The 62,152-nt window shown below is 38.0% G+C and overlaps 2 protein-coding genes across 2 annotated transcripts; both read right to left on the reverse strand.

Moving 5' to 3' along the window:
* Positions 1-280: 280 nt before the first annotated feature.
* Positions 281-7,756, reverse strand: sp3a (sp3a transcription factor). The gene is made up of 6 exons (XM_030124963.1): positions 7,587-7,756; positions 7,105-7,193; positions 4,405-5,659; positions 3,666-3,852; positions 3,364-3,560; positions 281-2,282 (listed from the first exon to the last, which is right to left on the reverse strand). Exons 1-6 carry the CDS (start codon positions 7,606-7,608, stop codon positions 1,990-1,992), a joined length of 2,043 nt encoding a protein of 680 aa, XP_029980823.1. The 5' UTR covers positions 7,609-7,756; the 3' UTR covers positions 281-1,989.
* A 7,897-nt stretch (positions 7,757-15,653) lies between these two features.
* On the reverse strand, positions 15,654-59,487 carry LOC115411945 (obg-like ATPase 1). The gene is made up of 11 exons (XM_030124248.1): positions 59,149-59,487; positions 58,945-59,036; positions 54,018-54,161; positions 52,127-52,254; positions 40,661-40,836; positions 37,038-37,118; positions 36,591-36,688; positions 23,873-24,013; positions 23,228-23,324; positions 18,688-18,810; positions 15,654-16,130 (listed from the first exon to the last, which is right to left on the reverse strand). Exons 1-11 carry the CDS (start codon positions 59,161-59,163, stop codon positions 16,029-16,031), a joined length of 1,197 nt encoding a protein of 398 aa, XP_029980108.1. The 5' UTR covers positions 59,164-59,487; the 3' UTR covers positions 15,654-16,028.
* Between the last annotated feature and the right edge of the window lie 2,665 nt (positions 59,488-62,152).

A 62,152-nucleotide genomic window follows, 5' to 3' on the forward strand; every position in this document is an offset into this window, starting at 1 on the left:
TTGCTCCTCACACACAGACTGCATTCCTGACATTTGTATGTGACATTAAGTTGTGGTTAATTGAGGGTCCACACACCTCCTGTTGGCCTCCATGACTTCTGTCTTCATCTTGGCAGTAGAACATGGGGAAGGTCAAGGGGTCAAAGAGATCTCCTGGAGCTGCTCCCTTGGCTGTAGTGACATCTACTGGACTAGAAACTCAAGACTGGAACATATGAGCTTCAAGAGCAAGAAAACAAAAACAAACTGGGATCAAATGGGGAAAAAAAAAGAAAAGGAATTCATGTGTAACAGAAGGGTTTATATTGATGTTAGATTGACATATTTATACAAAAGATTTGAATGAGAAAAAACCTTCAGTGTTTAGTACATATGGATTTGCAGCGAGCGTGTCAACTGCATGTTGCTATCAGAGGGTGAAGCATAATCTGATTAGAATCACAAGTCCATGTGAGGAGAAAAAAAAAAAAAAAAATCACATTACGTAATTATAATGGACAAATAAAGATGCAGATATTCCACCATTAAATTCACCGTTCAGTGTGGATGTGTATACAGTTGAACAGTTTGGAGTCAAATATCAAATAAAATACACAAATAAAAAACAGGTAATTAACAGGGAGATGTAACATACAGTTACAGAAAAGAACACAAAGACAAAACATTGGACATTTTCTGACAATGGGTATAAAGAACAGTTTCTCGGGAACTATACAAAACATATCTTACACAAAAGGATTAACAATAAAATGATGAATACAATGTTGAGTACCGCATTCAGTGACACATGACACTTGTGAACCACCTGATCAAACTGATGGACAGACAGTGAACATTCTGAAACTGCTTCCATAAGATGAATATAGGGGCTGTCATAAAAAATAAAAAAAAAAAAGGAAAAAAGAAAAAAGGTTGACATGGTCAGATTTGATGAGCACAGGTAACATGGTGACGGCTTAATTCACCTCAGCTTTTGGTCCATCAAATAACGTTTCTCCTCGACACCCCACTCCCACTGTGGCCCAAGAAGCTCCAGGGGTGGCTAACTCCACTACTATCACGTAGTCACAAGTCACCCTGAGTTTGTAGTCAAATTTGGCAAACATCTCCAAAGAATGGCTTTTTTCTTAATATTAAAATGTTTTTTTTTTTTTTTAATTTGAAGTCCTCGAAAAAGGTTTTACAAAAACACATTTGAGTTACATACAGTCTGATGAAATAGTCGTTTGAAATATCTTGGACCTTTCATATCACAAATCCGTGTTTTGTGTAAAGCCTACTATAAATAGCTATTAAGTCAAAAAATTGAATAAGCAAATAATGCGTATCATTATCAACAGTACATGTTAAAGAGAACATACAATACAAAATTTTGATTGTTTTTCATTTTCACCAGCAAAATATAGTAGGTGTGAGCATTTTTTAAAATGGGAGGACTTGCTAAATTGCAAGCACGGTGAGTGCACAGAAGAAAAAAAAATGCATAATATAACAAATAAATGAATAGAATTGCATGGACGTAAGCAATAACATTACTTCAGCTGGATAAAATTAGCTCTGCTGTCAAATTCTTGTTCAAAGGAATATGGAACAAACTTTGCTAACCAAGACCATCATTAAAATATACCATCAACAAAAGGCAAAAAGAAAGTTGCTCAATGTATGAATAATTTTTTTGTGAAAAACACATCAATAGGTAGATACAAAACAAAATGGCATCCTACATTTCCAACTACACAGTATTATACAAAATAAGGCATTTCCTTGTGTCTTTACTGCAACATCTTTTCCCACCTCAATCTTCTTTTAAGTCTTCGCTGCTAGTTGTCACTCAGTAAAAACTGAGTATGAACATTGACTTACTACTTCTGTGTTAAAATATATATATATATATTTATAATTTTAGTTTTTCTTCAAATCTTGAATAGAAATGCAGGTAGGAGTATACAGTATGAGAGAGGTTGTAGAAGTTCATAAGTGGAGTGTAAATCACTCCATGACTTCGGCGGCCGCTACCGTGGTGACGAGCTGAAGAGGGATCTCTGCGTTGGCCAGGATGTCCTGGGCGTTGCTGGAGCCCTGCTGGATGTTGGTGAGGATGAGGGTGGTCCCGCCTGCTGTGGTGATGATACTATCTGAGGACCCTGCGGATTCCATCGAGGCCACCACAGCGCTGCCAGAGTTCACGCCTTTTTTGTTCTGATGAGTTTTAATGTGCTTCGCCAGGTGGTCGCTCCGCATGAAGCGCTTGGAACATTCTGGGCAGACAAACTTCTTCTCTCCTGCCAGAGAGAAAATACAGTTTGAAAAATAAAGAGTATGACACTGAATACATTTGGAGAGGGTCAAACATGTCATCTATCTGAGGGACATGCATCATATATCAGGTGAGAAGTTTAGTTCAAAAGTTCAACTTGCTTTTGTCATAAATAAAATTAAAGCAAACAATGCAAACATTGCTAATATTTAGATATTTGTGGGAGCTGACATTCAATCAACAATTAATCAAACAACTTCAACCAACTCTTACCAAATACAAACAATAAATAATGAATGTTTTTACTGATTGTGCAAGACTGATTAAAATTTATCCCTCATCATTACATGGCTTTGTAGAATTCTTGATAATGATTTTTTTAATGAATGCATCCTATATAAAATCTACTGGACTATTTTATGTAGTTGAAGCAAAAACCTAACAAAACAATAGTAACATTTTTCTATCTTTTGTGTAGTTAAAACAGTTTATTTCTTAGGTTATTCACTGTGAATAAGCTGAATTATTGAGAAAACCTGACCAGGTGATGCAGAATAAACTAAATAATGACACTTGAAGGTAATAACACTGATTTGATAATGCCACTTTTTTATGTGAACCACATCCAGTTGTTTTAACTTATCTCCTCGTATGTTTGAATGCATTTCTAGCATGTACAGGAGCACATACTGTGTTCAGCTGTTTACTACCCCAGACAAACTAAAACACATTATTACCCAAAATTCAGAGCACATTCAGTGAGCAGATACAGCTGTTTGATGGAGAATCCAACCACAATATCTAAACTCTTGTAAGGGCATCTTGCTATTGGCATCTTGTAACAAATTTGTTGAATACTGTGGTGTTAAAAGCTGGAACATGAACCACTTTAATCTCATCTTGAACTGGAAAATTACCACCAAGTCTATGAAATCTGGATGTCTTTCACAATGGTCTACAACTGTAACCTGACATTTTACATGTAAATCTAGAGTGGGACCAACACTGTTATTTCTTACATGACTCACACTTTGTAGGGCACAAATTAACACATTTTACTGATGTTTTCCTGATGCGCAAACACTGAAGGAGCAAAGAAAGGGCACCTGTGTGTGTTCTCCTGTGTCTCTGCAGCTCGTCACTGCGTGTGAACCTCTTTCCACAGAACATCCAGCTGCAAACAAAAGGTCGCTCCCCTGAATGCCAACGCAGGTGTGCTCGCAGGTGCGATGTTTTTCCATAGACTTTCCCACAGCCTGCAATGTGGCAGATGTGCTGCTTCTTTTTCCCCATGCTGGATCCTCTGAGAAGCACAGGTACAGACATTTAGGGTGTTTATTTTCCCATGAACCTCCCCACACGTACAGTGTACAGAGCGAAGTGAAGAGCAGCAGTCAGGCTAACTCACCTCCCACCTGACTCTTTACAGTTGGGGCAAGTACATGCAACTCTGCGCAACCTTTTGCCTTCTTGGCCAAACTGATCATCCTCATCCACCAGTCTGACACGAAGATGTGATAGATCACTTGGGTTTAAGGTGGAGTCGGTGCTCAGCTGCCAGTCTCCAGAGTCTGGTTCTTCCTTTATTCGAATATCTAAAGGCATACCAAAGGCAGAGAAATTCATGTGTTAACAATATTGCTTACTCTAATAACTCAGCCAATAGCTAAGAGCAACCAAAACAAAATATGGTGAGAGATACTTTAAATCCATATAACAGTGACTCAGTGAAAAAAGGCATAAGTGGATATAGAATGGGTCAAAGGATTTTTACATCTGATATTCATCTACATATTTTTTGATGAATTGCATTGATCTGCTTACTTAATTAGATATTTATTACTTTCACTTCATTGATCAGTTTAACAGTTTCTAATAAAATGTAAGGATTGTCTGAATAATTGGCTTTGTGGACTCTGAACTACAGTCACTATGTCAGTCTTAAAAATATTCACAGTAGCCTGACCTCTATCTCAAACGCAGAACATATTTCACACTACACATTTTAACCAACTAACATTAATGACGGCTCTACTGATTTACTGTATTAGTTTAAAAAAAATAGTTTAATAAAAATGTATGAATCATTTTGATTAATTGGACCTTGTTTGCTGTGTATATTCTGAAAATAAAAACTGTTACACAACCTCCAGGGGTTTCCATGTCCCCATCCTGTTGGCTCATTGAGTTGATGGTCACTGTCTGCAGGTTGGGGATCTGCCCTGTGCTGATGCTGACTGGATTGGACCCCAGTGACAGGGTCTGAACCGGAGCCAAGGTGATCTGCTGGGGTGGGGTGGTAGGCAGCTGAAGGTTCTGCAGGTTCTGCACACCCTGCACCTGGAACGTCTGCCACTGTATCTGGCCTGATGGTGTTACTGTCTGAGCCTGGATGATGAAGGTCCCAGGATTGATCAGTTGAACGTTTTGCAGGCCCTGTCCGCCTGTCGCCACCGACTGGACCACTTGACCGTTGCTGGTCTGAACAGGCACCTGCTGCAGCTGGATGATTGGCTGAGCGGAGGACACTTGGACACTCTGCTCCTGATTCTGCTGGATGAAACCTTCCTGGAGACCAGAACTTGAGTCGGCTTGCTCTGTACCCACTGATGACAAGGCTGTGTCTTGTGTCAACAGACCTGATTCGTTCGCTGGATCATGTAGCTGAGTGGAAGACGTTGGCACAAATATCTCAGCATTTGCATTCGAGTCACTTACTGGTAGTGTCTGTGAGAGGTGATCATCTGCCTTCGCCAGAGTCTCTGAAGTGTCCACAGGCTGACTTGCCATTATTAACTGACCATCAGCAGTGACCCCGGTCGCAATAGTCTGAGCACCAGACAGGCCAAGTGAGTCTAAGTCCACACTATTAATAGGAACAAAAGTGATGTTCCCAGGCAATCCCACAGGCACATTAGTAACAACCTGACCGTGGTTGTTGAAGGTGGAGCTGCCAATGGAAACCCCCTGGATCTGCTGGACATTACCAGTCTGTGATATGAGGTTCTGGTTGTTATTAAGGATGTTTGCAGTTGATGCCATGCTGAGACTCTGACTTCCATCTGGCAAGATCTGAATCTGCCCTGTGGCATCCTGACTCAGAGTTGCTCCTTCCACACCAGAAGTGGAGAAGCTCAGCTGTCCATCTGTGGTCTGAATCTGAGGAATTACTTGGTACTGAATGTTAGGCACTGAATTGGCTGAGGACGTGTCCGTTCCCGACGTCACAAAGATTGGCTGAGTCTGTAAATTTTGAAGAGGAAGAACAAACTGTCCATTTGATGTTAATATCCCTTGACTCTGGATCTGTATCATTCCAGATTCATCCTTGGCTCCTGATGTGGGGGTTAAAACCTCCCATTTATCAGTACCAGTGAGCTGTGAAGATGATGAATCTGTTGTCTGTGGGCGAAAATGGTTAGAATTAACACAATGCAAACAATGGTAATATTAAGCAATGTAATGTCTGAAGCCTAACTGCAATAATCTTTAAATTTCCTTTTAAACAATTCTCCATAGAGCACATGTGCCACTAGTATGATGTAACAATAAAAGAAAATGCAAATTAGTAATATTCATCAAGCTAGAAGAGGCAAGAAATGATTTTACCGGTACATTTGTGTTCATTATTTACCACTGGCTTTTATTTTGTTTAGGGTTCGTTCTGAGTTATTTTAACTTGTCACTCAATGAGTCATTCATGCTACATGGCCACACATCTCAACTCCACTTCTATCAAACTTATTCAACTTCCAAATATTTAGGACTGACTTCAATTTTTAACTATAACATTTCCATCCATTAAAATCACCTAATGCAAAATGTCTCACTAGGTAGATAGCTTGATAGATATTGACAAGAATATAGCAACATGATACATATACAGACGTTATGATTCAATATATTGTGACATAATGAAAAACTATTTTGTGATTGTGAGGTTTTTAAAATCTAGTCATAGGACTGAGGAGACACAACCATTATGCAAAAAATACAAACATATAAAACGTTGAATCCAAGGCATCAAGAGGCTAAACAAAGATTACCAAACTCCTTGCCTATAAACTACTAATTAAAATTGATTGTGTTTTTGAAAGCTAATTCAGCATCACAAAACATAATATTTTAATACTCGAGTGGATCAATCTCTTGCAACCACACAATGAGATTCGATGCATGTTCTATAGTATGAACTTCAGTCTTTGCCGCAAGGACAAAAGCTTATCAGTTATATTCACAGTAGTACAGTCACTGTACAAAAACTGAGCTCAAAACTTATGAATCCTCTAATACTGCCACAGTGCACTGGCCATAATTTAAATGAAGCGAGTACAAAGCTCAGCTACACTTCTACCACCACTTGTGTTCAACTGTAGCCTGAAGCCACCACTTCTGTTAATACAGTGAGACTGGTTTACCCCACCCCCCACCAGCACCAGCACCACCTCTGTCCACCACTGAAGAGGGGGACCCGACCTTAGTGCAGGTAGTTGCTAGCGGGTCAAGTGCTGATGTCCTACCCACAATGTTTAAAAAGAAGAAAGTGGGTGGCCATTAGTGTGGGTCACGTAAAAAGTGTAATTCGCGGATATTGAGCCGGGTGACAGAACTTTTTTTGACCCCCTTTGGAGAACACCAGTGCACTGGTGATGTTCTGGCCTTTCATCGGGTCTATCGCTTCAAGCAAAGCGATGGAGGAGGGATTTGCAACCCGCCTAAGGGGTTCAAAATCAGACGGCAATATCCCCTCCAAGTTTGAAATGTGTGAACTTCTCTAGGCGCCGCTCAGCTACTGAAACGCACTTACGACGTATAATACGACCACAACACCAACGGGGAAACCTTACCTGATTGCTCCTGCCTTCATTCTGTTGAAGAAAGTCGTTTTGACTGCTGTCCACGTCCATATCCGCTGGTTTCATGGGCTGTTCTGGTGCTAAGTAATAAAAATCACATATGAGCGACAATAGCTGGAGCTAATGTTAGCTAAACAAACCTGATGCCCACACACATATGATTTCTATAGGTAACGTTTACATAACATCAGTAGACTAGCTAAATCACATCTAATACTGCAGCTACATCAATGAATAAAACAGAAAATGCGGCAATACTTAGTTTAAGGCGCGATTACTAATGGTGTGTACTAAAACAAGCTAACCCATTTAGCAAACCAGCGCAAAGTTAGCTGCTACAGCTAACTTAGCAGGAGATGATTAGCAATATCACCGAGAAGGAGCGCTGTTAGCCTGCTAGCGAGCTAATTTAGCCAGAGGATGCCTTAGCTTGTTAGCTTACGTTAGTGAAGAACAGGACAAATATTACATACCAGTCATTGCGTGACTTGTCATGAAACGGACAGTCCTGATAGTCACAAGCCAACGGACATGATCAGCAAATTATATTGATTGTACAATAAGTAATAAATGTCAGATTTTTTTGTATTTTGATTGACGGGCGGTAGGTAACACAAAGGGTGGGGCCTGCACTGTTGACTGGGAGTACTTGCGTCACATACAGGAAATCCCGCCGTCCTTCTCAAAGCTTATTGGTTGTCGGATTCATACACGGAAGTACTATTCGTCAGTCAACATGTCAATCATCCTTTGTTGAAGTCGGTTCCTGTTTATTATGCATTTTCAGTTTTACTGGCTTGCAGTTGATGGTGGTTACCGTTTTAAATTCAGTTTTTCAGACATTTTAGGGTGCAAGTTGTCCCCAAAGACGCATAACAAAAGAAAATAGAAAGAACAAATGGAAGATACAGTCAGAAAAGCCAAATTACTTGATCTGCTAAATACATGAGGTTCATATATCTATAGCCTCTCTTAACTATTTTATGAGCATCAGCTCACTTAGTGTTCTACCAGTTGTCAAATAATGACTTTTACCAAGATATATTAATCTGGAAGCCTTGAAACTGAACTCCTTATTAGCTCCTTTGATCTAATAGCTCCTTATCCTCTGTAGTGCCAAATTTGTGTTCATGCATTTGCTAATTCTCTTACTTCTTACAGATTTTCTGTTACTTATCTTTCTTGTTGCTTTATTATACACAGGTTTAAATATGCCTATATTGCTATATCATACTTAGTAATACTCCAATAGCTGTCAGTACCTTTTCAAAATATCACCATACAGAATGCTGAAATAGTTATCCTAACAAGTCTAAAACTGTCATGCTTTTAACTGAATTTGGAGTTGTCTATCTTCCAGACATATTGCACACTGTGAAGCATATAGACACCACAATTTGTTGTAGTAGGAACTTGTTTGAACATCGTTTTACACTTCTCTACAGGTGTTCTATTGTTCTGTGTGGAACCCATGAAGAGAATACTGCATACATCATAACAAAAATGTTATTATTTTCAATATTAAAAAATTTGGTAAAACTGAAAAAAATCCATGTTACTTCTTTTTGCTCAAAATTCTGTTTTATGAAAAAGTTATTTATCCATGTACAGTCATGGGAAAAAGACACCACCTCCTCTTTGAATTCTATGATCTAACATATTGGGACATTATATTAAAAACATCTGGTCTTTATTGAAAGTATTTTAATCTAACCACAAAAAAATTGTTTGAAGGAATTTTGGTTTACTTCTCTACTCAATGTTTCTTCAGTTCATTGAGGTTTTTGGGCATTTCTTTATGAACAGCTTCTTTAAAGTCCTGTTACAACATCTCAGGTGGAGGTCTGGACTTTGACTGGGTCAATGCAACACCTTGGTTCTTTCCTTTTCAAACATTCTGTTGTAAATTTGCTGATGTGCTTGAGATCATTGTACTGCTGTATGACCCAGTTTCAGTCAAGCTTTACCTGCACAACAGACAGCCTCACATTTGGCTCTGGCTCTGCAAAAAAAGCTCAAACCATCACCCCTCCACCACTGTGCTTGATAGTGGTAGGAAGAGATTGTACTGATATGCTGTGTGGTGTTTGCTAAATTTGGGGCTGTGTATTACAACCAGTCATCTCCACTTTGCTCTCATCTGTCCAAAGTACATTGTTCCACAAGTCTTGTGGTTTGTTCAGATGCAACTCTGCAAACTTAACTGGCAATGGGCATGGTCTGACCTTTGGTTGAATTTGCCATCCTCTCCTGAGATGAAACCTGTCTTAAATGTTTTCCACTTGTGACTAATTTTTTGTTGTGTACATTGACAGACTTGAAATTGTTTGTAAATAGCCTTAGAACTCCTCCCAGATCAATGGGGAGCAACGATTCCTTCTCTAAGCTCATTGCTGATGTCTTTCCTCCTTGGCATTGAGTTAACACACATCTAAAAACTCCAGTGCTCCTGGTGCTTTTACAGAGATGGCCACACTTGCTGTTGATCAGTAAATCAAGGGCATTTGCTAAGCAGCCCCTGATTACTTGGCCTCTTAACTCCTCTGGAAGTAGTAAGGGTATACTTACTTTATCATCACACTGCCTCTCCATTTTGGCTGATTTTCTATGATTTTTTTGGGGGTCTTTTTTTAATTAATAGCACAGAAGAATCTGTTATCTGCTGAGGTTGGTTTGAGGTTTAATTTAAGTAATGTTATAATCTTATGAGAACCAAATGATTTTTATTATGTTCTGATTTGTGAAACCAAAGAGGGTATATTTTCTTTTTCCAACTACACATGAATACTAAGCAGCAAAGGAGTATAAATGGCAGAAACTCATAATAACTCATAACTCAATAAAGATTATTTTATCATTTTTATATTTTTAGGTTTGATTTTGCTGTGTTCTGTTGTATATAGGTTATATTATCTAAACCCACCCCTCCAGGAAATCATATATTTTAGAAAAAACAATGAGGAAAAAATCTCATCATGACAATATCAATTACTTTTAAATAGAGTAAAAAACTGCAGCAATGAATTAAATATGAAAAAACAACCACTGTTAATAGAAAGCAAAACACTGATGTCACTTCCACTTTTCTTTCTGATCTTATCCTCTACGCTGTATGACAGACACAAACAGAAGGAAAGAACAGTCTACTTTTTCTGTGTGTGGATGTGTAAAGTTGGGATTTAAAAGAGTATTGTGTAATGCTGTGTGATCATTGTTTATTGTCTGTTGATCTAATTTTAATAATCTTTGAAGAAATTTAACACATATAAAAGCAAGTGACAAATAAGACTCACTGTGATCTGACTCCAGTATGACGTGTACATATGAGGACGATAGAGTTTTTTAATGTATACAGATGCAGTATTTGTCTCAGTTTGGCTTTAAAAAACCAAAACTGTTTATTATAGTTTTCTGTAAATGTTATGTAAATTTTTTCATAGATCTGTGAGAACACATTTGTGCATATTTACTACTGTCGGTCATCTTCAACTTAATGCGTGACCAGTCAAGACATGTTGAAATATCAGGCCAATCACTGTCACAGTTTTACTATGCATCTACTGTTAATATCCCCAAGTGATTTGGCAAACACTGTTATGACAAACTAAAACAAAATGGATTTGATTGATTGTCTACAAAAGTGAACAGCCTTTGTGAGAGAATAAAGCACAAACCTCAACTAGTGGAATCAGTTTTAAAACCAGTTGTCTTTTGTTTCAATGTTAAAATCTGTGTGTGTGGTGTGAGGTCAGACCAGTACTGAATAAATAAAACTGATTGAATTTTCATGAACTGTTTTCACAAGTTCATTTCCAAAACAATTCAGTTAATAAGTCCAGTATGTGCTCCCTTACTGCTGAACTAGAGAGGACTAGTGCATTTCTAATATGACCCAACAAATCTTAATCCTGTCTTGATGCTCTGTTTTTTTAATAATAGGCTTATTGTCATGAGTTTGTGATGTCAGTGGTACAAATTAATACATAAATGATTCATAATTGTGTTTTTTTTGTTTTTTTGTTGTGCTTTTCTGTTGGTTATTAAAAAAACAAAACAAAAAACAAGACACAATCTGACATCTGTTTGTATTAGAGTGAGTTTCTTCTTCCCTCCATTTGATTGTGCGAATTACAGCATTGTGAAAGTGCATTGAAATGAGAGTCTGCATGCTATTGTGCTTGCTCTGTGCTTGTGATACTATCAAGACTCCACTTCTGAGTATTATTTGTGGTGTGTCAGTTCCTCACAGTGCGCGACCGCAGTGAGGCTATTTCTTTCAACCTTCAATTCAAACTTGGCCCATTACAGCCAGACTACAAAAGCACTTTCCGTGCACTCAGGAGCTCACGGCAGTGAATGGTGGATATTTCCAATCACTCTGCTGTCAATCCAAGTGTCAGGTAAACACAGGCCAATGGAAACAGCTTTAGAAAAACCTCACAGCTATGTCTGTCTTACTCCAGGAGTCCTTGGAAACATATCAACAATTTCTACAAAGACCTCCAAGTTAAAGGGAAAAGTCAAATATCCTAAAAGCAACGCCCTAGTGGATGCAGTGCATGGCCCATACACGAGATATATAGCTGCATCAATGTTTGTCTGCAGATCTGTGTGTTGTCTCCAGCTCCAGCTGCAAACAAAGGAAATGAGATTGTATTGACAGACCTTGTATTCACCTCATGAGAGGAATCTGTGAAGTCTGTAGGGCAATTACCCAGTGGGAGTTTCTGAACATCCATAAGAATGTTCAATTCAATGTAATAGATATAACTGTAAGTGAGAGAATTAGATCTTCTTACTGCATGTGCACGGACGCTCAGTTTAGTATAGTGTTATTAAATATATGCAAACTAAATACTTTCTTTTATTGTTAAGGGTCAAATGGACAGATGAAATTCAAAACATTATTATTCCCCACAGAAGCCAGAAATTTCCTAGGAGAGGATGCTGTTGGTTTGGCACAATGCAGGAGACAAAATATGACAGGAGGAGTCCGTCCACAATGGCCCTGAGTGTTTACTATTAACATATTGACAGTTGTTTTCATGAAGGCCGGTCCAAGAGAGAGTGACCCCACGGAGAGAAACTGCCCTGCTGGAGGCACCTTGTGGGACACTGTAAATGGGACCTGAGAGAGAAAATTGAAACTGGTGCAGCAAGGAGAAAGTGTGGATGGAATATCAAATGTGTGTTTCTGAAACACTTCAGACAGGAACAATCAAAGTGTTCTTTGTCTGGGGAAGAATAAACTTCTGTGAGCAGTGAGTTTAAAGTCAGATGCATCAAAGTTTTGGAAGTTAAAATCTTCCACTGTTGCTCAAAATGCTATAAATATTATTTCTTAACAATGCTACAAGGTGCCTATACAAGTTTAATATACAATATAAATAGATAGAGATAATTAAAAAAAACTGAAACAACACAATCTAAATGTACTAACAGTAAAAAAAAACAAAACAAAACAAAAAACAAACAGATGTTAAAATATTAGTGCAAATACTAGTAGTAGCATCTTGTATCACAAGAATGGCACATGAAAGCTATAAACAAATGATATATTAAAAAAAGGAAAATGGCACTGAAATATTTGTCTAACAGCAGCTACTTGAACGATTTAAGTTAAATAAATGGATGATTGAAGGTAAGTAAACACTAAGTGCTCATTCAGGCCTTAAAGTCAAATTTAATACAATAAAATTGAATATTTTTATATCCAAAGTCTAAGTATATCACAAAATACATAAAACGTATTTCTATGCAATAAACAAATATATACTGTATTCCAGTCTGCTTAGTACAGTAGAAAATTACTCTGAAAGTATTTAGTTTGTTTATGTGCAGATATAGATGAAGTGATGGTTGATAAATATGTTTGTTTTTGTTTTTTTTGTAGAAAATACAGAGGACAGTATAAAGACTGCACATGATACTGCACATTAATGTTCTCTTTGACTTTAACAAACAGTAAAAGACTGGATAATATTTCCTGACATCACTTTGCTGATTAAACCTTACATGGGTGTGATAAAACAGAGGAAGACTACATTTAAGAAACATTTCAGTTCTTTAATTACATTTTACTGCTTTCTGTTGCAAAATTACAGTCCGTGTTGTAACCTGAACTGAAAATGAAATAAGGACAAAAAGAATTTTCATACATCGGACACAATCAGTAACAAGACACAAAAAATAAGACGATGCTAAATTTGTTGAGCCTTGGTCACGACTTTGACATTCCATTATGAGGCTCCTTTTTATGGCATTCCTCACTAATACTGGTGAAGATTTATTAACCTGACAGAGAACACAATAAATCAAAGAGGAAATTGTTGCATACAAATGAACATGAAGTGTTATTTTAGTAAAATCTTGATTCTATATTCAGTTCATGTGTATTGTGTGCACAGTATTTAGTACAAGTGGCCAAGAAGTCGCACAATGACAATAATTACAACATGGCAACCATTTTATTGTCTTCCAAAATAGAGATAATTTTCTCATTGTAATAATATGATACAATACTTGTATAATAACCCTTGAATTTCCCAACACAATCCCTTGTGCATAGTAACTGCTCTGAAAAGTGTCGGAGTTATTTATATGTTTATTTGCTTTAACTCACATTCCTTGTTCTTTATTTCTTCAAACGTCTTTGGTGTTCATGTGATTTACAATAGCTGTCTGTTCTTTGGGTGTGTTTTAAAGCCAGTTTTCCACTCTGTGTCCTTCTTGGTTTGATGCCACTGTGGTTTTGCTGTGGGGCAGAGTGGCACCGCTTGATTAATGATACTGACAGAACATTTGTACCAACACAGAATCTGGCAGATTTCTGGAGCAGAGCTATTTTTAAAGGTGCTGTTTCAGTTAAACCGTTGACGTCACCTCAAACTGTTGAGATGAGTTTGATTGATAATTCTTTTTAGCCTTGAATGCTTTATTATGTTTATGTGACAGAAATGCATTTTATGATGTAGTCGCGCCCTGTGAGTCTATAATTCAATAGTACTCGCTTCTCTTGTGACAGAAGAATTGTTGGTATTAAAACCTGAAACATTCAGGATATACTTGAAGAACAAGAGCCTTGTTATGGTGTTTTGTCCCATATAGGGCATCTGCATGACTCTAAATAGCTTTATTACTCGCCCTGAAATGATTTACTGTCACTTTATGAAAAACAAAATACTCCACTGCCCAGACCACTGGGAACAACTCGTCAATCGCTGAGCCTCAAAACTACAGCGGATGAATAATCTTCACTGTGGGGTTTAGGTTGGCCAACACCACCACCACCCTGAGAAGAATGCAAAAACAGATTTGTCTCAAGCCCCCATTGTGCTCTCCAGAGGTTTTGTATGGTTTCACTTAGAAAACAGTCAGCTGAAAACAGTACCAGCCTGTTGTTGTATGGAGGACGGTATATACATACAGTAAGCTGTTAATGTTGGAGGCCTTGTTGGTCTTTTCTGTGAAGAGTTTCCGGTCGGTTGCATGGGATTTGTCTGAGTGATTTCAATCAGCGGCTATTACTAAAGCTATCAAACAAAGTATGCTTAATGTTATTGGACGCTCATGTTGCCATCTGTTTTTCTTTCCATCTAACCACAATAAACACTATCCTATATTTTGCTACTGATCTCAAACCTTAAAGACTATAATCCACCTTATTTCCATGACAAACACTATGCTTTGTAGTACTAGTACAGGCTTCAGCGCCATAAAACATCCTATCCAAAAACTTGGATATGCAATACTATCTCTATAAAATGACCATTTTTATTCAATCTTTTTTGTTCCCATCAAAAGGCCATTTTGTTCTCTGCAGTCTTAATGGTTACAAGATATTCAGTAAAGCACTGCTGATCCACAGCTCTTTGTTCGGACTCCCATGGAGAATACAATCTTACTTTGGAGCACAGCGGCTGCAGCCATACAATTCCATCAGCATAAATGCTTCACAAACACTTACACACAAAGTATAGGGGTGAGAAAAATACTACTTCAGACAACAGGAATCGTTTTCTGGTTGTGCTTGAGGATTGTGTCAACTTCTATTTCATGCTATACAAAATTTTATAAAAAGGTGGAATTTTTGGAAATCATGATTAGAATGAATACGTCAGTTCATGGAAGGTGCATATTTGCTCTCATTGTTCATGGATGGATGTAAGAAAGCTGTAAATGTAACAATGATGCTATTTCTGTCAATATTTTAAAAATGGAACCTAAGTTCTGCAATGACAGTAAATCAATCATAACTCAAATCAAAAATGGAAATGAAAGGTTAACTCAGTCACTTTATGAATTATCATTCAAACTGACCACATATTTTGGCCAAAACACCTGCATCCTGCATTTGCCCTTTTGAAATCAGCATCACTTAACAGATTTAATTATAATTGTCCCCTCTCTGCTACAGTCAGTGTCAGCTGTGTCTTTTAATTCTCTAATCAGTGGTCGGCAGGACCGCTATCACCATCCCCATGCAGCTTCCCACTCAATACAGACATCCCAAAACACACACAGACTGGTTTTGTCAAATGTTTTATTGAGTGTAGACATCTGGGCTACTGTAAAACATGCATTATCTGCAGAAGGGGGAGAGGAGCAGGTGGCATTGTCCCCGCTGTCAGCTGTGTCAGTGCTGGCACCCGTGATGGAGATTAATGAAGTATCTGGAGAGTAATATGCTTCTTCAAATGCTGCTACAATTTGGAGTGGGGGGCTGATCCTGATCTTAAATAGCAAAGCTGTCAGAGTTTACTGAACCTGAGCCTTGGCACAGAGGGGAGATTTTATCCTGCAGGAAAACAAAAAGTGAGAATGTGGAAAAAGGTATCAGATGGAGGGAAAAAAGAAAAGAAAGAAAAGAAAAAATGGTTACGGACATTTGTGTGAACAATTAGACTGTTCTTGAGTCACTTTTTCTTTGGTGCATTTGGTGCGTTAAATTTGAAAAATATGATGTCTCCATCCTCAACGATGTAGTTTCTTCCCTGTTGTCTGTATTTTCCTGCTGCCTACAAAATAAAAGCAAACAAACAATTAAAAAATACAATAACGTGCATATTCTCTTATAGCACATAAATATATCAGAGGTGAAATGTGCAATATTTTGCAGTAAATAGCAAATAATAATGGAATTAAAATGCAACCAGTCTCTTAATCCACAATAACTTGATGTCATGTGCTGTCTTTTCATGTCTTTTCCCTCTCTGCCACACATGCACACACTCGTGCACACTTGTATCCATGTTTTGTCTAGGGAGGGGGGCTCTGAATTCCCACTGAGTGAATAATCCTCTCTTCTGCCCATTTCAGCTTTATGTGCACAAGCGCAAAATGTTAATAAGTCTTTGATTACAGCACTATCAAACTTCTCAAGGAAACAAAATAAGTTCTAACATTTCTTTTGTATACAGTAAGTGTTTGTTCTCCTTCCCTGCAAACTCAAAATAATTGACTTGAAGTGCTAATACGGACAGGTTTATGCATTCTGGTTCTGCACAGCGCACAATTAATTAGAAGAATCAATGTCCCTTTAAAGGCTCAGGAGACCATTTAATCCAAGCTCAATACCACCAGAAACACTGGATGGAGAGGGAGACAGGAAAAAAAAAATCAATGGCTATTTGTGATTCCTGAGTATGTATTAAACCAGACACGTCTAACTGGTTCATTTGCACTTGAAAGCAGCCATCTGGAGCAGCAAGCTTGGCTTAAGCAGATATGATTACTAATAATGTGATATCCCCATACACTGGCCCTATTCAGAGAGCCTATTCCCACAACTGGCATTAAATAGCATGGACCTTAATGCCACAGTCAGAAACGCTTCATGTTCTTATGAGGCCCAAAAAGGGATTAGCAAGAGAGCATGGAGTAAGGACCTGACACTCAGATCTCAGCCTCGGATAACAATGGTGAAAACCCCCAGAGACCGACACATTTCACCCTCTGTTTGCTGCTTATGGAGGGTGTGGACAATACACCGCTGCTGCATTAAATATCAAATACTTATTAAAAAAGGCTTGAATAGTAACTAGATTTAAATGTTTTCATAGTGCTTCCTTTCCACGCTGCTCTCTATGGTTCCCTGTGTGTCAGCGTAATTACATCAGTTAAATCTGCAAGTGGGTAAATTCAGTTGATGGCAGTGATAATATAACAGCATGGATTTGGACTGCTGTTCCCAAATGTGACACATAACAAGGCTGGAGTCACTATTAAATGTATTAGAGCTATTGAATATAATGTTGTTTGAAGCCAGTGAACTTAATTCAATTATATATTTACCTATTTTTTTTAATTTTCTTTTTTTTTTTATATGAACAGCATCTGATTATCTGATCTAAACAGCTACTGATTTAAAATGTTTTACAACTTTTGACTCACTAATCCAATCAATGCATGTAAAGCAGCATCAGACATGTGTTCTTTGGATGTTTAGAGGATCCACAGTGAATGTGAAAGCAGGGTCTTTTTCTGCAATATGATTCAATCTTACATCCCATATATTGTACATCCCATATAGTTTGACAAATGACAGTCTTTTCAGAGACTTGCTTTTTATGTTCAGATAAAAATATATTTTGCTGAAAAAGTCACTTTTTTCAGTTCAGTGATATAATAACCTTTGACTTCTCTCTGAAGTTTTATGAACATCTACATGATCAGTAAATTAAATATAAGAAAACACCTGCTTTTCACAAAAAATGCAAAATGTGGAAGGTAATATAATAAATTGTGATGAATCACTTAAGATAGAGTAGAGATGTAGACATAAATTAATATAGGAGTCACCATATAAATAGTTCTAGGTCTTTTAGGGTTGACTGATTATCAACTCTGTACCTTTAATTACAAAATTACAGTTTGCTCATATGTAACCAAATTTATGAAAAACTTTCAACTCTCTTTCATTCCTAGAAAAAAAAAACCCCAAAAAACACTTAAGCACATTTTGTAAATGTACCTGCTGCAGATTACACCCAGTTATTGTCTTCACAAATTCACCATGAAATCAGTTATTACACTTACACAGGGGTGTGCACATGAACAACCCACATCCCAGTTAAAAGGTCAAAACAAACAGTGGCCACCGTAAAAGTAAGATATGCAAGTCACATGTCTGTGCTACCGATCCATGAAACAGTCCTCATTTGAGGTATTTCACACTTTATTTAACTTGCCGCTTTATATCACTGTCACATGTCTACAGTAGCTCGGGGATTTGGAAACAGAGAGCTCTAAGCCAACAGCGCACTCTATAGATCTGATAAATGCCTGGTGAGGTGAAGAAGTGTTACCTCTGAGAAACTGTGCAGAGCTGCGATCAAGAACTACCATCAGCCAGTTAAGACACATTGTGATAAAGATATGCACAGCTGGAGCAGAATGGCAGTGTTTAGAGCCAGAATGTGTTGGCTTGTCAGGAGTGGTGCCGGAGTGTGTGCAGTAATTTCTTCCCCTGAGTAAAGGTGAAGAGCAGTTTGCAGTAGGAGCTGTGTGGTGACTGTCAGCTCCACTGATCACAGGAGACTTCCCCTCATCTCCTCTGGAACCCTGACTGCTCACCTTGACAGCGCTCTCACTGCCTTCCTCTTTAAAATCCTGGAATTTCATTACTTCCGCCATAATGAAGCCCTTCTCAAAGTCTGTGTGGATCTTCCCTGCAGCCTGTGGAGCCTTAGTTCCTTTCTGTCACAAGGAAGGAAAAGAGAGGACAATGAATTGTTTTGGAGAAGATGGATTACAGCATGCGGTCGACATGGTGTTTGATAGGGTGATAGCGACGTGAGCAGCACTCAGGGGTGTTTTCAGTCGGGGGTATTCTTGCCTCGGTCCTGATTTCTGGATAGCTTTCCACTCGGCTGTGCCCTGCTAGGGCAGCCTGGACACCGATAAGAACCCAGCACTGCTATCAATGCTTTCTGATTCCCATTCCGTGGCGGTATTGATTTCTGTCCAAGCAATCTTGCCTCATTGTGGGTCGCTGCTCAGCTCTCCGGTCATAACAGCAAGAGCCAGTGTTGCAGTGAGAGGTGATGGTGGTGCAGACCTCACTGCAGCAGGCCATGCCATTTTGATACTGAGTTTGGTAATTGAAATTCATTTCAAACATATTCAATAATTCCCACTGTGGTGGGAACGGTTACTTTAGCAATGTAATAGGTCACAGATGACCATGTTACAAATGTAATAAGTATAGTAACTACAATATTGCCTCAACTTGACAGCTTCATTGCTTAGTTTTAACCATCAAATGTAATCAGTTACAATACAATGATAAAGCGAAATACACTGTTGCCCATAAACATTGAATAATTTCATTTTTTTAAGAGACATTCCTCCTTACATTCCTATTTAATCACATCAGTAATCACCTATGACGATGATCACTTGAGTCCCATTTACAATACATTAAATCACACTATCACAATCATTTCATAAGAGAAAAAATATTTTATTCCAACTTTATCAGCAACAGTATATTTTACTTCAAAGTATTGTAACTTTTTACATTTGTTGCTTTTTTTCTAACAAATGGTTAAAACCAAGCAATGAAGCTGGCATGTGCTAATAAAAAAAAAGTTATCTAAATCATCACTGTACGGTAATGTTACAGTTACTTTCTGAATTCAGGAGCAAAATATTTTTGGATTTCCAGCATTGAAATATGTTTTTGTCCAACAATCCACATAGGCACCTGTTATAGTCTATATATAAACTTGAAAAGAAAACAAAGCATATATTTGTCTGTAATCATCAATGTTGTAATGACTAACTCTAATTTAATTACAAAATTGTCACTGATCACAATTGTCAATACATTGATACTTAAAATTACTTCTGTTACATGTAACTAGTTACTCACCAGCCTTTCATTGTGATAGACTTCCCCTGAGTTCCCCTGTTTTGCAGTCTTTAAATTGCCTTGAATAAACAGTAATAATTTTCTCCCCTAACCATATGTTTAAATTGTCTTCATGGATTGATATTGCAAAATATAATTTTGTTTCCCCAGAAGCCAGTTTACAAAGCACAAAATAACAATTTAATAGTTTTATAAGTTATTTGTACATTGGATTCTCTTTAACACTTGAAGACACAACTGATAAAATGTGCAATTTATATGCGCTGAAATAATGCAGGGCGGAAATGACAAATGACCCAAATAAGTGACGTGGCTGCTGTGTATCATTATGACTCCTGCCTGTCGACCTGCTCGCTCTCTCTCTGCTCTGCAGCACTGTGCTCAGGAACTGTTGAGCAGTTTTAATTATGTATATAATCAGGTTGGGGTCAACATATTTCATGCCAAAAGAATGATGCGTATTTAATGACTCTAATACATTACCATCTCTTTGCAATCTCATTGACGGAGTGCTTGTGAGTTTAACTACCATTAATCAGCATCAAGGTTTGTCTATCTGGAGAAAAATAGATTAAGGGGGGAATTTTTTTCATATGGTACATTACAAGAGATCCACATTGTCCTAGTTAAGAGCTATGCAGAGCAGGCTGATAGATAATGGTCACCTCGAGGCTGCCTAATAAAGCATGTTAAAGGACTTAGGAACACGACATTACTGAGTGTAGTTTTTACAATGCAAGATGTATTGGCTTAATATAGTTACCCACTGATGCTTACCTGACTAAATGCCCCTCACACACAATCAAGGCTGGATGTAATCAGTTATGAGGGAGAGGACAAGCCTGTTTTTGAGGACGCCTTTCAAGTGTTTCAGGACTTTTTTTGTAAACTGTGAGGACATCAGTCATGCTGAGACGAGCGTGCGCCACAACCAGGTGATGTCATCTGCCTAAAATGTAATGTGTTCAGTGTTTAAAAAAAAAAAAGTGGTGAGCTCACCTCCCCTCAGGCCTGTAAACATCTGAGAAGCCACGGTAAACAGATTCATCAAGTCCTTATTTGTGCAGATATGTTCCACACTGTGTCTTCTTCAATAGTACATTTCATAGTTTTTAATTCTAAAAGTCCAGATGAGAATATTAAAGGTGGCTGTTTATGGGTAGAGAGTTGATGTGCATGTTGAGAGCTGAGTGAAATACTTTTCTGATCAAAAGAAACAGCACTGTTCCTGTAGCTCGGTGCCTGACATAAAATATGCATCTCAGATCAAAATGTGAATATCTGTCAAAAGATTCAGCATGAGGCATGTTACTGGAGCCTGGAAGGATCAAACCGAAAAAACTATCATGTCCTGTGTTGATCAGATCAAACACAAGGGTGATCCACTCTTCCTTTACTTTTAATTTTTTGTTACTCTTCCTTATCAAACATATAATAAGACTGAATGACCCTAAAATAAACTTCAGTATGTTTTTTTTCTGTACATGTTTTACTGTATCAGTCTGTCTACAGGTGTCAGACACTTAAATTTAATGTTTTTATCGCCTTGTAACCATCATTTTTAAGGTGAATATTAAACAAATCATCTTTTTCTTATTCAAGCATTGCAAGTGATTATAAAGGTAAGTGTATTAGGTCCTCTAAGTCAGGTTTTATGTCAAGATATTATACATTTTGCCAACAGATAAGTGCTAGAATAAAATAAAAACACAGTACCAAGTTCAGCTTTGCAACACCAGAAACATAGACTTCCATACAAAAGAGCTTGTTTCTCATTGACAAAAAAATAAATTAAAAGGTGCATTAATGAAAATAGTAAAAATGATTGAGGCAGTTATTATAAAAATTAAGACTTACTATGGACCTGCAGAAACTCTATGTAAACAATATGTGCTACTAAAACATTAAATTTATGTATTTCCAGTGCAACATGGACATGAAAATACACCTGTTTAGAGTCATTTATGGTCACATTTGTTTACACATTTGCATATGTTAATTAAACAACATTCTGACTGCACAAGAATACATTTTGCCGAAAAGAGAAAATGCTCTAATACCATGAAATAACACAGACATATGCTGATCTACAGTTGTTCTGATTATATTTTTTGGCATACATTATACATATATACACACATTTGGCATACATTGTAATATATATATATATATATATATATATATATATATATATATATATATATATATATATATATATATATATATATATATATATATATATATATATATATATATATGTGTGTGTGTGTGTGTGTGTGTGTGTATATCTTTATACAGACATACACACACACACACACATATGTGTAATTTTTATTCATTTATTTCATTTATTTGCCACTGAATAAATATAGAGAAACTTTCTACAATGATGTTCATGCCTTAATTATTGAGACTAAAAGTTGAATATTTGTTTACAATGTGATGCTGGTTCCTAAAATGCTTTAAAGTTTAGATAAAACAACAGCTGAAGAAAACACTATAGGATTTTCACAATTTTAGAATCAATTAACAGTTCAACTATTAGAACTGTTATATCTACATCCTGAAAAGTTTCTCTAGAAAGTAACTTTGTTATTATTTAGATATTTTTGTGTATATGTACCTTTTGACCAGTCAGATACTATTACTGCACTCATTCACATCCTCTGTTTAGGAAAAAAAAGACAGAATCTTTCCACAATCAAAGCATGCAAAACCAACATCTGTATTGATGTAAATGCTGTGATCCCATTGCACAAAGCTCTTGACGGGCCGGGTTCAGTAAACTGAGACACACAGGGAGGAGGAGCCCCCAGCAAGGCCCACAAACAGTCGAATGAAAAGCGACATCAATTTTGGCACAGACAACCTCCGTCACACAGATTAGGCAGGCACAATGCACAGGCTCCTTATCTCCAGCGGCAGGAGGAGGCAGTCAGATCTGCACAGGATGGAAACATTCTCATGGACGTAATGGGCAAAATCAATTGTTGCCCTCCTCAATCAATGTAGCCCCCACTTTCACCGTTCAGCAGCTCACCAGTAATTGAAGTTATCCTTGGCCTGTAATGACTAGCTAAAGCACAACCATGACAAAGTTGAAAGTGTGTGATATCAGTGAGGGTGCCAGCAGGGTGGAACATGGGACACTGTGTGGATTCGTTTGTGTGTATGTGCGTGCACGGCTGCTACACACCCTCACATTCGTGTGCATGTGCGCAGCAGGCAGCCGGCTCTTACCCGAATGGTCCATGCACGGACCTCATCTGGTCCAGCAGTGAAGAAGTACTCCAGCTGCAGAGCTGCGTAGCCTGTCTTGATGATCTTGCTTAGGGCGCTGGTGGAGAGAAAATTCAGCTTCAATCGAGGAAACTAAACTGCTTAAGGATTTCTTTCTGCCTCTGGTTTCTACACAAAGTTCATTTCAGTGGCAAGGCCCCATTCATTCCAATATAAACTCATTAAGTGAATTAAGATAGGTCACTTCATTTCACATAAGACATTCAACTCTCCAATGGTTTCTTTGATTAATTAGAAAGCTTGTGGACTCATTTAGCATTTTTAAGAATTCAACCCGATGCCTCGTTCTGTGCCGGGGAAAAAAAAAAATCTGCTGTCACAATTTTTCTCTCCATAGAGGTTTTCACATGAGAACAATAAACCCAAAATGCCCAAGTTATAATTATACCTACAGATGACAGATGACAGTTAAAAACTTAATTTAGAGGAAAACCCTTTGACTGAGTTGTTCAGTAAGAAGAGGGATCCTTTGCTTTATAATGGTAATTACTCTGCCATTTATTATTCTATCAGCACATGCAATTAAAGGAGTGCATGGAGGACACAGCTGATAATAAAGTGTGGGGAGACTGAATGCTAATTAACCTCTGCGTCTTGTGCTCTGTGCAGTACTTCTCCCTCTCCTCTTCACTCTTGTCCTGTAGCTGGCCCTCCAGACCGCCGCTGAAGGGGATGACCAGGGCCCCGGGGTCGTGACTGTCCACCCACTCCTTGATTTTCATCAACCTGGAAAAACAGCAGTGACGATTAACATAAAACTATGTGTTGTACAATGGGCTGTGCATATTCACAACAGCATGCAGCTCAGCATGCCAGCATTTAAGTGTCATAAAGGAGAGTGAAGTCTCTCTAAAAGTTTTCTCATGAGTTATACCATTCACAAAGTTTCAAATGTAATGTATACTTCATGACTAGTGCTGGGGTAAGTGTTTTGAGGCTATGAAGAAGTAAAAGAGGCAACGGAATAATAGAATACTCCATTACAAGAAAAAGACCTGCAATAAAATCTGACTCACTCAAACAATGTACTTTGTGTTATTATGAGAAATGAATGGCAATGACAAGCATAAAAAAACCTAATGCATACATGTGATGGCTTCTGCAAATACTTTAGACTAGACTAGAACATTTACACCAACAAAAAGCTATTTCTTTTCTGTTTTTTAATGTTTTGCAGTTCAGTGTGTGAAACACCCAAACTTATGACCTCATTTTCTGTTTACAATTGAGCTATTTTCTGAAAACAATGGCATAAAAATAAATAAATCAATCAATCATAGCAGGAATAATACATTGGTCTGGTTTAAAGTCGAATGACAATGATTTCCAAAATGTGCGATACAAAACAAATGAATGTCCCGAGGCAGATGGCTGCACGAGAATAAAAGCAATGAAATACGATTTTAGAAAATACATGAAACAAGTTGATTTGCATTAAAACACAGCAGGGGCAGATAATAGATGCGACTGAAGTACTTAGAGATTAAACAAAGAAATAAGAGAAAAAATATCCAGGCTTTAGACACTGGAAGGAACTGGTAACTAAATGCAGTTTTGGGTGGTAAAAATGTAAGACAATAGAGAATAGAAATACTTGAGTAAAAGTACAGTACAGTTCATACTCTCTTCTCTGGGATTTATCTGGATAGGATCCAATCTCCCTCAAGGATCCAACTAAACATTCAAGTAAAGACAGGAAGAAGAAGGACAAAAACTGCCCGCCAAGGGTTTTCTTACTTTTAAATGTCTTTGTCATTCTCTTAGCTGCCTGAGTGTTTTTTTCTTTCAGTCTTTCCTGTCCAGCAGGACACCTGACATTGCAGGACAAAGATATCCTTGCAGTTAATGGTAACTCTCAGTCAGAACAATATAAGGGGGTTAGGGCAATTATGAGATTAGCTCTACAAGCTCTCAGGCTGGGATTGGACAGGTCTCAAAGAACAGCATCACATAAATCCATTTTCACACGCCGGCCCTGACAGAGCTCCTAGGCTGGATTGATTCGAAGGGGTCCCTGTCATTATCTGTAATCCTAGTTTCCTGTTTAAAGCCTTTAAGAATCAAAGACTGGGAGGGACCCGACCACCTCAATACCACATCTATTCCAATAACAATGTCACTGCTTTATCACCTACAGCACCATATCGCTGCTCCTGCCTAATGATTATCAATATATAATATATGACAGAGTAACAGCCCAGCGAGACCACAGTTTTGCTTTGATTAAATGTTTTTCCAAACAAGCTAGAATAACACTAGAGGGTACTTTTGAAATGCCTCATATTCCTGCCTGTCTGTCTCTTCAGCTGCACATCTATTAGGAGCTGTAACCTAATATTTCCCTCTCTGTTCGTGTTGTGTATGCAGTCGACTGCCACCGCAATAAGGTGGTCGCTAATGTCTCAACAATAAAGGACGGAAAAATAAAACACATTTAGTTAAAGCCAAAAACCCTGAAACATAAGAGATGGCGGTGCGCTCCAAGAAGGGAAAAAAAATTCAATCTGAGATAATAACAGCTGTAGTTTGTCACTTTTAGCAGCACAGCTGTCTATTTGGTGGCACGTTATTTGCATTCCTCAGGTATGGCGTTCTCTACAGGCGGCTGAATAATGATTCACAAATCACTCTCTCCACACCAGTCAAGGGCTGTGATCCTTTGAATAGACCATTGTACCTGAGACTGTAATTGGTGAAGACTTGACAGAGCTGAGCCAAGCCAGCCAAGTAACAAAGAGGCTCTTGGTAGAAGGCTGAGGGATGATTTTAATAATGTGAAGCCGAGACGGAGAACGTGAGCTGCAAATGAGCACGGGGGTCTCTGGGTCCTTGCACTGAGTGACACGGGACCAGACAAACACCTTGCTACGGGAACATGAAACACCCCCTTCCTCAACTCCAGAAACAAAGCACTGTCAATTAAGAGCTTTGATGCTCCGTCAACACGACTCCCAAAACCAGCTCTGTCAACATCACCGCCGTCTACCCATGCCACTTTGCAATTTGTATTTATGTCCTTTCCAATTATTTGGATAAAATTTTACATGGAAGTGTAAATTGGGGAAATGTTTATGTAAAACATGTATTTTTTTTGTCGTGAGACGCCTTCCAGTCAGTCGTGGATTTTTAGATAAACAAGGCCATGTGTTTAAATCTGTTTTTCACTCAAGAGTTGATATGAGCCATGTTTTTTTGTGTATCAAAGACTCTACATACGCAGTGTTTTCAGCAGCAGAATGTCCAGTGTTTATAGGGATTTGACTTGATGACACATTGAATAAAAAAACAGCACAAAAACTGATGAAAAGAAAAACATAAAATAACTTCATACAAACACATAGAAATGTCTGTCAGAAATAGGCTTGACCTGGTCTCCTTTCATCCATGTCAATATTTTACTTCTTCCTATATGTGTAGGCTTTACACATATGAGTTTGAGAAAATCTAGAGCAAAATCTTTCCTTGTGTGTTTTCTTATACGGAGACGTCTTTCAGCCATTCGTAGATTTTTAGATAAACAAAGTATTTCTTTAAATCTGTTTTTCAGTCAAGAGTTGATATGAGCCATGTTTTGTGTGTATCATATAATCTGCACTGTAAAAAATGACTGTAGAATTAACACCAAAAATTTAAAAAATTGCAACGTAAAAAATACTGTAAGTGACAATACAATGCAAAGTTGTTTATTTGAAAAGATTTTTGTGTTAACGATTAAATCAAATATAGCTGTAGTTCTTACAGGAAGAGTATGTCAACAAACCAGATTTGTATGTAGAAATGATGTATTTCTATTGTTTTTAGAAAATAAAACTGTAAACTGAAAAACACTGTGGTGCTGTTTAAATTGCAAAGACCATAATGTTGAAATAACGGCCTATTTGCTTTTTTTTTTTTTTTTTTTTTTTTAAATAAAAAAAGTTATAAAAAAAATAAGTAAACATTTAACAATTTAACATTTTAAATTTGTAAATTAATGGGTTGGTAGAGTTGGTAGAGTGGCTCGTCCAATAACCAAAGGGTTAGTGGTTCGAATCCTGACTCTGACTGTCCATATGTCAAAGTGTCCATGGAAGACACTGAACCCTAAATTGCTTCCAGTAGGGCCTGGTGGCTTTGGACACCATGAAGGTGTATAAAGTGCTAAATAAGTGCAGGCCATTGACCGTTTAAAATGTAAAATCTACATGTTACTCCATAAATATGTTTACAGTTGGATGTGTTTTTTACAGTATTGTTCTGGTAACCACAGCTGCCAGTTTTTATCTGTAAAAACAATAGGATTTTTTTTACAGTGTACAAATGCAGCGTTTTCAGCAGCAGAATGTCCAGTGTTTATAGGGATTTGACTTGATGACACATTGAATAAAAAAACAGCACAAAAACTGATGAATAGAAAAACATAAAATAACTTCATACAAACACATAGAAATGTCTGTGAGAAATAGGCTTGACCTGGTCTCCTTTCATCCATGTCAGTATCTTACTTCTTCCTATATGCGTAGGCTTTACATATCTGAGTTTGAGAAAATCTAGAGTGAAATCTGTCTTTATGTGTTTTCTTATATGGAGACACCTTTCAGCCATTCATAGATTTTTAGATAAACAAAGCCATTTCTTTAAATCTGTCTTTCAGTTAAGAGTTGATATGAGCCATGTTTTTTGTGTATCAAATAATCTACATATGCAGTGTTTTCAGCAGCAGAATGTCCAGTGTATATAGGGATTTGACTTGATGATGCATTGAAATAAAAAAAAAAAAAAACAGCACAAAAACTGATGAAAAGAGAAACATAAAATAACTTCATACAAACACATAAAAATGTCTGTAAGAAATAGGCTTGACCTTGTTTCCTATCATCCATGTCAACATTTTTCATACATTTCTTACTTCTTCCTATATGCATCGGCGTTATACATCTGAGTCTGAGAAAATCTAGAGCAAAATGTTTCTTTGTGTGTTTTCTTATACGGAGACGCCTTTCAGCTATTTGTAGATTTTTAGATAAACAAGGCCATTTCTTTAAATATGTTTTTCAGTCAACAGTTGATCTGTACCATGTTTTTCATGCATCAAAGGCAGCATTTTCAGCAGCAGAATCAGAATGTACAGTGTATATTTCTGTCTATATGAAATAGGCTTGACCTTGTTTCCTATATCACCCATGTCAACATTTTTCATAAATATCTTACTTCTTCCTATATGTGTGGGCTTTAGAAAGTTCAAGAAAATCTAAAGCGATATGTGTGTCCGAGTGTGTGAGCATCTTGTTAGTCTCCCATTATGTCCCAGCTCTGAGTGCCATCTCTCACTGCTCCATTAATAGAAAGATTCAGCACTTTCTGGTCTCGATATCCTTCTCTGAACAAATGATGCCTGAAATTTTTATTCTTTTTATAATGGAATTCCAATGGCCTTTGCTGCAAATCAAGTGGAAATTTTTGCATATCAAGTGGGAAAAATTAAATGTTAACCACGTTTTAATGTGATTAAGGGTGACAGGGACATTATTTCTGCTAATCATTCACCAGTTTGAAGACTCAAACAAGGCGAACGAACAAGTCATGTTTGCGCTTTTCCTGCTGCCCTCAGTTCAGGAGATGGATATTGTTTTCTTACTCGTACTTTTATTAAACTTTTACTGATTTAAAACAGGATATGCTTTATTTTAGAGGATGTTTCACATGTAAGTGATTGCAGCAAAGAAAGCAACACTATATAAACCCTCTTATCAGTTTGTTTCTCATAGATCTAAGCTCTCATGCTTTTTATTGTAAGCTTTCTATGATGTTGAGTTACAATACCTAAAGCTCAATATATTGTGAAATGATAAAAAAAAAAACAAAAAAACAAAAAAAACAATTGGAGCTTCCACAACAGACTGGATCTGAATGGAGATATCCCACAGGGGGCCACCCTCTGGGTCTAGTCCATTTGTCTTTTTGTGTGGGAATCCTGAGGGGGGGATAATTCCTGTGTTTCCGCATGCCTGGGGCTTCCCTGGGCTTTGTCAGAGCTTTGATCTGCTTAAATGGCTCAGGAGGGAAAAACAATGGGAGTTTCTAAAGTACAGGGGCAGCTACCTGAGACAATGACCTGGGCCTGCGTCTGACATACATTCATACAGGTAGGCTTTATTAGAGGTGCTAAGCCAGTTAAGCCTGTAAAAGGTGGGCCATCACCTCCAGTTTAAGAGCGCCTTTCAGATGCAATTGAACGCTGACAGAACTGAAGAGTAATCCACTGCCAGCATCCTCCTCAGCTTCATCCCTGACACACCCACAGGTGCAGAACCAGCACCTGAACCTGGGTACGACTTGCCTTTGTGTTGAAAGGCCATTTTATATATATCTTACTCTCATACTGTGCTTAAGTATTTACATTTTCTGCTGCTTTCCTCCTCTGGGACTCCATTATATCTGTCTAACAGCCTCAGTTACATTCAGATAAAAATTGTACTCAATAGAAAATAAAACAGGCTTTTCAAGTAAACATTTTTATCTCATGATGTCTTACAAAAAGCAGCATGTAGCCAGGCTCACATTTCATATGTCTATGAGTTATTAAAGCTGCAAAATATATTGATTTTTCCCTCTAAACGTCTCATGTGGTTTCATTTGAATAGATGTTGAAATCCGCCTATATGTCACCACGTTGTAAGATTAGAGAAACATTCACAAACTAAAAACAGATTTGTGTATCACAACTTTGGTTTTGTTCTTTCCTCTCCCATTAATCATGCGATGAGCCCTCGGATTTACTGTTAATTTTACTTGTAATGTTGCATTTTACAAGCTGCCCTTTGTATGAGTAAAGAATCTGAATTCCCATTCTATGACTGCACATGACTGGCAGAGAATCATCACGTAATAAACCCAGGGTCTCCTCTGTTTCGCCGGTCACAGGTTGCAGGGACAAGCATCCTAGGGGGTTAGGATGCTGCGACACACAGCGTACAATCCCCCTCCTTTTTCCTTCCTCTGTGAAGGGAGACAGAAATGAGAGGTATGAGCTCATGGTGGCTTTTGAGGCTGGGAAGTCGGGGGCTCTGTGGGAAGCTTTTCATCCTCCCAGTGGTGAGCTCCTGAGCAACAAGAGTGCAGACGCTCTCTGCTCCCTGTGGCCATGGCCGGATGGAAAGGCATTACACATCAGTCCCCAAGAAGGAAGGAGATCTGACACACTCACACACACACACACACTATTGCCAATATTGTCAACTTCTTTTAGTCTTCAAAGCAATCACAAGCTAGAGGAAACAGAACACAGCACTGGCACAATGGGAGCAGCTTTAATTAAGAGCATCATCTCACATCGTACCTCAAACAAACCTCGAGGGTGTTCTGGTGGCAAGCTTTTTTTGAGCAACTTTCTTTTCTTTGATAACTACATTCATTACATTTTTACAGACAAATGCTGTGCCTGTAAATGCTTTGCACCTAATAGATAAAATCCTAACACCCTAACTATCATTCCCAGTTTGGTCTTCTTGATGGTTTTTGAGAACACATTATTAAAGCTGTGGTCTTGTTTAAAGCTATTTGGTGAGTGTGGGGGGGGTGAAAAAAGGCAAACATCAAAAATTCAAACAGTAACCCACAGGAGTACATCCTACATCACCCAAAATAATTCTCTATATGGGGTATCCATCCTGTCATTCACGGCAGTTGACTGGGCGAGAGAAAATAAGGGGGCTGGGGGATAGTGGGGGAGTCATCAAGATGTGACAATTGTGACAAGAGCAGGCAAAGTGTAGTGCCGAAGCACACCACATGGATTTCTCCATCTCTTCTTTTTTTCCTGGATGACAGCTTAATGTCTACCACATGCAATATTTATTCTCATCGTGTGTCAGACTGTCTAGCTGTCCTACGGAGTACAAAGAATGCCACTTATTAGAATAAAAGCAGAAGGAAGGTAATCAAGGACATATGTAACATCAGCCAATCATGCCCACTTCCAATCCGGCTTCTTTTTTTCTCCCCATTCATAACAGTTCAACAATAATCCTGGTAATAGGCGTTCAGGAGCTGTATGTGGCAACACTAAATTCATTTATTTGTCTCATTAGAGCTGGAAAGGCTGCAGGCTGCTCTCTGTGGCATGTGTATCGGTCATAACCTTATCACAAAGATAATAAAAAGCACAGCTCAACAAAGCCAAAGCTATCAGAATGTATCATTAGGCTGACTTGAAACTCACAGCCATTTCTTTTTATGTCTGCAACGGCAAAGTACAGGGAAACGATTCCCAGGGTGCCTTAACAAAAAAGAAAACATGTTGCACCGTCTAAATACATTAAAAACTGCAGGAGAACTACTTGGAATTAGGGTCATTGGACTGGGGCAGACAAATAAGGGACAAGTTATGATCTATAAGGGATTTTGGATCACAAATAAAAAAAAAAAATGTCTGCTTTGCTTTGGGTTTATATCATTAGTTACAACAACACAAGTCTGTCCTCAACACCAGAAGACAACAAAGACAATGGGGTGACATGTGACATGTCAATATGTCCTTTCATTACCTGGACCAGGGACAGTCTAGCAGACTAACCAGACCAACAGGACTTCATTAGCACCATCTGTTTCAGCTTTACTATACAGCCTGTCCTGTTGTTTTTCTCTCATTGAAAAGCTAGCTAAAGGCATCCATTAGGACTGACTGTGGCCAGCCGGGTACACATCTTAGCATGGGAAAGTGTTTCTCAGGATCCCACACTGCACAAGGAGAGAGTGGACGTCTGTACACAAAATAAAAAGGACCAGTGATCGTATATCTCCCACATGGCTTTGAACATGAACTGTAACTCTCTAGATAGTAGTTCCTAAAAACTTGGATGGAGCCAGTGGTTTTGCACTCAATAAAGTTTCAGTTGTGTTTATGGGAATTATGGTTTGGAGTAGCTGAAGTGGGCCGCAGCAACTGCTTTCATGGAGTGGCTTTCAGTGAATCATAATAGTCCCCACATCTCAGTTCATGTTGTGTCTCTAAATCTTGAGGGATACTGAGAAATGGCTGGCTGTTTGTGGAAATCATCAGACAAAAACAAAATGCATGCTTAATTTATTAAGGGGCATTCTCAAAACCAGAAAACAAAATATGAGTCAACACTGAGGAGATTAAGGATCTTTAACCACACAATCACTTCAGAGAAGCCACAGGTCAAATTTACACAGGTTGCCCAAACACTGAGCCCACACTTGCCAAGCTGCAGCCCTTGTCTGGGCTTCCTCTACTTTAATTGTCAAAGCTCCTCCTACAGGCCAACCAGGGTAACAGACACAGAGGAGGATTTTCTTTACCTCACAGTAATTGTGTTCTTTTTTTTTTAAAGCTAGATTTCTTTTACAACTTTAACATCAGAGATTTTATATAATATTTATACTGCATTAGAGTTTATATAAAAAGCATATTTTTCTGAACCTATGAAAAGATCAAAATCAGGAAGGTGTGAATATATCCTCCTCAACTTCTTAATCCTTAATTGTATAAAAAAAACACATGTACAAACATATAAAAACAAATAAATAGTGAATAGTGCTTTAGCTTTGTCTGAATCCACATTTGATATGCAATGGGATGCGTGTAGAATTGACAAAAAATAAAAATTGTGCATGGTAATGAAGCAACAAAAGCACTGACGTAGCTTGTAGATATGTTTTTAATAAATTTGTGACAAAGAAGAATAAGAAAAAAGAATAAGCTACAGTATGTCAGGGGATCAATTTGTTGTTGGTTTTGGTCTTTTCATGCAATTTGTTAACAGAGTCTTGCTCAATGATACCTCAAAAAAGAAACAACTGGTTTTGAGGGGATCCAGTCTACACCACACAATAAAGTGACTTTTCTGTGTCACTGCTTTCTGAAAAATTTGATTAAAAATAATGATACATTATTTCATGAGTCACTCCATCCCAGACAAATTTAGGAAATTCCTTTTGACACTGTCAGGAGTGGAGGAAAAGATCAACAGGCTGAAAGAGACTGAAAGAGCAACTGGATATGTCATTGTTTTGTGTCTGAAAATACTAAGTTTAACTCGACAGAAGTGGCACATATTACACAATTTAAGAGTCAAATAATAAAGAGATAATTTAACAAATAACTGTAAGTGTTGGTAATAATATAGACAGGTACACATTTTCCATACATGCTTCCTTTTTCTTTCACACATAGTTGTATACAGACAGATGGACAGACACAGACAGACAGACAGACAGACAGACAGAGACATGAATTTCGTCCTTAAAAGGGAAACCAGTCCCTACAAGTGACTGCGTAAACAGATTTAAATCTGTATATAAGAAATACACGGCCACAAAACACACAGCTAATAAAAGCTGTAAGCAGTGGTACCCTGCAGTTCTTACACTCACCAGGAGAACCCACATGGCAGAGGCACTCACAGACAGGTCACGCTTGCTGGTTTCCTTAAAGGTCAACTCATCTACTTAAGAGCCACCAATTTACTTTAATGTACATTGTCCAAAAGAAGAAGAAGGAAAAAAAAGAAATGGCAAAGGAAAAAAAACAACACAGCACATCTGGAGTATTTTAACTGCCCCCCCCCCCCAAAAAAAAAACATAACTGCTTTTAATTCTCTGAGGATTAAAAAATACCTGATATCGAAATTATTACGAGAAATAAAGATTGCTGCAGATGGCGAGCTTGTAAAATAAACAATATTTTAACTGACAAGTGAAAACAGGCTAACACTGGGCCGGCCACAGCCACCACATCATCAACAGTCCTCTAATGACCCTCTCTAACACACATACTACAGTATGTGGCACAGAAAAGTCTTCCAGGCCACACTGACGCCGGGTAAAGAGGAGAAAGCCTCTTGATAGACTCTTGTAGATGCCATTCCCTATCACGCAATGCCTCTCAGTCATAAACACATGACAAATGCGGCCTTAATCATTTTTTACGAGCGGGGATGTGCAGGGGGCAGTGCATGGCTAGAGGGGAGAGGGGAGCAGTGAGCAGCAGGCGGCCCCCTCTGCACAGAGGAGAGGGCTGTGTGGTAAAGTCTCCTCTGGAACATCACTCGGCCTGTGTGTCTTTGATCTCCACACCGCAATTACGCCAGCATCCAAATGAGCATGGAGTCGCCTCTGAAACAGACTTCAAACATGCACATGTACGCATTCTCATACACATACACAGTATAGGATTGGAGCCATGTGCTCCTCTCAACAGTAAATGATGTACTGTCTCCAGCAGAGAACCTGGGGATGAAAGGAGGCCTTGCTCCTCGTCTGATCCCCCCATTAATGATGGTTTGCTAAAGCTAATACTGTGTATTCTTGTCAAAACAAGGGCAGCTTGGTATGTGGTTCCCATACTCAAAACAGGATGATCTTAGTTATCAATGGACTGTTTTGGAGGCTCAAAAGTCTGCTGTGATCTAGCATGTTTGACAAATGCTGCCCCATAACATTACAACACACTTGAACTGAACTGTTATAACTATCATAAAAACATTAAAAGTCAAATAATATTTATGGTACAAGGCAGGGAAAATTAGTAACATTTACAAATACTGTGGCTGGAAACTTGCAATTAACAAAACACAGCAAAAAACTGTATACATATATATATATAAAAAAAAAAGCACTTGAAAAAGCCATGTAAACTAAACCTGTGATAAGGCCTGAATGAGTGTCCTGGGAGACACAGATGAAATTGGCTTATTTGCCTCATTCTAGGATTCGCCTTCTTTTCCTCTGCACATTAAAGCTGAGATTGCAATTTGTCTTGCTGTTTGCTTTGAATAGTCCTTAACCGTATCATCATCTCAACTGTGCTGGTGGAAAAACACAAGAGCATGGCGACAGCCAAATGGCAGTCTGGCGTCTCTGCTGCAGACTAGCTGCCATTAGGGCTGAGAGCAGCATTTATTGTACAATTAGGGCCAGCTAGATCTACCTGTAATCATCTCCATACAGGTGTGAGCTCCTCTCTGGACAAGGGAAGTGACTCATCACTTGTCAAACATCAACACTTTGATGTCAGTATTGTTCACTGAGGAGCCCCCAGGACACCTGAGCACTACTGTTTGCCTGTTTAAAACACTCTGAGATTTATTGCATTTCACACAGTTAAAAAAAAACACACACACGCAATGTTTAAAAAAAAAAAAAAAAAAAACTCTTTCTACTGATGACGGATGTTCCACATGCCATGAATCATTTGATTTATGAGCTCTTTTCCTCCTCCCTCCGTCTGACAGTCATACTTTCGTGTCAAGAACATTTTAACAAACAGTCATCGGTAAACAACTTCCCTTGTAATACAATGCTGCCAAGTAAAGCAGTAAAAACAAATTTTGTAAGAAGTGACACCACAAGCTTAGAGGGCAATTGGAAAAGTGCGATAACAATTCACAAGTTGGTGTTATTGACAAAACGGCTGTAGTGAGGAAAAGTAGCCCTTTCAGATATAATGGATGTCTAACAGGAGTCCTCTATGCGCTCTCACCGTGGCCAGACGACAACATTACTATAAAAACGACTTTTGACGCAAACAGGGTATCACAGATGTGAAAACACAGTGATGAAGTTTGGATTAGTGCACCCTTAGTGTTGCACAAAGTAAAAAGTAGACTTCTGAATAGCATTAAAAGGCAGATTGTCTTTGACTCACTGTTCCTCAGTAGAGCCTCAGCTGTCATCATGATCTGTGGGAAACTCATGGCTGTAAAATGGAGCTTGTAAAGCATGCTACTAATATTACTGTCTTGAGCAACAACATGTGAAGACAAAACCAAATATTTGAGGCAAAACCATTTTAGATACACTATTTACAGAGTGTTATCCTTGTGATTTATTGGCCCTCTCCACATGATATTAATCACTTGTTTGGCTTTGACTGTACATGTTTGTTTTGTTGTCATTTAAAGCCTTGCCTCCCTTTGATATCATATGGAAATGAGAAATTTAGATGGAAAATGGAGACCATATGCTAGTATGTGCTTAATGAAGTGCAGAGACTGAGGGCTGAGCGGGTTGTTGTGTTTGAGCATACTTAGTGCCACCTCCAGGCAGATCCTCTTGCAAAGATATGACCGTTTCTGTCAGCAGGAGACCACATTCAGTAGATCAGTGAGGGTAATTCCAAAACACACACCTCTCACTCCAACACACATGCACATGCAGACATGTGCACACACAGGTTCCATGGTTAAAATCCAGATCCAATCAAAGTGAGAAGAAATCATTTCAACTTGTTACATTATTAGAAAAACAGCTCTTTGGTGTTGATTAATGAGTGCTCCCGCCCGTCCTCCAAGTACTCACCATTTGTTCTTTCTCCTGATGTAGTCCTTCTCCGAGAGGTTAACGAGGTAAATCATTGGTTTAGATGTCAAAAACAAGTATTTGTTCAACACTTCGATCTGTGAAAAAGATAGACAAGGCAAATACTAAGAGTCCAAACTTTCCAAAGTAGTCTTTGAAGATGGCGCAGACAGAGATAAGTGAAGCCAAATCAAATTAGGGTCTGGTGTATAGGCACTGTGGGGAGCAAGTATAAAGCCTCTAAATCAAGATCAGCATGGCCAGATGTCATTAGCTTGTACAAAAGTAATGTCAAAATAGAACCAACAAAGGCTGTGCATAATCTCAACTTGTGATTTGCACAGAACACATGCTGCTCAAAAAAGAAAAACTAAGAATTAGCAGTTGGACTTAACTTCACCATGATAAATCAGATGAATAAAACTGACTGTAACATCAAAGACTTACCTCCTTATCGTTCCAGTCGTGATAGTAACGGACATGTTTCTTTTCATCCACCACCCAGCTCTTGATTTTGCACATAATGTCCTGTTTTGGGTTAAAAGAGAATAAACAAGAAGCTATTAAAGGAGATGAAAAAGAATATAAACCCAGCAGGGTATGGGGTAATTATTTCCTAAATGCATGGCATCCTGATGCCAAAATGAACAATAGCTGTGCTCGTATTCAGGCAAGAGTGGCCTGGCTTTGACAGGGATGGCATGCACAAGACCCTCTTCCCTCCTTTAAATCATGAGAAATGCCTTCTGGGGCATCACTGTTCTGAGCATCAATACTCCATTGGGATTGTTTAATGAAAAGGATAGTGAGAGCACAAAATTGGATAGAACAGGGAACTAATTGGGACTTGGTTAGTTAGGTGTAAATTATTGGTCCTTCCTCACACACTTTGCAGAATGTAGTCAGACTGAATATGCACAAGTGAGGAACAGAAGTAATTATTCCCTGTTTCTTCTGGACTAAATATTGAGAATTTCCAGCTCTGTATGCCACATTCATTACTGAGGTACTTGTGGGTTGAGACCACAGGCAAGACTGGGTCTTGACAGGATCTGGAAGCGGAAAAGGGTGGGAAAATGGGAGGGAGGTAGTTATAAAATTTGTAATAAAGAAATTGAGCCTATTATTGTTGATCCAGCCCCACAGAAATTAGCGGAACACATTCTTTTTGTTCCTGTCAACTTGACCTCCCCCTTCATATAAAAACTCCCCCACCCCCTGCAACACTCCCTCTACCTCCTTTTCCCTCCCCAAACCCTTGCAGCACTTCACAATCATACTCCCTTTTGAAAGAACTGAGGAAAAAATCCTGCCAGAGCCTCAATTACACAATGGCAGAAAAAGCTCCACACACTGACCCCCAGCCAGCTGCATTCACTCTCTGCACATCTCTCTCCACAGGAATTCTAAAGGCCTTTTAGTCAGGCAGCCAGAGTGCAGCCAGCGGGAGAGAGCGCAGGAAGAGCTGCATACACTCCGCCCGCGCCGGCCCAAGTCTTCACAGAGAGATTAATCATCTGTGAAATGGAAACAGCAAACGGCCAGTGACACAGGCTGAACCCGCTCCAGGTTTCCCTCATCAGCTCGCAGCCGCCGTGCAGCGCTCCTCTAACAGGCAGGTGTTAATAAAAGGCATATAGGTCCCACAGGGGTCAAACACATACGCCTGCCACCATGAAGCGCCGCTGGTGGGCCGGCTTCTTATTATTGTTTTGTAAGGATAGGGATTTTGAGGATTCAAACGAACAAAAGCAATGAAACATTGTTCTTGTAAACACAGCACCAGCAAAATGGATTTAAATCTTTATAACAATGCATAAATATGAGCCCTGGGATGCTGCATGCACATAAATTTAAATGAAACTCACTGTGGAATATTAAGTGGCTTTTCATCCTGATGGAAAATTTTTACAATAATATACTATTTTTCAATAATTTCCAAGTTTTTCATTTGCTTGTATATGCACATTTATATTCCTGACTAAATCTTATTTCCATGACAGAAAAATTCAGTTGCAGCAGATAACGTAGAACTAATAAATGTTCCCTCCTTTTTAATTTGTGTGTGTGTGTGTGTGTGTGTGTGTAGGTGTGTAGGGGTGTGTGTGTGTGTGTATATACTATACTATATACTATACTTATTATTCATCAACTTACGTTTTTATCTTTTTCCAATATCTCTACGGGAGTCTTCTAATTAAATAAAGAAACCAAGATATACTCTATGATATGTTGTTTTAGAAAATTTTAGTGCATCGTCAAAGTAGAACATATAACTATATAATTATATATTAGTATATTTGCCACAAGAATAGTTAAATGTTAACAGTTTAATGTTAAAATAATGTACCCTGCATGGTAATCATAATGTACACTCATTTATTCATTATACACCTGCTGCATTTGCAGCAAAAACCTAGAATTTTTATTCCAAGACTGGAGAGACATAAACTAAAACTAACTTTTTCTTCTTTTATTTGTATTTTACACCTTTTTTGCTTTGTCACACTATAATTTCTATGATCTGACTGTTATAACAGTTTAAAGGCGAACCATAAAAAGCATAAAAAACATATTTCAACTAAATTATTAAAATCTAGTACAGAAATTTATTATTAAACTATTGTATACACTATGGTATGTACTTATACTTTTAGATCAGACTAATTCAATATAATAATAACCAAATATGCAAGTACTTTGCCTTGAAATTTTAGGCTGTGAAAAGACTTATAGAAGGGTTACAGAAAGCAAAAATGTAATCACACAAATTCAGTTGTCTCAGTAGACTTATTAAAAGTCTTCTAATTTCATGGAAATTCCCATTTTCCCTTTAGTTTAATCGTATCCTGTCACTAAAAATACAAAGACTATTGTTTCTTTTAAACTCTACTTGCACATATAGACACAATGCACATGTTCTGCATGGATGCTGACATAAACATGTTTATAAGTGACAACACACAGCTGAGCGTGTCAAACGCCAGCCTCAGTTTGTGAGACAATCACACAATCCCCTCCCATCTAAAAGCTTAGTGCAGCCTTTGATAAGCACCATTCTTTGCCATCTAAAGAGGTCTTCTATAGATTTCACTTGCCGACGTGTGCACAACCTTTGACAAGTAATGTAGATCATTTTTATTCATTGCCTAAAATTGTTAGCAATTATGTGCGTAAGCGGCCACCTGCCTAGCCTGAATGGCTCCTGCCTGTGGGGCTACAGGGGTGTGTGGAAGTGCTGTTGGCAGTTAGGAGGGGGGTTTAGTGTGACGGGAACCAACCAGGCACGGGGCCTCTGCAGCAGGTGAAATAGCCCCTCTCGTTAGTGTAATGAGTGGTCAGAGGCTCAGTGTGTCGGGGCCTGAAATTGGGCATGCAGCTCCAAGTGAAAGGCCAGATCCCCCCGTGTCCCAGCCCACCCTATCCTGCTCCAATGATGGAAGGGCATCAGAAGACATTTACAACCAAATCGCTACTAAAGTTGGCTGCTAAGCCTCATTACCTTAACAATATGACCATATGAATGCGTGCGCATCCACATACATTTCCAGCTGACATCTGGATTGTGTTTTTTTTCTGATCTTACGTTGCATACTGCCCTGCACATCACTCACTGTAACCAAGAATCCTCTGTCAAAGTATATACTAAACATTTACGGTATTCATAGCCGAGATATAGGCATCTGTTTCACCCACTGTATGGCCTTACACAATTTCCTGAGCTGTTGTAGGTGTATAAGCATGAGCAAGAGCTGTGCCATGATTTGAGTATTACTTTAGATGAAAAGAGCTGTGTGGAAACACTTTCATTAGCCCAGCGCTGTGACCCAGGGTCAGCAGCTGAATAAGTAACTCTCTATTAATGATTTCTACAGCAGAAAACCCCTGACCCCCGATCACTTTCAATCTCAGACAGGGAAAAAAATGGGGCAGGGGGGAGGGGTGAGACCTATTGGAAGGAGATTAAAAAAAACATACTTTTTTTTTCTCCCTGGCCATGTGTGTGGGAGGGTTATTATTTGTGCCTTGCTGTGAGGGGAAGCAAAGGGCCTGCTGGGACATTGACTCACGTATTCTGGTTTGAGTTTCTTGTCACCGCCTCTAATGGCCGTCTTCTCCAGCTTGTCAATAATAGGGCTGATCATCTCCTCATCCTTCATCCTCAGCTCCTCATGGATGATCTCCATATCCCTCACCGGGTCCACTGTCCCCTCAACATGAATGATATCCTCATCCTCAAATGCACCTGCAGCGACAGCACAAACACACACAGATATCAGAGATGTCGGTATAGAATTCTGCTTTTCAGCAACAATAATAGGGCTTCGTGTGAACATACAAGGATTTAGAGCAAAAGAATCAATGACATTGACTTTGGGGGATCAAATGTGAAACAGTGATTAGATTTAGATGAAAAAAAAATCATTACTTTCTGCAGAGAATATGGGAAAAATAAGCATCCACATGAAAAAGCACAGTGGGAGTCACAGGAAAGTCATAACAAATACAATGAAATATTCAGGAATATATTTAACCTCTTCTTTCAGTGTGCAAGTGTCAGAGCTGAAAGAAAACAGCTTACAGTGTCAAAGTAACTTTCATCCAAATTGGCTTTAAGTGCAAAAACCAGGGTTGACTGTCAGCCTGCGTGAAATGGAGAGCATCTGTTTTTTTTTTTTCTACCCCTCTCTCTTAAAACTATTAACCACTCATCAAAATTCACTTAAAATACAAGAAATGAACAAAATGGAGCATGATTTAACAGGGAAAAAATGGCTTCAAACACAAGAAATAAGAGACAGTTTTGCTCTGAGCGTTTGAGCCTGAACCGTGGCTGTGCTGATGATTAGGTAATGAGCCTCTGAAGAAGACCATTTAGCAGCAGCAGCAGCAGCAGCAGCTCTCAGGACTCCTTCTGATTCTCCAGTAGAGCTCTGAGTAAAGGGGGAGGGGGGCATGGGTGTCAAATAAGAATGACAGCCTTTAATATTACCAGTGACAAATGGAGCTGACTGTTGTCCAGAAATGTTCTTTAATCTACTATGTGTTTCATTAATATTTGAGTAGATAAATTACAGACTGTTGTTGACTAATATAAAACACTATATAGTTGAATTTGTGCTTCAACTCACATTAAACATGATTTACATTCACTTCTTGTAAATCAATCATCACCAGAGCTGTAAAGTTTACACTGTGTCATAATGGGAATGCTGTTTCATTCAACAGGGAAGTGGATGTCAGGTAAATGATGACATGGCTTTGAGTAAGATTGTGCTCTAAGACACTATGTGTGGAATGTGCGTGGAGGAGTCACCAAATGTTATCGACAAAATATTCATGTGTTGACACCCGAATGTGCGGACTGATGACAGGTGAGGCCCTGCCAGAGAGTAACGTCAACAAGTGATGTGAGTCGATCGTCACGAAACTGTCACAATATCTTTCAACAAGTCCTGACAGTGATGCATGTTGAACAACTGATGAATCATAGGTACGTGCTGGTGTCATGATGAGAAACAATATACCTGGAATTCCAGTAAATGCTTGCAGAGCATCTTGTGTACAGTTAATGCGACGACTGAAAATTTGAGCAGTCTCACTTAGAGCTGCATGATTAAGCGAACTGAAATCGCAACGTCAGTCTGTGCAATGATATAATGACAGAAGCTGCAAATTAATTAAATAAATAATGGGCATGTTGTGAATGTGACGACTGATTCTGTTGATCATCTATAGTAAAGAAATGACTAATCAGCCTGTTTAGGCACTGAAGCTTGTGCACGGTCATATCACTCTCCAGGTGAAATGGATGCCAGTGAACCAAAGATATGATGACAATTTGGATTCATTTTTGCACTAGGTTTTCTTGCATATTTCATTTGAAAAAAATGCATATCAAAATGATTATCAGTCTTCACAATATGATTACTCCCCCAAATCTTACAGCCAGTTTCAGGACTGTTCCACTAATCAACATACTGTTTATTTAAACACCATTTACATCATCTCTATTAGCTCTGTATGTTTTAGAGTCCTCAGGGGAACCAAAATAAAAATGGAGCCACTTATAAACTCTTTATGCTTTTCCACTTACACAGAATATTACGAAGGTTTAACAAGGAATAAGCACCAGATTTCTCAAAACTAGTGCAGTTCAATCTAGCATTGCAGACTTTTGTGCAAGCTGTCATCCTGTGCGTTGTCCTCATGGTGAAATGAACTTATCCAATTACTCTTTGCCTAATCAGGCTGTTTTGGTTCCTCTCCTCTTGCAGAGGTACTCCACAGTATAAACAGTTCACTTACGCCACACAGAAAGGGGCTAATCAGTGGAATTATTGTTTTGCTGCTCCAATTTACCAGCTCCCTGTTCAGCACTGATTGGAATGAAAATTTGCTATTGTGTCTGCATGAACCCAGAAAATATAATGCAATGTAATCATTTTGTTAGCTGCAAGAATATACATACATTATAGGCAATTATGATTTACAGTTTTGATACACAGTGTTTCAAATGTAAAATGCATTTGAGTCTGTTGTTCAATTTATGACATATTACTTATTAATTAGGAACAAAGGGGTTCCATACGATTTGTGTAAATCATCGCTGTATGTTAGCCCATATGTCCAAAGTAAAAATAAGCATTAGGACAGGACAATTATTTTGTGACACATTTATTACTTAAGTAAGTAATCAGCAGCCTCTAACTAATGCTATACATCCCCAATAAAAAAGCTGATAAATCAAAAATTCAAAGAGTCTTTGAAAGAGCAAGAGCAGCTGATCACTCACTATTTAGTCATCAGCTGACACTCTCCTCTGACTACCACATGTTCCAAAGTAATTTGCTTTAATTAATTTCGCCTAATTTAACATTCACATCTATTTTACCGCCACCCTATTCAAGGCTCAGAGCTGGAGAACAAATAGATGAGGTGAAAGAGGAGAGAAATCTGAGGGGGCAATCTCCACAATTAGTCCTTTAACAACTGGCTGTGGGTAAGGCTCAGTAAAGGCAGCTCTTCTGAGGCTGCGGCGCCACACAAAGCCACAACCAAGACAGTAAAAACACACAAAAAAAGAGAGAAAAGGTTGGAAAGGGCCCGTTTAAAGAGTCAGGTTTGTCTAACAGTCACAGTTTTATGGCTTCTTTTCAAAGAATGCATGTTTTGAAGACACTATTAACAGGTGCTGTTTTATTGATAGAACAAAAGGATTTCTCTTTGAGTGGGTGAGTGGTGTTCAGCGGCCTGATTAGGGATTAGGCTACGATCTGCAAAATTATAGACTTACTACACTACACGATGGTTTAAACTGTGAAGGTAGAGCTCATGAAAATCCAAATTACTGTAGAATGACAAATATATACTGATGATTTAATTCCTGCCTCATTGTTCCATTAACTTCACAGCATAACAATTAAGAGGAAGCAAACAAATAACTTTTTTTGTATCTGTCTATTTTACTTTTTTATTTTTAATTGTACAAGTATGACATTGAAATGCCAAGTGAGCTGGAGCTACTTTTAGAGCTATATGATTACCTTGCTGTCAGGTACACAGACAAGGCAGTCATCAGAGTCAAGTCAAGATCAATAATGATTGAGCTGGTTCCTCTGATGTTGCTACCTAGGAGGATATGTGGTCATCATAATTCAGTTAAATTACAGTATTCATTGACTTCTAACTTCCTGTGCATGTTTTCACATGCAGGATGGGTAAGAGCACATCTAAAGAACTTGCATTCCTCACGCTGCTTTTAAAATGTTCATGCAAACTCAGTGCCGCAATTCTCCTGGTATTCAGAGCAGTAAAAGCTATTTTATGAGTCTGTCAGGAAAAGCACATTATAGATGTCTTCCCAGTATAAAAACACTGGCAATGCACACAAGGGTATTTATGTTCATTCAGAAAATATCTTCTTGACATTCATTTAAGGATACATGAAACTGACAGCAATTTGTAGTATTGCTGGTGCTGTAACAGAGTTTGTGGCATATTCAACCTTGTTTCTTTGCGTATGTCAATTATGGGAAATACATTGGCTTCTAAAAAGTAGCTTGACACTAGAAAATGGTGGGTTTGAACTCTTCAGAGATACACTCATGTTTTCTACATGATCCCATCTTTCAAAATAGATCACAGACAAATCACAGTGCTTGATAGTATGAATATCAATACCTCACAAGGTGTTTCCAATACCTGTGTAATCTACTGTCAGCTTTGATGTCTCATACCAAACTGAGCATTAAAGGAGCATCTTTCCACCTTATTTGATATGAATGACTGGAGGAAAAAACCTACAGAGTTAGCATCATGTAGGAGAGAGCTTGATCTGTGCTCAGATGAAAAGGGAACGTAAAGGTGAGGCTCCAGTTTTCATGACTTGTGACAGAAACAACAGTGTTAATTCCCTTATCATTAGCTTAACCTGTGTCATTCCATTTATTTTGTTAAACCAGGCTGCATGAGAGTGCCTTGATTGAAAGGGACCATCATATGCACACTACTGTTGTCCCACATCTTTCAGAGAACAAACCTTTTTAGATCCTTAACTACTATAGTGCTGCTGATTGCACAGGCACCAGCAATTTCCTAACCAACCGCCACCTGAACAATGATGTGTTCAGCTTTCAGGCCCTCCAGCCTTTCAAAGGTGAATCATTTCACAGTTTGGAACGAGATCACCATAGCAACTCCTCTTTGAAGGGTTTAGAATCACCATCCAATAATTCTATGATCATCGGGCCTTGCCATTCCCAGTGGTTCTTTTCACAGCGGACAGGCAAGGGGGGCATGAGGAGGAAGCAGGAAGACTCTACAGTCTATTTCAGGCAATTCATCTGGCAACCCCATTAGAATTCAAAATATTGCGACCTTCAATCACCGAGCATGTTATCTGGAGCTGTGGCGATCTCCAGTCAAGATGGGTAGACATTTTGCTCTAATCATCCACGATGAGTGGAGGCTGACAAAAACTCTTCATTCTCACTGAAGCAAAATGCTCATTTAAATGCTGTGACAGCACCTCAACACAGGCCAAGAACACACAAAAGGACAGCGAGCCACCACAGCACAATGATCTGGATTTAGAAATACAGTATGGGTTAAAACAACATCAAATACAAACACAACCACACAGAGAACAAAGCCACTGTTTTTGACTAATTTAACATATCAATGCTGTCTCAAAAATAACAAAGTACAGAGTGCTGACACCGTGATCCAGAGACCACAAAGTGAGGTTATGTTTTCATTACCTTTTTTTTTGTATTATGTGCCAGACGACTACATCACTAAAAATAATACTAGACTAATTTTTATGAAATTCATGTAGGGGTAGGGCATGGACCAAGAAGAACCCATTAAATTTTAGGGAAGATCCAGAGAAAGGGGCAGAGCAAGAATATATTTTAATGTTGGTATCATGCTGCACACTTTGCCATTAATATAAGCTCTAATTATATGTCTCTAGTTAGAAATGGAGCAAAAAAATAATGAAGAAAATAATGCTTGCATGATACAATACACAAACTAAGTCAATAAGGAAGTTGTATGGGTTACAATACTAAGGAAATACCACAACTTTATTGTATACTAAACAACAAAGGACACAATTATGTTAATGAATTGTTGATGGTCAAGTTTGAACAATCTAATGGTGAAATGATTGATGTATAAACATTTAAACACCTCGATAACGTTTAACGTGCTGGTGAACCCGCAGTCAACATGCCAGTGGTTCATACACAAAAAGTTTCCATGAAGCACAGGATATTGGACATGCGGCCTAATTGTCATTTTATTTTTGGTTTTATAGGCGAGCTGACACGAACAAAAGTGCCACTCCCAGACCTCTGTTACTCTTAATACGTCATCACGTGAACACTGAAGCTTGCCTGTAGACAAATAACTGTACAACTAGTCAACTTGCTGTTCATTATAGATTAAGTAATAACTCGCCTGATGCATACTTTGACAGTTTATTGTCATTTCCATCTATAATAAAACCATTCATTTTAATATCAAACATTTTCAGTTACTATTTGATATTGAAATGATTATGGCAATGCAGCTTTAACTGTTGCTGCTGCCTGATTTGTTTAGGCTGTATGCACACAGAAGCTACTTGGCTGGGTGAGGTTTGGATGTTTGTCAAGGTTGAGCATTTGTGAGCTGGTGAGTGATAAGGAAAAATTCCTGGAGAGCAGCCATTACTGGCGTCAGTGAGGAGGCAGGTTGGTCATAAATCATCTTTGTCTGAATACTCAATCCAGTTTGTTTGTAACGCCTGTAGCCAAACAATCAGTTTGATTTGTTCACTGTAAGCGATTAGTGAAGTGTGGGCTGGCATCTGAATGATGCAACAACCAGCAAAAAACTCAAATTTCAAGACAGATTCAGCATATTTGTATTTTATATTCAAACACCATTCTCCATAGTCTATATTAACAATCACTGCATTTTACACCATGTGTTAGCTGTAAAATGCAATGAAACAAATGGGTTTCCCCTCAATTATAAGACTTAGTGGCACAATTTAAGGTGACGAATCATAAGGACACTAAGTGTTTTGCAGCACTTTGAAGAGAAAATATATCACATTAACCTCAATAAATGGTTGTTTTGTAGAAATAAGCTTTTAATAGTCATATGTTTATTATCAGCAAAGTTGGAATTGTGTGTTTACATCATAAATGAGCAGATGTGATTTGCATTTCTTTGAGCTATTTCCTAAATATTGCAATAATGTATTTGCAAAATTTCAAATCAAATAACAATAAAATGCCATGGCAGCACAAAACCTAAAGAAAACTATGGGGCTATAGGGTTTATACATGGGAGCAATCAGTAACAACATCAAAAATATGTATATGTAATGTAAATGTAATATAGTTTCCATGTTTGTCTTGAGTAGATAGGATTTTGCAAAAACTACTGTACCCATTTTCATGAAACGTGGTGGAAGGGTGGGGCCCGGGCTAAAGACAATTCTCTCAGATTTTAATAAATTAAAAAAAAAAGAGTGGAGACAAGAGGGTTTTATTTTAATTTTTGAAAGTGGAGAGCAGGATTTTTTGTTTGTCTGTCTGTTAGCAAGATAACTCAAAAATTACGGAAGGATTTTGATGAAATTTTCAGGAAATGTTGATAATGGCACAAGGAACAAATGATTAAATTTTGGTGGTGATCGGGGGGGAGGGGGCTGATCTGCCTTGGCGGAGGTCTATGCACTCTGAATGCTTTTCTAGTTATTATTGAATTATTTAACTATAGATCTATTGTGTATGATTTATAAGGATGAGGGGGATTTAATTACAGAAAATGAATGAATGAATTTGTTATAATTCTTTAGTGTACAATTTGCTGTTTTCTAATGTTTCTACCATGCATGCATGCATTCAACAATAAGGCACATCATTGTCACCTACTATGTTTTAGTATGAGCCATAGTTAATATCCCCTTAACTAAAAGTCCAGACAGAACAAACTGACTCCAAAGAGGAACTTTTGTTTTTATCAGCCACTGTCGGTCTGGGTTGGGATGATACATTTATTCCAGATCAATGAAGGATACAACTAGGTCACATCTTTATCAGAACTTTTTAGGCAGGGGAGGTGTTCTTGTGTCTACTTTAAGCAGTAGAAGAGGGAAGAGTCTGAACTTAACCAGGAGTTCAGGTACTGAAAGCATGAATATCACAGCGAGATTAGAGCGAATGCCAAAAATAACAGCCACTTTCCAGTTGGCTGCTCGCAACCACAGCCAGTCCCTTTAGATTAAATGTGCTATACCGCAGTATCTTAAGGCTAGATTCTTACTGGGTGTCGTGCAACCGTAAATAAGTCTTCATTAGCAGTGAGCTAGAGGTTTCCTACAGTGACGGGGGGACACTCCGTGAGCATTCAAACATCTAATTGCTGGAAACCAAACATCTGGGAATAAGGCCAGGTGAGCTGGCAGAGTTGCTAGCGGGAAACAGAAGAGTAGATGAAGTAGAACATGTCTGTGTCTTGTCTGAGACAGCGAGGATCCAGCCACGTTCCAGTCACTGCAGAAGCACTGGGAACACTTAGCCTGCAAACCATTTTGTTATGAGACCAGGGAACACCAGGCATTCAACAGAATCAGTTTCAGGATGTCATCATGCACTTTAATAGTTTTTGGAAGGAATTGTTGAAAGTCAATCCACTGTTTACACAGGCTTTTGAAAGTCATTAGGGGATGAAAAATATTACATTACATGTGCACTACTGGGGGAATTTTGTAACCAGACATCAAAAAACCCCAGCTCCAACTTTATGCTTTTTTAATCATCTCAAATTGAACAACTTCTAAACAAACGATGCAACACTAGGGTCTGGAATCAAACACAATAGTGAAACCACCTAAGAGAGAAATGGTAAAAACACTGATGTCTAAAGTTTATCAAGGTTTCAAAATGTAAAGTTCATAGTCTCAGATTGGCCGCTTCATGTTCGGTTTGCTCTCAACATTACACAGATCCACTGAGCTGTTGCTAACGCCGAGCATCTTTCTGTAGCATCTTTTCAGACTCTTGTGTTAATTCCCAGACAAAAAACAGACCACTCCAGACACGACAAAGTGTGATCCCTCACAACCATATAATCAAGCTATATAAAAGTAGTGGCTTCGGCATTGCAGTCAGCCTGACACCAGATAGATATAATTACAAAACACAACCAGCTATGTTTAATGGTTAACTTGTGAAACATACCACATTGTTTCCAAGGACTTCACAAGAGTGAAAACAATGGCATGCCAGAGCAGACAGATGTAAACACACAGAAGAAGAAGGAGCTTTCGATGCTCCTATTTCCGATTGTTGGGGATGTTTGCCTTCTTTGTGTGAGCAGAAACAAAAGATTTGGTTTTGGGTGAGGATGTAGTGTATACATCTCGTCCAAATCAAAACAACTGTTGGGCGTTTTGAAATGTATACAAGAAAACACATAACATACGTAAGTGGTAATAATGTTATATCATGTAATGCGAATAAGGCTGGTGATATGTATTTCTAACTGCCATCAAATCTCTGAAACCCCGTGATGAATTGATCCTGCTATTGTACATGTAGACAAAGCATTATTTATTTTAAACCACAGACATTGTTGTCATTGTTGCCAAAAAAAACTATTAAAACATCAATGCACCACACTGTTGCACTCTGTGACATTTTCTTTCATCACAATAAACATGGGAAGTGAAGTTGATTTTGATTTAATCCCACACATAGACATTTTGCTGTCATAAATTCTGACTAGCGGCCCCATGTTTATTAATCGACAGCCAAGAATAGTCCCTGACAAATACACTATTTACTTCTGTTTGAGTCATGTTTGCTTAAAAATTACATTGGCTACTGTGTGTCATTCCTGCTTATGGTGCTATGCTGGTACGATGCTGTTCATGAAACTATATAGAATGAATGTGTCTTCTGTAGGATTTGACCATTAGATGGTAGAATAGGGAAGTCTTTCTTTTTATGTTATTTTCTTATATTATCAAATTTCATTCAAAACTGAACTGACACCATTTCATCTCTGAAGACCATCGCCCTACTTCCCTCAAGCTTCACAGCAGATTTTCAGTGCAGAGAGGCTATTTCTAACCTGCGCTGGATCAGAAGTAATGCACTTGTTAGAATACACTGAGACTTAGAAACAATAAGGGAAAATGGCCTTAATCTTAACCCTTTCTGTCAAAGCGCTCAGTGCCTGCCACCACAGACTCTCTAATCAGACTCCTTTCAGACAGAGGGAAAGTCAATAACGGCACACAATCAGTACACAAACTCAGCTACTTTTAAAAGGGCCCCGGGAATTCATTTCAATAGGTGCAATTTGAATTATTCTAGCGTGTAACACTTTAATTGTGTAAGACAAAGAAAGTGTCAGAAACACAGAAGAACCTGAGGCACAGAGAGACCTAGAGAGTAATCTGAAGGCTGTCTTACAATGGGACATATGATGTGCAGAGGTAATCACATCTGTACGATCAGAGGCAGGTTCTCTAATCCTTTATTAATATACAGCATCTTTAAATTGATATTTGGATAGTATAGTATGTATAGTTATATATGTATATGTATATAATAGTTGGATAGTACCCTCACAGTGAGAATTTTGGACATTTTTGGTGCTTATGTTCAACATTTAACAGGTAATTCAGACCACATTTTAAAAACAATACTATTCTTTTTCTTCTTCTTATAATTAACGCATAAAAGGGAGAAAAAGTCAACGATATTCAGCAGATTGTCTATAAAGTATACAAGATGATTCATCTAATAATGGGCGGCTGAATTTTTTGCATATCAATAAGATGCTCAAATCTGTAAACTCTCTGGAGGTAGACTCACTAGATCAAATATTAGAAGTATTACTTTCAGAGTTTTACCTATAAAAATAAGGCTCAGCTGCAGCAACAAAACCATTCAAAGCTAAATGAAAACAAAACTAAAGTTGCAACACTTCACTCATCAGTTGTTAGCTATCAACAAGAGGACTATTTTTAGGGACAAAAAAACAGAATATTCTAAAAGCAGCTTCTTATGTAAACACTTTCTGTTTTCCTTCCTCATGTGGAATGATAAACTGAATATCTTTGTGTGGTGAACATTTGGGTTCATCACCTTAGGCTCTGGGATATTCATTATTATCTGTCATTTTACTGACCAAACAACTAATGTTTTATTTGACAAAATAATCCACATATATTTAATTAACAATGAAAATAGTCATTACTTGCAGCTCCAAATGTTGTAGTAGCATTTTTGTACAGTTTCCTTTATAAGCTTTTTGGACATCTGCACTAGCTCTTTCAAATTGTTATGCTAGACATGATAATAACAATGGCATAAAATAACATGAAATTATGTATCTCTCATTGAAAAATATAACATTTTCTTGCAGGAGGCCCATGGATTGTGAGCCTAAATTTTCCACAAACTTTTGAAAGATGCTGCTTTTGATTATTGTTATCAACATTAATACATAGCAGCGACTGTAGGAACTAATTTAATTGTGTAACAAAACAGGAAGAAAAGCAGAAGAAAACTTCATTCTCATACCGTGTTTATTAATAAGTCACTTACCCTCAATGTTCATGAGCTTAATCAAAAGAGGCATTGGAATTCTTATTAAAATAAACCTTCCCTTTCAAGTGTCTTGTAGCAGGCCCAGACCTCAGAATATGTTGATAATTGTGTAAAGCCTAAACTCATAAACCAGACACAGACCCATTCAGTCCTTTCTTCTGCAATTCCCATTCAGGGAGCCTCCCAACACGAATGTGAGGTTTGGTTTGACTTCATTACTGACTGTTGTGCTGATCTTGGTACCCACCACCCAAGATGCTCGTCCAGAAGTTCCCTTAAAAAAGGGGATTTCAGGAAGACCATTTGTGATGCAATTGATTTAACTACTTACATTAAATACGTCTGTGTATGTAAGACTTATTACATTCAGGAATGTGATACAAAGGCAGTAATCCTCCACCTGTGACTCACGTGTCATGTGGAAGATGCCATCACAGGCACTGATATGAGACAGGAAGGCATTTCCCAGGCCTTGACCAGCGTGAGCACCTTTCACCAGACCAGCAATGTCTACAACATTAAGGAATGCTGGGATTTTGCTGCAACACATGGAAAAAAAAAAGACACAAATAGTTAGCTATTTAAAGTAGAAACATATTATATTTGGTGCTCATGGTGTATCCATGGCAGCAGACCAGTGACTGTAACATTAAATCACAATAGTCAAGTCATATGTTCGGTCTAATGAAGAAACATGTCATCCTGTCCAGTGGTGTGGCTCATTATTCTGTCACTGGACAACAATGGAGGTCTATGGTAACGAGAAATAAGCAATTTAAGGCTTTGGCTACAGAGGCAACGCTTCAATTCATTGTACCAACAGTGAAATTATCTCTTTTCATGACCTTTGTTTTACTACGATAACTATATTAAATTTGACTAGATTTTGTATTTAGAAAAGATTGGTAGGGATAAACAGTAATTGCAAAACTGTGTAAAAAAAAAAAAAAAAAAAAGAGTTTTTATTTTTCTGGTCACTGGTGAGTTGAGCTGTCAAAATACTGAAATCTTCCTCCATCATGATCTTTTTGTCCCACTAGTACAGTATAAGCCTCTCAATAGTTTCATTAGACACCTACACCTTATGTAGAAATAAAAGCATTTTTTAATTCAGAATACTCACACTGAAATAAAAAAAGCATATTCTTTGGCTTTGTTTTTGGGCTTTGGAAACAAAAATTGCAGGGGATAGATTTGACATCATTTATCCTAACTTAAACATACGAAGCCTGTTACTAAATATATGAGGAAATTAGTGATAATGGCTGGAACCAGAAAGTTAAGTGCCTCGAGGTAAAGGAGAGGCAAAGTAATGATGTGATTAAGAGTCACAGTCATATCTTAAATGATGAAAAAAGATGTGGAAATAATGATGAAATGTGTCATTTCTCTCTGGATGTCAGTTTCATCCATTTGTTGTTACATTGCTGAATGGTGACAATTATATAAAAGATCATGCAAAATAACTCTGGCTAGCTCAAATAATTGTGATAAGGTGGTTATGTAAGAACTGAAGCATGCCTACTGTGGAATAGCATAGAAAACTCTTTTGCATGGGAGTGGATCTCTCCTTCACTGTGGTTCTCCCCGAGGTTTCTCCCTTTTCCCACTGGGTTTGAGTTTTTCCTTGCCGAGAAGGAGGGTCTAAGGACGGGGGATGCCCTGGACATTACTCATTTTCTTGCTGTTTATTTGATTGTTGTTGTTTACATCCAACTGACTCTGTAAAGCCCTTTGAGATAACCTTGTTGTGATATTGGGCTATACAAATAAAACTGAATTGAATTGAATTGAATTGAATTGCATGTCTTTGACTGAATATTAATATATTGTTCCTGTGACAGTGACAATAAAGATCTATTCTATTCTATTCTATTCTATTCTATTCTATTCTATTCTATTCTATTCTATTCTATTCTATTCTATTTAAAGCAAACCAAAGGATGTAGGCCTCTAAAAGCCATACTTACAACTTATTCTTGTGACAAAGTTCACTTACTAAAATGTTCTTTAAATTCCTGTCAAACCAAAAGAGATCTGTCTGATAGCACGTCAGTATTGCAGTGCAAATCTGAATCCAACCTGCTTTAACAGCCTCTGTAAATGTGTATGATAACCAGTTGTTGGATGGCCTGATGCTTCAGCTTTCTCTTTAACAGAAAACCTTGAAACGGCAATCAGACATCATATTGGCAGTACATGTCAACAACATGTTATATGTCCTCTCCTACCTATAGCAAAACGACTGTCAGAGACTACAGACCTCAAGTGTGAATAATATGTGGACGATGAGACCCCATACCTGGCGGGTTTGTGGAATTGGCAGAGGAAATCATAGCGTTCATCTGGAATGGGCACTCTGCTTTCATTTGGGTCAATGGTGCAGAAGGGGAAATTTTCAGCTGCAGCCTGACTCTTTGTCAGCACATTGAAAAAGGTTGACTTCCTGAAAATAAAAACAGCACTGAGGTCAATCCACCTAAAGATGTTGGTGTGTGGAACCTGACAGCCTGATAGTTTGATCTTAAAACGCTGCAGTAAATTATGCAAGATTTACTTTTTCAATGTATTTTTTCTGCAAAAGAAGAAAAATGTTATTCTAAAGGATGAAATATTTCAGCACTTGAATCAAAAATACTGTAAAACACTATCCTAATTACAAGGTCAGATAATCCCATAATAGATCAATTGTTCATGGACTTGAGAGGAAAATTGCATTTCTTATAGATCTCAGCTGTTGAACAGGATCAGCCAAATGCTGCCCCATGTTGTGATGGGAGATTTATTTTCTGTGGCACAAGCAGCTCAAGTATACTTCAAAATCTACAGACAATGGCAAGTGTCTAAGAGTAATGACAGCATGGCTGTTAACTATAATGCAGGACTTTCTGTCTTCATCCCCCACTTGATGCTTCACATTGAAATGATTGTTTGCAAAGTCCTACAGGTCTGAAATTGTTCAAGATAGCTTAAGTGAATACATTAATTCCTTATATAGATACTGTGCCTCTAACGTACTTGAAGGTTTTTCTTCGGTCACCTTGGGAGACAAAAAGAAAAACAGTCCACATTAACACTATAACCACCATCCAGCATCAAAATGAACATTACAATTTGTATTAACCCATAAAGACCCAGTGGTAATTTTGTGGCAGTTTCCAAATTAATATTTCTCTTTATTTAACCTATTCCTAAGTGATTTATCACCCTTTATTGAAATGTTATCCTCTTTAGTTTGAGTTTTTTCAGTATCATGTATTTTCCTATATTTAATTCACTGATTATGTAGATGTTCATTAAAGCTCAGAGTAAATTCAAAGGTTTTTATATCAAAACAGAGAAAACTGAAGAAAAAGTGACTTTTTCTGCAAAGTCAATCATTAACTGAACATAAACCAAGTGTTTCCATCTACTGTTATTGGTCAAACTCCATGAGTTTTGCGGGTGAATCAATGTTGTAGAAGATGACAGTGTTTCCACGTTCGCGATGAAGCCTCTGAACGTCCAAATGGGTCATATCTGATGGCCATGAAAAGACGATGAACTGCCTTTTACACCAATTATTTACATGGATTGATAGGATTAGTGGATCAACAGGTATGAAACATTTTAAATCAGTTGTTGGTTTTGGTTGCCAGTGGCTGTTTGGGTCTTTATGGGTTAATATTGAAAAAATGACATATAAATACATGCAGGATATGATGATGACTTATAAAAAAGTGAGGTGGATCTGACAGAATGGAGATAAGACACTATAAAACATACTTTCAGATAAAAGATGATTACACCCAACGACAACCTGACCTACAACAAATACACAAAACACCACAGGAAACAAGTGTCTAATGTCAAGTTACAGACACCTTTGTGCACCTTTTACCTTTGTCCACTTACTGTTATGTGTGATCATTTCATTACTGTAAGATTTTGTAACACGGGTGTCATTAAACTTTGGTTCATACCTTTGACCTCTCCTTGTGTTGCTATTGTAAACTGTTATGTCATCTTTTAAACTTTTATCAGATAATCAGAGATAACCTCTTTAACAAGCTGAGTGACCTACACATTACTTTTTAAGAAAAGGCTCTGAGTGGCCAGTTCCCCTCCACAAAGCATGTAATCATAACTTACTGTCATTTGAAAACCAAACCATGAATAATTGCGGAAAAATGGAAAAACCGTGAACTCTTGATTATGATTTTTCTTTTGCACAACAATTCAGGTCTGTATTTGTAGATTATAACTATTAATCAGAGCTCTTCCAGCCTCTTTTTTTTTGTAAATGAAAATTCACAGACAAACTTATGATAGAAAATAACTCCTCATTCATCCCTCAAGTCTCTACTTACATCATTTCTGCACAAGGGTCATGATGAGAGGTCACACACCTCTCAAACAAGACAATAGAATTTATTAGTTGAATATGTGAAGAAAACAGTGCAGGGTGTTAGTTTCTGCTGAGTCTTATTGTGGCTTATTTATGATTAGCATCCCATATGAGAAATAACGCTTCTTCAGCTAGTCTGCATGCTCAAATCAGGATGTTAGATTATTTGTTATTCCGGCTGAATGCCTTATTAATCTTAATCATCTCGGTTATCCTCTTGTAAGCTGCCTGATTCAGTTTCATGAAGACACTGTTAGACTCATTCCCAGATCTCAAAGCATCTCCACTCTTTATAAATTAATAGATGAATGCATGTAAGTTAGAAGATGTTTAATATGATTCAGTTGTAATTTTTTTGGAGAAATCAGGAAGAAATGGCCAGTATATATTGTGTTAAATAACCTCTAAAACTGGAAATATACGTCTATTTAACAAATTTAATTGTGCTTGAAATCAATACAAGGTTACATGGACAAGACTAAACATTTTATGGTTTTTATCAGTGAGAACAGAATCAAATATGACACGCAAGGGTGTGAGTGGAGGAGTATCACCACAGTGGCTGAACTATATTCTCATGTTTCCCATGTGTGTGTGAAGAATGGACCGCTACACCCAACTAACAGCAGGACAGCATCTGAACATGGTTCATTCATGAAGAAACTCTAGGAGGGTGGAAAAGTTGTGCTCTGACATTAATAGGATACGGCAGCTGAAAACCTCAGTGAGTTCTACTTCTTATTACAGGAAGAAACTGTGGTTTTGCCGTGGTGAGAAATAACAACACTGGACCCTAGAGAGCTGAGGAATAGGGTCTGAAATGTGGCTACCAGTAATCGCAATCCTTTGAAGAAAACTGAATTGCTATGTATTAATGAACTCTGAATGATGATTTCAGTCTATATAGAGTTTACATAACTGTTTATAATTAAGTACCCAAACAGAATGTGGACTACTTGGGTTTTATCAACCTGCATGTCTGACAAAACCATCACTGCTCCTTGAAATCATCAGGTGCGAAAAAGTGACTTAAAACCATTTCGGAGCTTCTAAAAAAAAGGACATAAACTTGTCGATTGAATAAATGCGTGGCCCTTCCTGTGGCTCAAAACGGGCAACAGAAAAGTCATGTTGGGTCAGCCCTGTGATTACTCCCTGTCACTGATGTTGCTGAAGGTTTTAATAGATGCTGACAAGCTGGATTTGTCAGACGGTCTCTGACATGCAGACAGCGTGTCAGCCTCCAAACACTGTGGCTGTGGTGCACTTTTACACATGTACAGATTTTTGTCAAGTTGTCCACCTTTCCAATAAATATCCACCACAGTGACATGAGTTAGACATTCTTTGACCCTATATTTACTGAAAAAATATGCATATTCTAAATAAATGTCTAAATAAATACATTGTGATTAAAACATACACTTTTACTCACTTCCTTTTGTCTATGAGATGAGCACTGTTTTGTTTTGTTTTTTTTACTTTTAACCCAGTTTTAGTTTTTATTGTAAACTTTCCTAAAAGACACCCTCACCTCTTTTACATAGTATAAATTCCCAGTATAATCACATCCTATGGCATAATAGTAAAATGTTAAAGTCTCCTTGACCTCCTTTGGACAAACTCTCTTTAATTACATTAAACTGAAAAGCAGAGTTTTTGGCTTAAATATAAAGTTAAGGCAAAATGAAGCGCAGTTTGGACATCTTACCTGTTTTACCAGAGATCACCTCTTTCATACTTATCTTTCACTTTGATTTTTAGGGAGTTGTAAAGAACATACAGACTCTTATATTTCATTAAAAGTACTACAAACTGTAGTTATACCTGCAATACAGACTGACATGCACATGTAAACTCTAAAGTGCCTATGAGCCTATGAGTGCACGAATGACTTTGACCATCTACAATTTGTCTAAGATATGTGTTGACTTTTGACCTGTGCATTGTATAATGAATAATACAGTGTTTTTAAATATCTTTTCATTTATAGTGGAGAGGGACAAACAATGCAAGTTCCTTTTTCTTGCAGTTGTGTTGTTAAAAGTATAGGATTATAGTTCTTTCTCATCACTAAGACACCATACAGTCAGATTAGCATTTCCTGTAAGTGAAAACAAACATTTTAAAAAAGACAACACTGATAAAAACCCACTTTCACACAACTAAATGATCATCTTATGCTTTTAAAATGAGCACAGCGTCAACCTTTTGTTATGAAGTGTGATTCTGGTCTTTAAAATAAGCTACATCTCAGTCAGAATCGTCATTTGCTATGCATTTATAAACAAAGTAGTTGTAACTGATAAAGCATTTTGTAAAAGAACAGACAGCTTCCCTTCTGCCCAAATGACAGAGGGAAAGATAAGACACAGGGAGGAAAAGCTATGGGATCTAAATTCTCCTCCTAGAGGGGGCAGACGTGGGCCCAGATACTTAACAGGATCAAGAACACTGCTGGGGTTGTAAAAGAACTCTGAACTATTTCCAACAGAAAAACATCAGAGGAGTAAGAATATGGTTTTCTGCCTACGATGTGTATCTTAAATCAGATGCATTTGAGTCATTTTAGCTGGTTTTGATACTCACTGTGGATGGCATTCAAATAATGAAACACCCACCTAAAAATTTACATGTGGTCTGTAGTTATTTTTTTATCTTCTGCAGATTTAATTCCTCCTCTTTAGCTTTGCATTGTAATACAGTGCCAACATTATACTGTATGTATTTTTAATTATGGTATCATGTAAGACCAATATAGATCATTTGCAAACAGAGCACATGCTGCAGTGGACACTACCGTATATATATGTACAAATAAGAATAAACCCCTTTTACTTACCCTACATTAGGAAGGCCAACAATTCCTATTTTCAGTGAGGTGCCAAACCTTCCGATCAGTGGCGGTGGCTTTGGTGCATCTTCACCCTTTCCCTAATGAAGACAACGTGGAGATATCTGCAGTCAGAACCAGCATTTGCCATTACATAATCTGCAATGCATGCTCACTTTTTTTTGACCGGAGCCTGGGTTTCACAGAACGCACCTTCTTTGGAGCCATGTCACAAACTTTAGGTGTCCGTTGACTTTCACAACAGCTCAACAACTCAGAGGCAAAAAAATATTCATTGACAGAAAATGGGCTAAGCTAAAGTCCTCAAATGTAACCAGCCGACTGCACTTTAACTGGCTCCCTCCCTGGACTCAAAATAGAACATGCAGCCCCTGGAAATGAAAGTTGACACTGCAAGCTGGCAAGTTGACCTGCACTTCTAAATTTAGCTGTCAATACTACGATGCAGGTTGATGAGCTGCTGAAGGATCAATCTTATATGGAGCTGCTGGATGTGAAGATGGTATTGAAAGTGTAGTTAATCTGTATCAGAGGCTTGAATGATTTGTCAACAGCTGCCTACTTTCTATTAAGCCGTCTGCACTCTTGACAGTCACCTAACTAAACACATCCACAAGTTGCATCTTTACGCTGACAGGTCCAAGCAATTTGCTCCTCATCCCCGCGCTTTAGAACTCATTGACATTTTACAGAAATGATCTTCATTATTTCACAAACTCACTCCTATATTTGTCTGTTCAGTTGGTGTTTTCTTACATACCTTCAATAAACAAAGACCTGGCAACCTTAAAGTTAAATTACTGGAATAAAATGTGTTACCTGCTGAAAAATAATCTCATGCAAAAAAAGATAAGAAGCTCACAGTCAAGTGCAACGAATCAAATAATATTGTATATTTTAGAGCTCTCAGTGACAGACAATATCATTATAACCTTCAATTATAATAACAAAATTAAGATTAAATTCTAAGCATTTTGACACAATCTTCATCTACTCATTTTTTTGTGTTTTAATGAGGCTCCTCTGATCTACTTTAATTCAAGTGTTCTTCTTAGAAAACAATGCAGCATAGAAATAAAGTGCAACATCCCTGCACTCACAGTCTCCTCCATCTCCTTTTGAGTGAAACAGGTGTAGCCACATGAGCACGTGAAATTACAATAATTAGTTAAATGTCCTCAAATAAACTTCCTTTAGCAGAAGTACAAATTAAAGCACACAGGAGCACAGCTGAAAAAAAATAAAAATAAAAAAAAAACACTGGCCAATCCAGCAGGCTGTGTGGTTTAACATGCAGAAAATGAGGCTCTAATAATCTGGATTTGAGGCAAGAGAGGCTGCCTTTGTAAAAAAGAATTTAAATGAATAGGTCTGAATTAATCATTTATCTTTTGTTGATGGATGCTCCCCCACTTAGACTCATCACAATAGATGCAGAGCGTTTTGTTCGACCAAATAAATCATTCCCATTGTTTAAGGTACATTGATCAATCTAATGGCTTGTAATAGGCTCCTAATTGCCACAGAGAAGTGCTCAGGAATAGAGTCCAGAATCACAGATTCAACTCAAAATTCTCACTTGAATGACAAGATCACGTCCTGCCCTTTTGTCCAATTTAAACATCACCGGGAAACAAAAATGCTATTTTATTATTCTAGATTTATATGACAAATATATTTTACAATTTTAAAGGAAGATATATAATAAAGCATTTCTATCAGTGGGTGTGTGAAGCTGTGATATTCATCCAGATTTCTTTGTTAGGATATAAAAGCGTAATTATTGTGAGCTTCACTGTGCTGCTAATTAAGATCATATTGTGCAAAATAATGTTGTATACAAGAATGTGAACAAGTGAAAAAAACGCTTGGGTTACTGGACTGTAATGCAACAATATATCCACTGAATTTATTTATGCTGGATAAAATTGTTGATATTATGTTTCTTATTTTTTATTATTATTATAAACTTTATTAAAATGCGGAGCTATTGTCCGATATTTAATTACTGAAGGAAAATATTAAAATAAATGCCATTACATTTTCCTCTCATTTCCATTTTACGGTTAGATTAATTTAACGTCTTTAGCAACAATCAGCTTTGTTTACACAGAATAGACATTTAATACAGTTAACAGCACTCTGCCAAATTGTCATGATTGCAAAAATGATTCCATTTTCTTGGCAGCGCTTGGTATTTGATGAGACTGATTTTTATTCACCCTTCCAAAAGGTGGGGTTTTAAAGCAAAAGGAGTATTTGAACAAATTGCGCCTATGTTGACTGGCAGCATTCATACTCTATAATGGAGCATTATTTGCCCGTTTTGAATACTGTAATGCACATCTTTCGGTCAAGCCTTTCTCTGGAAAATTGCTTTACCTTTTAAAAGGATGATGATTCACATCAGAGCAGGTCAATTTTACATTGTGCCATTATCCCTGAGCGTTTTAACAAGCTATGGAATATGTTGGCTTGTTGAATAGTAAAATTAAAACCAAAAGGAGGAAAAAATTCAACTGACTGGTGTGGGGAAACTAATGAAGCAGTGCATCATCTAAATTGTCCGCTGATTAATTAAATGTGTTCCCAGTGTTTCATTTCTCCGCTCTATAACATCCATCCGCCTGTTGGTCATCACTTTAACACAGACATGACTGGCGGCCTTAAAACATCCGGACTCTGAAACTTTTTTTTTCCACCAATAAAATTCTTGTGTTTTTAGTCGCGGATCTGCCACACGCGTTGATAAAGCAAGCTGTCATTTTTAATTAACCCCTCACCTGCACTCCTCCAACAAGTAAGGGGGGGCGCGTATACGGCGTGTCCGCGCGCAAAAACGCGGCCGCACGCACGCGCACAAACGGACACACGTGGATTTAGTAAAAAAAAAAAAAAAAAAAAAAAAAAAAAGTACTTGATCAATTACGAGTCCTAATCTGTTTTTCTTCATATGTTCAATGACGAGCCGTTTTACTCAGACAGCTCATAAATAATATAACCGCGGCTTTAGGAGTGAGTCTCGTGCTGCCAGGCCTGTTTCTACAGCTTTCACCAAACTTAATCCATCTGGGATTTTTCCAACGCAAACACAAGGAGGTTAGATATTTAGGAAAGGGTATAAAACATTATTTGTTTCCCTCCGCGTCCCATAAATACCCTCGCTCCTCACACAAACACACCGGCGGTTCTGTTT

Source organism: Sphaeramia orbicularis, chromosome 21, assembly GCF_902148855.1.
Source record: "Sphaeramia orbicularis chromosome 21, fSphaOr1.1, whole genome shotgun sequence".
Classification (NCBI taxonomy): domain Eukaryota; kingdom Metazoa; phylum Chordata; class Actinopteri; order Kurtiformes; family Apogonidae; genus Sphaeramia; species Sphaeramia orbicularis.

What these genes read in the sequence shown, in the direction of transcription:
- sp3a (XM_030124963.1), bottom strand. Translation starts at nt 7,608, where the DNA reads ATGACAAGTCACGCAATGACTG. An exon ending in GGACATGGAAACCCCTGGAG is followed by an intron (nt 3,853 to 4,404) that starts GTTGTGTAACAG and finishes GTATGCCTTTAG; the next exon opens with ATATTCGAATAAAGGAAGAA. An exon ending in TGTAAAGAGTCAGGTGGGAG is followed by an intron (nt 3,561 to 3,665) that starts GTGAGTTAGCCT and finishes TGTGCTTCTCAG; the next exon opens with AGGATCCAGCATGGGGAAAA.
- LOC115411945 (XM_030124248.1), bottom strand. An exon ending in CAATTCCACAAACCCGCCAG is followed by an intron (nt 52,255 to 54,017) that starts GTATGGGGTCTC and finishes CATGTGTTGCAG; the next exon opens with CAAAATCCCAGCATTCCTTA. An exon ending in ACGACTGGAACGATAAGGAG is followed by an intron (nt 36,689 to 37,037) that starts GTAAGTCTTTGA and finishes TCTTTTTCACAG; the next exon opens with ATCGAAGTGTTGAACAAATA.